This window comes from Nomascus leucogenys, chromosome 23 (assembly GCF_006542625.1).
Source record: "Nomascus leucogenys isolate Asia chromosome 23, Asia_NLE_v1, whole genome shotgun sequence".
Taxonomy (NCBI): Eukaryota; Metazoa; Chordata; class Mammalia; order Primates; family Hylobatidae; genus Nomascus; species Nomascus leucogenys.
In genome coordinates, this window is record NC_044403.1 from 2,938,504 (window position 1) to 3,010,592 (window position 72,089).

General features: G+C 36.7%; 1 protein-coding gene and 1 long non-coding RNA gene across 4 annotated transcripts; both read left to right on the plus strand.

The window, feature by feature from the left end:
• Window positions 1-739: 739 nt before the first annotated feature.
• On the plus strand, window positions 740-34,447 carry LOC100581890 (ALG10 alpha-1,2-glucosyltransferase). Of its 3 annotated transcripts, none has more exons than XM_030804648.1 (3): window positions 740-773; window positions 2,262-2,459; window positions 4,166-5,540. In XM_030804648.1, the coding sequence occupies exons 2-3, from the start codon at window positions 2,271-2,273 to the stop codon at window positions 5,216-5,218; spliced, it is 1,242 nt and encodes a 413-aa protein (XP_030660508.1). In that variant the 5' UTR covers window positions 740-773; window positions 2,262-2,270; the 3' UTR covers window positions 5,219-5,540. The 3 variants fall into 3 exon arrangements, with proteins under 3 accessions (XP_030660508.1, XP_003277857.1, XP_030660509.1); XM_003277809.3 differs by having other exon boundaries at window positions 759-1,066; XM_030804649.1 differs by lacking the exons at window positions 740-773; window positions 4,166-5,540 and adding exons at window positions 794-1,066; window positions 34,118-34,447.
• An 11,718-nt stretch (window positions 34,448-46,165) lies between these two features.
• On the plus strand, window positions 46,166-54,267 carry LOC115832923. Its single transcript, XR_004028328.1, has 3 exons — window positions 46,166-46,245; window positions 47,254-47,304; window positions 53,786-54,267. It is a non-coding gene; the product is annotated as an uncharacterized LOC115832923 (long non-coding RNA).
• Window positions 54,268-72,089: the final 17,822 nt, after the last annotated feature.

Consider the following 72,089-nt stretch of genomic DNA (forward strand, 5'->3'; position numbering starts at 1 on the left):
AAGATGTTCACGCTTATGATTTAGCAGGAAAAACAGAAGGCTGCCTTACAGATATTAACAACCAAATTTACAGGCACACCTAAAACATCCCAAATACTAAAATATATATATTTTTTCCAAATCCTACACGGTAATATGGCTATGAGAGTGCACTAGGAATGTCAACTTAACTAAATCCTCTGAGAGTATCCACATTTTGAAAGAGTTCTTTTTTAACCTAAACAAACGAACAAACACTCCTCTCACTGAAGTTCATTCGGCATTGACGGGTCTCTGGTTCTTCAAGTTTTCATCTGAAAGTCTCAGTCTTTGCTATCACAACCAACGCCCCCTTCCTACACTCCAAAATTGATGAAATGAAATGTCTTGGAATTGATGGTTTAATTAATTCGGATCACTGGAGAGAAAGAACAGAAATAACAGGGGGAAAAATGTGTAAATTTTAGGGATTGGAATTGGAAACGTGGGGAAACGTCGCCACCTTCTGGTAAGTGATGGAAATGAGCAGAAAAAAAGATTCAAGCTAAGAAGCGGCTTTTTTTTTTTTTTTTTTTTTTTTTTTTTTTTTTTTTTTTTTTCTAAGCAGCAAGCCACGCACCTCCCGCGCTGGCGAAATCCGAGACCCGCCCTTTCCGGAAGTTTTGACACTTTGTGCGCCCCAGGCAATGCGATTGAGAGCGTAATCATCCGGTCCGTTATCTAAACCCGTCACTCCGGGAAACAGCGACCCGATCTTTCCGGATCCGCGCTCTCCCAGCATCCTTTGCCTTCCGGTATGTGGCCCCTTCTGGCTAGTCCCGCCTAGCGCGCCCATTTCGAGCCCGTTTCCAGCTCGGGTTTCCGGGCTCAGAATTTTCCAGGAGTGGGTTCTTGGGCAGTGGCTGTGGGAGCAGGAATGGCGCAGCTAGAGGGTTACTATTTCTCGGCCGCCTTGAGCTGTACCTTTTTAGTATCCTGCCTCCTCTTCTCCGCCTTCAGCCGGGCGCTGCGAGAGCCCTATATGGACGAGATCTTCCACCTGCCCCAGGCGCAGCGCTACTGTGAGGGCCATTTCTCCCTTTCCCAGGTGAGGTCCCCAACCTGTCTCCACCCCAGGAGAGGCCTGAGAGGTCTCAGTGTCCTCAGCTCCTTCTCCCATCCTTAGACTTAACTCGTCCCGTTCCACGCCCCCACCAGCCTCAGAACATGAAAGAAACTGGTATAGTCTTTTGTTCCTGTGGCTGAGATCTGTGAAATATTTATTAAATGAATGAATAAACAGCAGATCTGTCCCCCAGGAAGAAGTGATTGGGAGAATACTTAATGGGGAACCGAGCGCTCCTCTTGGCAGCTGACGGTATCGATCCCACTTTGTCTTTCCTTGTCTTAGGATTAAAGGCATTCAGGTGCTCCTTGGAAATATCAGAAAACTTCCCTTTAGCTCACCTGTCAAGCACCTCACTGTGCATTTTAGGGGTGGGATACGGTAGACTGGAAGGATCTTCAGCTACCAAAAAGTGACAATTTATAATCACAAATTCCTTCCCTGGCTATTTGTAGTGAACTTTTAACTGGATAAACTGGCAACCGTCAAGTCACATCATTTTTGAATATATATTTGACTGTGCAAGTATGTACATATAAATATCAAAATAAGCATCCCCTGCTTTCCTGGTGACATAATATAGGGTACTGGCTAGAAATATAAAGTCTGTTTTAGAGAAAGATCTGATCTTAAATCATGGTGCTGTGATTTACTAGTTTTGTGATCTTGGAGATGTTCTGAGTTTCAGAAATTCAGGTTACTGAGCTGCAAAATGACAATCATCTTTACTATAGGGCATATTGTAACGTTGATACAGAGGGTTTGGCACAATTTCTGTCTCAGTTTATGTTAGCTGTCATCATGGGGCCTGTGGTCCAAATGTTTTCCTAAGCGTAGAGTCCCAAACAGTGTTTCCATGCTTTTAAAAACTGGAACATTTGCAGTTTATTTCTAAAAATAAAGGCTTTTTTAAAAGAACATTTCTTGGAAAATAGAAATAGATTTTAAGTTGTTGTTGTTTATTGGTTGCTGCTACCTGAACCATCACTAAGCTGGTCCCGGGGACAAAAAATAAGAAAAACTAACCCTGTTCTGCCAGGGACTTACTTAATCTTGTCATAGAATAACTTCTCAAAATTTCTGATTGTTGCTGGAGATGAGACTTGGACTTGACATATTTGCGTCTGTCTTGTTCGTATTACCTCTTGCTTTTACTTCATTTTCTTTCATTTTAAAGTGGGATCCCATGATTACTACATTACCTGGCTTGTACCTGGTGTCAGTTGGAGTGGTCAAACCTGCCATTTGGATCTTTGGATGGTCTGAACATGTTGTCTGCTCCATTGGGGTGCTCAGATTTGTTAATCTTCTCTTCAGTGTTGGCAACTTCTATTTACTATATTTGCTTTTCCGCAAGGTACAACCCAGAAACAAGGTATGTTTCAAAATACTTAATACAAGTTTATGTGTAGTCAGGTCCACAATTACAGCGAATTAGTTTTATGAGATTTGGTGAAAAATGTCTTTAACACTTTGTAACTTTGTATTTTTGTATATTATGTAAAGGTAGATTTAAATCCTCCATCTCCATTTTAGAATAAATCCGTATTTAAATACTTGAATAACTTATTTGTAAAATCTAAAGTAAATATTTGTTAAGTGAGTCAAACCAGTTCGATGAATACTTACTGAGCTTATTCCATGTGCTAGGGACTGAGACTACAGAGATAAATGAGGCAGTCTTTTTCTTGTAAAACATATATATTCATTAGGGAAAACAGACTTTACCTGAGGACTTTTGATGTGATAACAGTGCAGGCCCCGGAGGTAGATTGCCTGGGTTAGAATTCTCTCCCTGCCACTTAACCAGTTTTGTTACCGTGGACAGGTTAACCCTTAGTGGCTCCATGTCTTCATCTATTAAATAAGAATAACAATAGAATCTGCCTTATAGAACTGTTATAAAGGAACAGAGAAACTTAATAAATGGAAGATGCTTTGAATAGTGCCAGATATATAGTAAGGGCTCAGTAAATATTAACTCTAATAATTATTTTTAACCTTAAGAGATGATTTCAGTAGTGTCAATTATGATAGAGTGGTAAACATAAGATGCTATGAGGATACAGAGAAGGAGCAGGGGAACACTTACTGCTTTTCTGGGAGGGAGGGAAGTATGTGGCATTCAGTAAGTCCTCACAGAGAAGATGGTACCAGAGCTGAGTCTTGATGAATGGATAGGGCTGTGTAGGGTGGGGAATTAATCCTGGGGAGACAACCAGCATAAGCAAAGGAAGAAAGGCATTGAACAATGAGGTGCAGGGAATTGGTCTTGGAATTACAGGATTAGAAAGTAGAGGGATGTAAGGCTAGAGAAGTAGGTCATGAATGCCCTTCTATGTCACAGAGAGGACTTTGAACTTTAGCATGTAATGGAGAGACCTTAATTTTAATCAAGGAAATGGCTTGGTCTGATTTGGTGATTTAGATTAAGTGGAGTATACAATTCAAGAACATAAGAACACATTCAAATTCTGAAACAGCATGTCAGAAAGGCCAAAAGAAGATATATAACTTTAGACTGGCTCACTTTTCAGAAAAATACCTGTTATTTCATCATGAAAATTTCATCTTGAAAAAGTAAGTCTGGGTATGGTAGTATAAATACCATATGCATGTTTACATTCTCCCTTGTGTAGAGTTATGAAGGATTTCCTTAAAGGAAAGTGGTGATTATGGCTAAGTGAATCCTTACTGAAGGCACTAAAACATAAGCTCAGGGAAATGAAGCCAGCGCTGTGTCCTGTTTATCTCCAGAGTCCCCATAGAACTTAGCTGGTATCTTGCACTCAGTAACTCCTTAACTAGTCATTGCCTGATTCAAATTGTGTTAAGCTATAGAAGATTTGGCATACACATGGTCTCCAAACTGATAGATATACATAAAAAGTACCAGGAAGTGTTCTTATAAATGTATATTGTGTTTTTGCAAAGCCAGAGATAAGATTAATATTGATTAATTTTATTTAAAGAAGGCTTGAGTAGTTGAGTAGTTTTTAAATAAATTTCTTCATTAGGTAAGCAGAAATAGCATTTTTTAATCATGAAAATAATTTTATCTATGTTTTTTCTTCCTCCAAGGCTGCCTCAAGTATCCAGAGAGTCTTGTCAACATTAACACTAGCAGTATTTCCAACACTTTATTTTTTTAACTTCCTTTATTATACAGAAGCAGGATCTATGTTTTTTACTCTTTTTGCATATTTGATGTGTCTTTATGGAAATCATAAAACTTCAGCCTTCCTTGGATTTTGTGGCTTCATGTTTCGGCAAACAAATATCATCTGGGCTGTCTTCTGTGCAGGAAATGTCATTGCACAAAAGTTAACTGAGGCTTGGAAAACTGAGCTACAAAAGAAGGAAGACAGACTTCCACCTATTAAAGGACCATTTCCTGAATTCAGAAAAATTCTTCAGTTTCTTTTGGCTTATTCCATGTCCTTTAAAAACTTGAGTATGCTTTTCCATTTGACTTGGCCCTACATCCTTCTGGGATTTCTGTTTTGTGCTTTTGTAGTAGTTAATGGTGGAATTGTTATTGGTGATCGGAGTAGTCATGAAGCCTGTCTTCATTTTCCTCAACTATTCTACTTTTTTTCATTTACTCTCTTTTTTTCCTTTCCTCATCTCCTGTCTCCTAGCAAAATTAAGACTTTTCTTTCCTTAGTTTGGAAACGTAGAATTCTGTTTTTTGTGGTTACCTTAGTCTCTGTGTTTTTAGTTTGGAAATTCACTTATGCTCATAAATACTTGCTAGCAGACAATAGACATTATACTTTCTATGTGTGGAAAAGAGTTTTTCAAAGATATGAAACTGTGAAATATTTGTTAGTTCCAGCCTATATATTTGCTGGTTGGAGTATAGCTGACTCATTGAAATCAAAGTCAATTTTTTGGAATTTAATGTTTTTCATATGCTTGTTCATTGTTATAGTTCCTCAGAAACTGCTGGAATTTCGTTACTTCATTTTACCTTATGTCATTTATAGGCTTAACATACCTCTGCCTCCCACATCCAGACTCATTTGTGAACTGAGCTGCTATGCAGTTGTTAATTTCATAACTTTTTTCATCTTTCTGAACAAGACTTTTCAGTGGCCAAATAGTCAGGACATTCAAAGGTTTATGTGGTAATATCAGCGATATTTTGAACTGAAAATGGACTTAATAATTAGACCATTTCTACAAAGAACAACTGAATAGGTGGAAAACATAGAATTTCTTTTAGGTGCAGTGGTGGTCCTCAAATTACATTAGTTTTTTAATATATATTTTAAACATATGTAAGAAATTAAGTGGCAGAGAAGTGAGAAAGCTTAAGACCTGCTTCAAAAGCCTGAAAAATGGGAAAATAAAATTGTTTTCAGATATCTCATATCACTCTCATAATATTGGCCCCTTAAAAAGCTTGGGAATGTTTTGTATGTACAAGTTTGTTAAAACTGGGTATGCTTCATGTTACTTTCATTACCAATGAAAGTAATGGCAAAACCACAATTACTTTTTTACCAACCTAATAACAATGTATTAGCAAATATTTACAAATGGTCAGGTGATATTCTTGATTGAAAAGTTGCTTAACATTTCATTAAATATAATTTTAATTCTAAGTCAAAATAGAAATGCATAGACAGTAAATGATAGAGACTCATATATGCCTGTCTAGGCATCAAATTGTTGGTTATTGTTTACAATCTAGAAATGATGAAGCTCTTTCACTAATTCCTAATATGAAATGTATGATGGCCAAAGACAAATTGTGTTGATTATAATCCTTTAAAAGGGGGATTTCCTTTCTGAAATACATATTGTATTAGCTTCCCAGGGCTGCCATGACAAATGACCACAAACTTGGGTGCTTACAACAATTTTCCTCACAGTCTGGAGGCCAGAAGTCTAAAATCAAAGTGTCAGCAGAGTTGGTTCCTTCTGGAGGCTGTAAGGAAGAATCCATAAACAGACATTCTATGTCCGTTTCCTAATATCTTGTGGCTGTCTGCAATTCTTGGAGTTCTTTGGCTTATGGACAAATCTTGTCCAAGTATTGCAGACAGCAATCTTCACTCCAGTCTCTGCCTCTGTGTTCACAGGGCCTTTCCCTCTGTTCCCTTCTCTTCATTACCTTTTAAGGACAGTGTCTTTGAATGTAGGGCCCACCCTGATCTAGGGTGATTGTGTCCGGAGACACTTAATTATGTTTACAAAGACCCATGTTCCAAGTAAGTTTATATTCACGTGTTCTGAGTAGACATGTCTGTTCGTGGGATGCTTTTCAGTCCATGACAGTTACTAAAGGACATTTTAGGATAATCTTCATGTGATTGTTAGGAGACTACCTTTTTAAATTTTTTTTATTATATATCAAATTATAGTTGTATATACTTACGAGATGCAAAGTGGCAGTATGATTTTCGAATATAATGTGGGATGATTAAATAAAGCTAATCTATCCATCACCTCAAATATTCGACATATTTTGTGATGAAAACATTTGAAATTTACTCTCAACAGTATTGAAATGTACAATGCTTAATTATTAGCTGTATTCACCATGTTGTATAATAGATCTAAAAAAAGTCAAACATACTCCTTCCATCTAATTGAGGCTTTGTGTCTTTTGATTATCATCTCCCCATTCCCACATCCCCGGCCTCTAGCAACCATCATTCTTCTCTCTACTTCTGTGAGTTTAATGGTTTTAGATTACACAAGTAAGTGAGATCATGTGGTATTTGTCTTTCTGTGCCTGGCTTAATTCACTTACCATAATGTCCTCCAGGTTCATCCATATTGTTGCAAATGACACAATTTCTATCTTTTTAAAGGCTGAATAGTATTTTATTGTGTATATATGCCACATTTTCTTTATCCATTCATCCATTGATGGACATTTAGGTTGATTGAATAACTTGGTTATTGTGACTTGTCTGCAGTGAACGTGGAGTGCTAGTGTTTGATTCCATTATCTATTTAAAAAAATGTCAGAATTGAAAGTTGAGAAATCTTTGGTCTGACCTTATTTTGTAGATTAGGGAACAACTGCTGGGGTAGGATTATTTTGTGTTACTTTTTGAATTTTGTGTTTATTATTTTGAGTGTATTTTTTGGGTTGTCATTCCATTACAGGAAAGTATTATTTGGGCATGTTAAATTTGACATGTAAACTTAGAATTATGAATAGAACACTTCTTTTAACATAATTTTATGTTTCCAGACTTTAAAAGTAGCTATAAGTGAACAAATTACTTTCCCCTCAATGTCAAATTTTGCTTTTCTGAGTTTTAAGTAATGATTCTACATTTACAAATATAAAATTGTTTGCAGGTGAAAATTACAAGTATAATTTGGATGATAAATACAGACCATTTTTTGGTCGTACTCTAGTACTCAGAAAATAGAGTTGCATTAGTTATAACAGTGATTGTAGAAAAACGTGTTTTACCCAGACTTTTTAAAAATTAGATGAGAGAGGACACTCAAAGAAATTATACTTTTGTCATTAATTTACTATAATGGAGAACTAAATCCAGGAGGTCAAAATTGAAAAAAGAATGTATAATTTAGGGAAAATAACTTTTTGTCTGATAATATTAATGCAAGGATTTTGTATTTAGGAATACTTCTGAGAGGAGAAGCGTCCACTCTGATCTAGTCTGGCAAAATTGAGAAAAATATTCTACCCTGTAATTAAAGAAGACTGCTCTTTGGAGGGATCACTGTTCTAGATTTTTTTTTTTTTTTTTTTTTTTTTTGAGGAGAAGTCTCGCTCTTGTTCCCCAGGCTGGAGTGCAATGGCGTGATCTCGGCTTACTGAAACCTCCACCTCCCGGGTTCAAGCAATTCTCCTGCCTCAGCCTCCTGAGTAGCTGGGATTACAGGTGCCTGCCACCACGCCTGGCTAATTTTTCCTATTTTTAGTAGAGACCAGGTTTCACCATGTTGGCCAGGCTTGTCTCGAACTTCTGACCTCGGCTTCCCAAAGTGCTGGGATTACAAGCGTGAGCCACTGTGCCCAGCTGTTCTAGTTCATTTTGAAGTGTTGAGTCCCTGCTGTTTTAAGAGCTGTTTTGGTGAAAATCTACATTCAGAGAGAAACAGATTAATCTTCCACATTTTTAATAAAATAAATAAAATGCAGTACTTGGCATTTTAAGAAAAGAATGCCATGTATTAAAAGGTGCTATTTTCAACTATTATTATTTTAAAACAGGAATGTTTATCAATACTTTTGAATTTAAGATAAATGTCTTGGTTAAATTTTCTAGGCAGTTCAAAGATGGCCATTTGCTGGTGAATTTTCCAAAATAGGTAACAGATAAAATGATTATGTAAGAACTTGGCACAACAGATCATTTTGCCTTTAGCTGTTCAAGAAATGGTACCAAACTCAAAGTCATTCGCTTGACACAACTGAGAAGACCATTCTTAGGTGTTTAGATCCTTGCTTTTAGAAACATTCTTAGTTATATTTGTGTTTTCAAGAGTTATTGAGTGGATATTTTTTTCATGAATTTTTAAACAGACTTAGCTGAATTCATTAAAATAAGGTGATTATGAAAAAAAATATTGCCCTGCTCGAGGGCATATGGAGCCCTACAGTTACCATTACTAGAGTCTGTGAGTATGTCTATTTTGAAAAGTGTCATAAAAAGATCTAGTCCATAAATCGTTATAGGTTCAGTAATACATCATTTTGAACTGATTCTATCTTCTGTGAAATTCTGGAGATATGTCATCTTTAGGTAAATTAGTAGGATTTCAGGTATGCTGTGAATTTTGTTACGTTTGTGTTTTCCATTAATGGATAGTCAGAAATGTTTTGAACTGCGTCTGACTATATTTAAATGATTTGGAAAGATAGTATCTCTCAGTTGAAACATAGCATCTCATTTTGGCAAGATACATTATTTTAGCTGTCTGGCCTTTTCTTTGCCTTCTTAGAGATATTTCTGAAATGTGCATAGCCGGTCATAAAATACCTTGTATAAATAGCCTAATGTAATTTATTTCTAATAAATACACAGCTTAATGAAATGCATTTCTAGTTTGAACTTAATTGCCACTTGGCTTGATATTATTTTCCTTAGAATTGTTGGAAGAGAGGAGAGAGGAAGGGATCTACCATTTTTATTTATACCACCTAAATAGTGGACTGTTATTTTGGACTCACTTTTAAATAAAATATTTATTCATATGAAGAAATACATTTTGTGTTTATTAGGTTAGTAAGCATTTATTATCTTTGAAATAATTGGAATTTCATTAAAAAGTGAAGCAAGTAAGAATTGTGATGTAAATTTGAAAATTTTTAAGTGGAAATTTAAATATGACTTAGGAACCATGGGCTTGTAGAAAAAAACATTTAACATGGGGGTTAAGATTTTTATATTTGGTTGTGGCTCTGGGATCAATAAGGCAAGTGGTTTAGTCTTTAGTCCTCATTTCAGATGAGAATAGTATTTGCCCAAACTCTAGTCAGTTTCTGATTGGTATGTGTATAACCTTATTTTAAAAAGGATTCATCCCTGCCATATACTCATAATATTTATAAGTATGTCATATGCTAAATATTGAGGAAATATATACTGAATGAAGTTTTTAGTATAGAGTGAAGTGAATAGAAAAAATATCCATATAACCGTGGCTAACTTTAGGAAGTAAATCGTGTTTCATAATAAGAGTCATCCTAAACATTTTTCTGCGTAATTTTCTGACCCAGTGTTAAACATTTATATTTGCTTTAGTGAAAGTTTGTTCAACACACAGGCCGCATGCAGCCCAGGACGGCTTTGAATGCGGCCCCAACACACATTTGTAAACTTTCCTAAAACATGATGAGATTTTTTGTGATTTTTTTTTTTTTTTTTATCATCAGCTGTCATTAGTGTTCGTGTGTTTTATGTGTGGCCCAAGACAGTTCTTCCAATATGGCCCAGGGAAGCCAAAAGATTGGAGACCCCTGCTAGCATTTAATGCTTATACATGTATTTACTTGTAAATATGTTGTTTCTTTGATAGGATATGATTTCAACATAATTACTGTTTATTTAAAATAAGAAAAATAAATAACTTTCAACCATTAAGAGGTTATAAGACTTTAAAGGGAAAGTTTCTTTAATAGGGTATAATTTCAAAATAGTTGCTTTTTATTTAAAATAAGAAAAATCAGTAAACTTCAACCAATAACAGGTTAAAGAATTTAAAGGTAAAAGACATTTCAACTAATTAGAAATACTTTGTTTTTTTTTTAGTTGGGCTACATTTTACCACTCTAGGAATAGCTGTTATTATTTTTTATATAGGATGTTTTTATGTATTTAATGTTGACAACTGACATTTCCAATATACAAAAACTTGTGTAACTGAGAAAATTATAATAAAAATAGAGATTGAGAATATATTTTTAACATATATCCATGAGTCAACACTAATATTTAATATTTGGGATTTGAAAAATTATTTCTAGGGTAAGAAATTTTGTCACAATATAATATCTGTATATTGTGCATTTTTTAAGAGATAAGTTTTTGATGAATTGAATATTAATTAAATTTTATCTCAGCGTATCACCATCAGACCAAAAGATACAGTATTTTTCTAACAAGGAAAAGAAAATACATACATATATGTATTTATATATACAAATTTGTTTATATGTAATATATCATATACATAATATAATATGTATATTGTATGTATGTAATATATACAATATATTACTATATACAAATTTGTATATATGTGTGTGTGTATACGTATTAATTTCCTCTTTTTTTTTGTAAGAATTGAGACAGGGTGTCAGTATGTTGCGTGGGCTGGTCTCGAACACCTGCCTCAAGTGATCCTCCTACCTTGGCCTACCAAAGTGCTGGGATTTACCATGAACCACTGTGCCAGCTTCCAACAAGAAAAATATTAAATGTATTGGTTTTTCACAGTGAAACTTAAATTCAGTTTAGTTGAACCATATGTGTGTGTGTACGGCATATACAAGATGAAAAAGAAAGGGAGGAAAAATAATGATGGTTGCCATCATTCATTGAACACCTGTAATGTTTTAGGCATTATACTAGGTGATTTACAAATATTGTCTCATTCGATGCTACGTTTATATTTCTGTGAGGTAGATGTTGATTTCTATTTGACTGCTGAAGAAACTGAAGGTCAGGCAGGTCAGGTGATCTGCCCGAAGTCCACACTGTCACTAAATGAACATAGATTGGTATGACTCCCAAGCCTGTGAGTTTTTGACCATCATATTCTGCCTCACTATGAAAAGTGTTTTTTAAATTAATTAATTTTTTTAATGAAAAGAAGTAGTATATGGAGAGAGAGGTGAAAATCCATGTTTGCTGTCTGCAGTTTCCAGACCATTGATGGCATGTTATTTTTGTACTGGATATAGTCATTTTTTAAAATGCTACAAACTGTTCAAAAGAGCATGAACAACGTGATAACTCCTTATAATTTTGTTGTAAGATAAATGGCTAAAAGTATGTGGGATGTTTAATTTGGATAAGTGGAAATTCTATCACTTGATAAGCTCTCTTGAAGAATAATTATTTGAAAGATTGGACTTAATTCTGTATTGCCTGAAGTGTAAATCAGAGGTCAACAATTAGATTACAAATCATGAAAAGCATAACTTTTCTAATTGTTTAGTCTTTTTAGGGAAACAAGCCCAGAAAAAAATTAAGATTCTCATTCATTGGAGGTAAGATTTCTATTTATCAAAGATACTTCAGAAGAGTTAGATAGCAAGTAGGTAAAATGTCTTTTAAAGGTATCTGACGTCTTTAAAGCTCTGTGATTTTTAAATTCTTAATTTTGTTACAGCTAATTTTTTTTAAATTAATTGCTGAGTCATGGTCAAGTATTTCTGATGACTTACATGCTGTCTTTGATATATTTTAAGTTTCTAAACCAAAACTACTATTTAATTCTATTACCCAGTTTTAGAAAAACATTCGAGTTATACAACTTACTAAAAGATATTTTAGCGATGATGTTTTGGAGCACTAGTAATATAGTGTTTAACTTATTTTCTATTTTTTATCCCTCTATATTAGTGAAATTACTTCTATTTGAAGTTTTCCCCCAGTGATAAAAAAAAGGCTGAGCACTATCTGTAAAAATTTTTAAGGTGGTGTCCACTAGGTGGAGATATTGTGCAGGAGATATTGTGCTACATTTCCAAGTGTTGTAATTAAACTTTTATTAGTCTGAATTAAACTCTTTTATAGTGTTTTATTGTTTTTAACCACAAAGATTTATAATCATTTATATCTATTTATCATAATGTTATTAAAATGTTTCCTGAGTTGTATGAAGCTAAGATACATGTAAAAACAAAACAAAAACCTCTCTTTTGTGTTTTGTAATCATGTATTAGATGATTTAACCTAATATATCTTCCCATATGATATATCTTTTCATATGGCATACTTCATTCATATGACATAGTTAGAATCTCTTCCCACAAACAGTGAGTGATGATATCTCATTTGAAAACTCGTGTAACATTGTATCAGCCACTGTTTTAAAGTGATTTACCCATGTTAGTCTCATAACAACTCTATGAGATCAGGACTGTACACATGGGGAAACTTAGTATAGAGAAGTGAAGTGTTTTTTCCAAGATTACAAAATAACCGTCTGAGCTGGGATTCATAACCAGGCAGCCTGACTCCAAAATCAATATTCTTAACTCTGTTGATATGATGGAGAAAGGCATGAAGTCTACCTTCAAATTCATGGCATTTTAGAAGGAAAAATTGTCACAAATAATGTGATTATACTTCCTCCTTTTATAGGTCAGAAAAATGAAGTCCACACTAATTTTGCCTCTTCCACAGGGAGATAGATTCTCATCTACCGTTGTGTCTTTTGTTTCTGTTTTTGTCATCATACCTCAAATTGATATATGTTGTAAATATGAATTTAAGGAAGTAAAATACAAAATAACGCAGGGCTGGAGCCTTCAGCCATATTAATATACATTGACATAAAGACCTTTGTTTTAATATGAATGATTCCAGTTATCAAATGGAGTAATAGTTGTTTGAAAATTAATATTTAGCTTCTCAAAAGAGACTCTATTTGGAAGCAAATTGTTGGTTAAACAGGACATACTTTAGATTTTTGAAAAATTCTCTGTGGAATAACAATCTCTAATTTTTAAGAATGTATGAATATGTGTTCTATATGCTTTTAAGTTATGTATTACATACTATTCTCTAAAATGGAAATGTTTATTTGGCTTCTAAAAGTCATTTGTGAGTTCATGTTATTTAAAACTGCTTTTCAGTCAACTTATTCTTTATAAAAAATTTTATTCAAATAGCATGTTTTTATTTTGTTTTTAAATAAATTCATGTTTGATAATATTTTATAATGTATTATGTCTAACACATTTTCTTATCCTAAGCCAAGTATTAGAAGTTTGTATTTCCCTCACACTGTCCGGTTAGCTATTTTCCCCTGTCTACCACCTACCTAATCCTAAGCTTTATTAGTCATTTTAAAATAGAACCAAATCTTTTTAAATACCTGTGATGTGTGCTTATAACTAGCCTGGGTGTCTGTATAATCTTCCTTTTATTCTCATAATAATAGAAAGCAGTCCAATTACTGGCTGATCACCTGAACTTGTGGGGGCTCGGGTTTCTTTTTTAGGCTAGGTCTGTAGGAAGCTCAGAGTATTTACCAAACACATCTAACTTGGCAGGGTTCAAGCCCAGTCTTTGGGTCTTGTGGTGAAAAAAAGAAAGTGGTCCCTACTCTGTGTCTGCAGACTTACAGCTCTTACTTTCCCATTGGGTGTCTTCGAGTTTCTCCCATCATATGCAGCTCAGAGGTCAGCCCAAGACTTATACACAGATTTGGGGATTCCCTTCTTCTGTGACTCCCTCTTTTCTGAGATTTCTCCTAATTTACAGCCACTCTAGCAGTCCTGAATTCCGTCCTTTCACACCTCAAACCAGTCATATTGCACCTTTCTAACTAGAGTGTGCCCTCTGAGGGAAAAGTCATATAAACATGGATCTCACCCAGTGAGATCTTTCAACTGAGTCCATCCACTTCCTGCCTTCTTTTGTTTACTCTCCAGTGTTTCCAGAAAGATTTTTTTCCCTTTTTAAATGAGTCAATCTACTGGAAAGCTAATATAATAAAAGCTCCTCTGCCATGACCTGCCTAGGAACCTTGTCTTGATTGTAGTTAACGTGTGTTATGTGTAGTCTTTCTGTTTATTAGATAAGGAAGTTGTGGGTGTTACTTTTGGTTTTAAGAAACTAAAACAGAGAGTTCCTGAAAATAGTTTAGGTGGCAAGAGTAAGTTTTTGGAATATGGACTTCTGTATTAGCCCATTCTCATGCTGCCAATAAAGACATACCCGAGACTGGGTAATTTATAAAGGAAAGAGGTTTAATCGACTCATAGTTCCACATGGCTGGGGAGGCCTCACAATCATGGTGGAAGGTGAAGGAGCAAAGTCACATTTTACATGGTGGCAGGTAAAGAGAATGCTTACGCAGGACAACTCCCATTTATAAAACAATCGGCCCTTGTGAGACTTACTACCAGGAGAACAGTATGGGAAAGACCCGCCCCCGTGATTCAGTTACCTCCCACTTGGTCGCTCCCACAACACCTGGGAATTGTGGGAGCTAAAATTCAAGATGAGATTTGGTTGGGGACACAGCCAAACCATATCAACTTCTAATATGGTCCTCTAACAAAGTCTGTCATAGTATTTGTTATTAAATGCAATGACAACTTGAGGGAACCTTGTGTGAAAAAAACGGTATCTAGAAACACAAAAGTGACCCACTTCAGACAAGATGAACTCACCTAATGGGGGCTAACTAATGGAAAGTACAACATGATTATCACTGAGGAGGAATATAAGAGCTAGGGTGTTTACATGAGAATAGAAATCACATCTGGTGGAAGGGACAAAGACATACTTCATGGAGAAATTCACATTGGAGATTATTTGTATGGAAACCTGTGGAGACACTGCAGAAAGCATTTCAGGCAGAATAACGTGATGCAAACAAATTACACAGTAAACTACCATATGGCTGAGAAGCAGGTGGTGACAGTGGCCAATACTTATGAAGCGCTATGTGACAGGCACCAGTCTAAATTTTGAACATGAATTTAAGCCTCATAGAAATGCCCTAAGGCAAATGCTATTATGATCCCCATTTTTACTGAGAAGGAAAATAAGTCATAGGGAATTGAAACAGTTTACAGACAGGAAATGTGGCTCCAGAACATGCCTTCTTAACCAGGGCGCTATACTGATTCCTGCTAAACTTGCATCATCTGATGGCCTGTGCATCCAAAGAACTGAGGTTATTTTTAGGAAGAAAGTAAGAACAGTGCTCTGCTGTATACAGTGAGGAGCAAGGAAAGCATATGTCCCGCACGAAGACCCACAGATAAATGGGTGTGGAGAGAAAAAGAGTTACTTAGAGATGATAGGCAGGTTTCAGTTAAAACCAGAAGAATGGCTGTGTGAGACAGGCCCTCCACTCTCCTGTAGATCCTGTTGTAAGGGAAGCAGAAGCCAGAGAGAAGGTTGCTCTCCATCAGAAACATGAGGAGTTTCGGAGCCCTCCCTAAAATACTTGGCCTGAAAGGGTTTGAAGCCAGGAGGAGAGATGCAGTCTTAGGAGAAATGTTTCATGAGCTGTGACAGGTACCCTGTCAGTCTTTCTCAGTAAGTACTGTTCTATGTAATTTTTATATTTTCCTTGCAACCCTATCACTCTCTAAAGGTCTAGTGAAGAAATCAAATTTAGATGAAGAAACCTAGCTTGACCTAGAATCTTCACTGTGTGTGTGTGTGTGTGTGTGTGTGTGTGTGTGTGTGTGTGTGTCTGTAATGTATACATTGGGTCTTTGGGCCAAATACATTGTAAGGTTTCAGAGGTGTAAACAGGCCCTGGGCTGTGGAGAACCATGGGAGGGGATGATCTTGATCTAAGTCAGTAGTTTTCACTTAGCCACATCTAGAAATCTCTGTCTTGGTCATAAATTTTGTTCTTTGAAATGCAGGGAAATGTATATCATGAAGTGCAGGAAATGCAAGGAAAAGTAACACGTTAAAGCTAATTGGTTATTAATATTTTAAGAGCATATGAGAATGTCATATTTTATTCCCTCCAGCTTTCCAACCATATCCCCCACACATACCCACACACTGCCTGCCCACATGTAAGCACAAGTATTTCTGGGGATCATGAGCATGAGAACTTTAGGGGTATTGCTAGGAAAAGAAGGAAGAGAGTAAGTAGGAAGACTGAAGACAGAGAAAGGAACCACCAGAAAGGGTAGAAAAAAAGAAAGGAATCCTTTCTTCACATACCAATGACTAAGAATACCTTTCTCCATTAAAATAATATTCAGGAGGCACATTGGAATGAAACACATGTGGAATACTGATATGAAAAGACAGAAGAATATAATAGGATCTGAGTTGAAAGACCATGCTTATCTCTTCACTTGTACTATAAGAATTTACAGTGATGTTCTTTAGTTGGGGTAACTGTGATGGGCAACGTTGAAACCCTTTATGCCAATTTTGTTTTCAAAATGCATTGTCTTAAATTTTCCCTCAAGGCGGCACTCTTGGACATCTTTTCCAGTTATTAGTCTGACAGGAACTTGGTACCATTTCGCTTACCTTCATAATGTCACAGATGCTAGTGATTTTTTCATTGTTTTTTTTTAAATGCATTCTTTGAACATTTTTAGCTTTAAGCAAATATATTTGCTTATTTTTGTCATTGAGCATTTTGAAAACGTGGTTAGAAGCTTGAAGCAGACAATCATAGCTGCATTCTATTCCCCATAATTAAGAATATGTAAGGCCTGGCGCAGTGGCTCACGCCTGTAATCCCAGCACTTTGGGAGGCCGAGGCGGGTGGATCACCTGAGATCAGGAGTTTGAGATCAGCCTTATCAACGTGGAGAAACCCTGCCTCTACTAAAAATATAAAATTAGCCGGGCGTGGTGTTGCATGCCTGTAATCCCAACGACTATGGAGGCTGAGACAGGAGAATCGCTTGAACCCGGGAGGCGGAGGTTGCGGTGAGCTGAGATCGTGCCATTGCACTCCAGCCTGGGCAACAGAGCAAGACTCCATCTCAAAAAAAAAAAAAAAAAAGTATTTAGAGGCCGGGCGCGGTGGCTCACGCCTGTAATCCCAGCACTTTGGGAGGCCGAGGCGGGCGATCACGAGGTCAGGAGATTGAGACCATCCTGGCTAACACTGAAACCTCGTCTCTACTAAAAATACAAAAAATTAGCCGGGGGTGGTGGCAGGCGCCTGTAGTCCCAGCTACTCGGAGAGGCTGAGGCAGGAGAATGGCGTGAACCCGGGAGGCGGAGCTTGCACTGAGCCGAGATTGCGCCACTGCACTCCAGCCTGGGCGACAGAGCGAGACTCCGTCTCAAAAAAAAAAAAAAAAGAGTATGTGGAAACCTTGATATTTTCTCTTTCTTTCCAATTGTAATACCAGTCAAACTTGGAATTTATAAATAGTTTTAATAAATGTGGAATTTGTTTTATATATATATAGTGATATATATATAGTAATAAAAATATAGTAATGTGTATATAGTAATAAAAGTCTTCCAAAAGCTTCTGTATGGGAAATACTTGTTTCCCTTAATCAGGCCATTAGAAAAGCAGCCTGCCATTCTCTGATAGCTGTGCTATAGAGCAGGTTACTTGATAAGGAATGAAAGCAAAGTGATTCTATTTGTTATGTAATGTGAGTGACATGGAAGGTAAATTTTTAAAAATAGTCATGGATTTTAGCTTTCTGAAAGGAATGCAGTTTGGAAGTTTCTCCAAATCTCCAAATGGTTTTGAGTTACATATAATTCAACCTGACACCTAGCTTGATGTTTGAATTCTGTGTAGCTAGAAAGTTGATAGACTATGGATCTTTTCTGTTTTGCAATGTTTGGTATTATACTGGACCTTTCCTTGTGTTAATTTTTTCTCTTTATTAACATATGAAAAATTCTGTGAACTATTGATCATCCAATGAGATTTTCTCAGTTTCAAAAGACAAATAATGCAATTTGGAAGACTGTAAATTTGTTTGCATGTAATCTGAATCTCTAGATATACTCTAATTTTTTTTCAGTAAATTCTGAGTTAAATGTTTATCATTACAATGTCAGAGGATTAACTTAATTTTTCTGTCTTCCAAATCCAGTTTTCCTCCATCAAGAACAAATTTTCATCAAATTGAAATAATGGTGTAGTTTTTGGAAGAAAACTAGCTTATTATGAGAAATAATTAGCAGGCATCTAAGAAAAAAATTCTAATTGAATTTGGCATTCATATTTTTTAAGGGTTTTGTAATTGGGGCTTAGTATTTGATAAGGGTAAATTAACCAAGATCAAAACCTTTAAAATATTCGAATTGATAACTATTTTGTAATTATTGAAATAACTTTAATAAGTAAAGGAGAAATACATTGAACAAAATAACCAACCAACTTTCTGCTACACACTAAATTTTGATCGACTGTCTTTGTCTAAAATAGTTATTCAGCTATAAATATAGAACACTTGAGCTAGAGTCAGAATACCTAGATTCAAGTCCTGGTTCTGCCATTAACATGCTGTGTGAACCTAGGAAGGTGAACCTATTAGATCAAATGAGAAAGGAAAATACATACAAAAATTATTAAATGGCTGTTAATTGCACACAGCGTAAGGGTTATGCATGATTTATTTAATATGACTGAGGCAATACACCAAATAGTTTTATTAACTTTTATCATAATTTTTGTATGATGTTAAATAGTGTTAGATAATTGAATCATTCGTTGTTGCTATTTTCAGGAATGTTTTAAAATGGCTTTTTACATCATTTAAAATGTCAGTTCCTTCTTTAACTTGAAAAGACACAGATTTTGGTCACCTTTTTGTATACTTGCTAATTATTACAGTTAATGACCTTGTCTTCCCAAAGCAGAGATGTTCTAAAATGTTCTAAATGTTCCATTTGATGTTCTAAAATAAATGTTACATTTGGTACATTATTTAGAATTACATTAGTTGGGCATTTTACCGATGCAAGGAAGAAATACGGAAAGTCATGGAGAGTAGAGCAACATGAGTTAGGAGAGGATATTTTGCTTCCATCTGCATAGTCTCTCCCTGGTGGGCCCCAGAACTTTTAGCATTGGAACGTATAGCAAAGCCTCATCAAGAAGTGAGACGTGGGATAAAACTTGGGTTCGAAATATCTACCCTCTTTTTCTTCTTCTGTCTCCTTCCCCACACTGAAATCCACAGAGATTCTCATTGGTCTACTCTGGTTCCCACTCACAACACACACACAATAGGCTTCCGTCTGAGCCATACTAGGACTCACTCAATATAACCCATGAATATTTTCCTTTGACTCAGATGCCAATTGATGGTCCTTAGTTATGGCCAGTATAGCAGAATAGGTTACATTAAAATTGTAATTCTCATGTTGCTTCAGCTTTATTTAGAAACAATTCTAGCTGCTCTCATGATAAGGAGGTATGAACAAGAACAATATCCATGGATACAGCCAATATAGCAATATGCCATTTTTATAACAACCAGAAACATTTTAATGTAATAAATACAAGTATATATGTGTGGTTTTATTTTCCCTATTTTTCCTTATGGCTCCCATAAAAATACAATAACTGGACCAATCAATGGTTATTTACCAAGTACCCGAAGCTCTTCATTTGCAGTTTGCTGTAGCAGTATGCATAACTTAATATGCAATGAAAAGATAAGATATAAAGGGATATATAATGTCAGGAAGCTTTTCATGACATTGCTCTCCTCCTCATAACTGAATATGTTTTTCTGTACTTAGAGCCATCGTCACACCATTCAAGTTGCTAACTTACTCATCTGTATTTCTTACTAGACTATAAGCTTCATGAATCCAAAGACTGTGTCTGTCACATTCACATATAGCCAGCATATAAACATAGCAAATGTTCAAGAAAGAGCTTTTGACTGACTTAGTGAATATGAATAACTAGATGCCCAAGGGGACCAAACTAGAATAATTTTCTATTATTTAAATACAAAACTCTGGTTAAATTTAAGTCTACTAAATTTTAGTTTAGCAACACTATGGAGTACTTATTTTCTATTCTTTTACCTGAGATGCAACTACCTTAATGCTCAAAGGCCAGTATATTTTTCCACTAGAATGCCTTCCTAAAAGAAAAATAGCGGGGAGGCTATGGATTAGAAGAGAGTCAAGATTTAGATTAACCAATCAATGTGTAGACTTTCTTTTTTTTTTGAGATGGAGTCTCGCTCTGTCTCCCGGGCTGGAGTGCAGTGGCGCAATCTCGGCTCACCAATGTGTAGACTTTCTATGGTCACTAGCATGACCAAACCATATCAATTTATTCAATTATTGCAATATTTGTATTATTAGTGTTTTGTATTATTAATGCTTTTTTGCAAGTATTTATTTGTATTATTAATATACTTATTAATATTTGTATTGATTTTAATATGTAATATATTATATATTACTTTTATAGAAATGTCAGAATATTTATTTAGAAATTTGTATATATTTATTATTTAGAAACATTTAACATTTAAAAATAAGTAATGTCCTAAATAAACAATGTAATGTTCTAAATAAACATTTCTTAGAAATATATTTGTATGCGCATGCCCATATGTGTACGTGTGTGTGTATGCCAGCTGTAAAAAGAAAATTCTCTACTTTGTATTTTTGATAATTAGAATTATAGTGGTGGTGATTTGCTTGGATATAAAACATTTGACAAACATCACCAGTGAATGTCGGTCTGATGTTATTTAAAATTAAAATATTATCACATATTAATATATATAGAAAAATAAAGACATGAAAAGAAATCAAGGCTAAAGATAAAAAGACATTTCTCTTTGCAACATCGGCAGTTGTAGTTGCGGCTCATTTCTCTTTTGCCATTTACCCTGTTCAAAACAATATCCTTTGTCTTGCAGTTATATCGATAAATTCTTCAGGCAGTCAGTTCCAAAGCTGCTCTCTGAAGATGTTGGAGCTCTGAGTCACTGAGGTTTAGTTTGAATTTAATGTTTGGTGTCATATTGATGCTTTTTAAATTGTGGACCATCATACCTAAATTTTTACCTAGATCTTTCCAAATCTAGGCATATCAAATAATATTAAAAAGCTAGCATTTATTTTGTTCTCATTCGTTTTCATAATTATATTGCTTGGTGTGATTCTGATTTTTTGCTGTGTTTTTTTTTTTTGGCTGATATCAAGGAAGGGATGTTTTTTTATCCACATAAATAAGCAAGACCATTATTGGATGTCGTCTACCCACATTACTGTCTGACCCTGAAGACAAATACAGTCAACTCACTTATGTGGGTTGCCAATTAAAAATAGGGAAATCTTACACATAATGAAATAGTTCTTGTGCTTCTCAAAAACATGATTTAATTTGCACTGATTTACTCATACATGATTTGGTATAGCAGTTTATTATCCTTACTATGCAATTCTATAGAATTTTACATTCAAAATCAGTATCTTGTTTTTGCTCCTATAGAACACAACATAAAGTGAATATCAACAAATTTATGATTACAAACTGAATAGCAATCATCATTATAGTTTAAACTATTTACAACTAGTACAATATTTATATAAATATTGTATCATATAAATAAATAAAACAACAAGTATTTATTCAGCTCATAGCTCTGTTGGTCAGAAATTTGGACCGGGCTGAACTGCGTGATTTTCTGCTGGTCTCAGTTACACCTACAAGTTCAGCTAAACCATTTTGCATGTCAAAGCAAAGGAGTGTGACCACCTATTGACTGAGGGTGTTGGGAAGCCTGGACTATATGTGTCCAACTTGCTAGCCTGGAAATTTTAACATGGTAGCCTTGTCAGCGGTCCCAAGAGGATCAAGAAAGGGCAAACCAAAGTATACAAGTAGTTTTCAAGTTGCTGCTTGTTTTATGTTTGCCACTGTTTCACTGGACAAAGTAAATCACATAGCCAAGTCCAGTCACCATGCAAGGGTACCAACAAAGGGCTTGGATGAAGAGGGAAGAATTTGTAGTTGCTTTTTAAGTCAGCCACAGATGGATTTTGGGGAAACTGATTCATGGATTCCTACTTTGCTGTCTTTTTAAAAATATTCATTTATTGTAATTAGAATTGATATTAGACAGCAGTTGGTAGCTTAGACAGCAGGCATTTCTGCTCTCTTATGCTGCCATGTTGTGAGAACTGGACATTTAGCTCACCTTCATGATGTTATGTACTTTATAATATGTGAATTTACTCATTCTCAACTTTTCCTCATTAGTTCATGTACTATTATTTTGGTTCATCAGTTGAGAACTCTGATACTTTTAGGCATTGGCCTCAGATGTGCTATGTATCATTAAATTATGTGATTCAAAGTCCTGCAAGAATAAAAGAATAATCTCAGCCATAAGTCTTGAACTTGGTTATAAAAGAGTAGATTGCAACTGTCACCAGAATCTTAAATTTTCCTCTCAGGGCATTTTAAATGATTAACATACTGAACTTCTTAGTAAATAGTTGGTTTTATGTATAAGTAAGAATCCAAAATAGTCCCTGGGTGGGTCTACCTTTATTTAAATGATTTTTCTGTGTTCTGAATATTGTGGGGTCTTCTATTTGGAATTATTGTGAGAATTCTGAAGTCCCACTTTGGGGGAAAAAATTATTCATTCCAGAGCCATAGACAACCTGTTTCTTTTTCTGTGGTTTCTTCCCTTCCTACTTCACTTTCCTGAGTTCATCCTATGCCATCTTTCTGTCCCTCCCAATGTCAAAGGTCCTGAGGAAAGGGCCTGGTGAAATGGACTCTGGAGTTAGACTGAGGCCCAACAGCCTAACAAGCCTTAAGTAAGTGTGTGATCTTTCTGCCTGTTTCATCCAGGTGTCACTAACTTAGTCCCATGGTCCAGCAATGACCTGTTACTTCTAAGTAACAGAAAAATAACCCCAACTTAAGTACAACAAAATAAAATGAAAATGAATTCATTGGGGAATCAGAGAAACAGCTATAAAGTTCTAAGCCCTTCCTAGAGCCTCAGGGCTAGAACTGGCCCTCAGAATGTTTTTCCTTGTCTTTATTTCTCTTTGCCTGTTGGCTTTTCCTCTCCTACTACTACAGGCAGATTCTTCCATTCAGTCAGGAATAATGACCAGCAGGATCCCTATGCTCATATCAGCTTAGCAGTCATTAAGGAAAGAAGGATGAGGACTGAGTTTCTTTCTTTCATTACCTTTGATTACTCTGGTTCCAGAGCCAAAAAAGCCTTTGTTATCATTAAATACAAGTGAAATACTACTGAATTTTACTACATGGCAGATATTGTTCTATGAGGTTTCCATGATTAAGTAATTTAATCCCCACAGGAACTATTACAGATAATCATATAAAGTAGGTATAATTCCATATTATACCCATTTTACAGATGAAGATATTGAAGAACTAAATAATGAAATAACTTTTCCAGTCACACAGCTAGTAAATGGCAGAGCCAGGATTCAGTATAGGGAAATCTACGCCAGGGAAAATGCACTTGTGAACCTCACATGGTTTGGAGGTTTCCTAAGTTTCTACATAGGCCCCTCCCAGGAAATGGCAATTCATGTTCTAAAACAGTTTTTAAAAACTAAAACCTAATCCTCTTTGAAAAGATAGTAAATTTGAAATACATTTATAGGTACATTTTTGACAGTGTGCAATTCAGGACTCAGAGTTGGAAAACAATTAACCTCAGGTTTATTTGGATAGCTGGAAAAATTAAAGGACTAAATGTAATTTTGGCTGGAGAGTAAATGATCATGTAAAGCAAAGACCTGTCCACAAAATTTTATGTTGGATTCATTCCACCTTCATTATGATTAGCCATGTTTGAGGTTTGCGTTGTTTCTTGTTCTATATGTGGGCATTAGTTATCTACTTTATAAAGAATATTTTACTGTAATTTTTAAAAGAAATACCACAAATACTTTGTACTATTGGATGTAAATAAAACACTTATATACAGTCAAATGACTTATAGTAATTTATAAATTAAAGTTACTTACTGTAGGACAAATTGAATCGTGGAGCAACAGGATTCTGTATCTTTTGAAATCTGGTGTTCTGGAATAAGCTACATTTTCATAAACGAGAATTTATTTTCCTGTCAACTCCCAGTTATTTTTTACTCTTTGTCAACTGATGTTCAGCTTCTTAATTTTATTTGAGCTGCACAGAATATACAAGTTTCTTGTTCTGAAAGCTCTTTTTATCTGTGAAGAGGCCGGAAAGAGGCTGTGCAGGTTAACGACTATCTCTTTCACCTCTGGGGCTGTTTCTTCAAGTCCAAGATCAATTCCTTTTTTTCTGACTACTGCCCTTCACAAACAGTAAAATAAAAGTCTTTTTGAAACTAGTCATCACTTATAAGACATGGTAAACAAAGACAAAGAAGAAAACTAACCATTCTGAAGTGAATTTTTGGCTGAAAACATTACTTATCTTAAACCTCCAGAGACTTTGTTATCCAATTTTATATAGAGTTGGTGGTTGGAAGTGCCATATGGGTTCACATTCAGATGAGAACATATTTTGCAAGCAAAAATAGCCACATGTATAGGTTTGTGAAAATCAAAGTAAATATACTAAAGGACATATTTTCAGGACTGAATCTAGAAGTTCTTGCAGTACAAAATTTTTTCCTATGTTTTTCCATATCAATAAGTATCAATAATCAGTGATCAATATCAATAAATATTGATCACTTGTGATATGTTCTGAACTATTTTAAATATTGGCCATGCCCTAGGAAAATAGGGTAAACTGACATGTATTGAATAACACCTGTGAGCTAGAAATTGTTATTCATCCATACAGCACATTTACTTTTCAAGGCTGGGGATGAAGCAGTGAGCTAGGTAGACAAGGTTCCTGGTTTCAAAGAGGTTACATTCTAGTAAAAGAGACAGATCATAATCAGGGAAACAGCATTCAGTCATGTGTCACTTAACAACGGGGATACATTTTGAGAAATACATTGTTAGGTGATTTCATCTGTTTGTGAACATCATAGTGTATTTACACAAACCTAGAGGGTGTATCCTACTACACACCTATGCTATATGGTATAGCCTATGGCTCCTAGGCTGTAAACCTTTACAGCATGTTACTGTACCAAATACTGTAGGCAACTGTAACACAATGGTAAGTATTTATGTATTTAAACATAGAAAATGTACAGTAAAAATACTGTATTATAATCTTATGGGACCACCATCATACATGAAGCTCATTGATGACCCCGACATCATTATGTGGCACCTGTCTGTAATTTCAGATACTAGTAAGTGCTATGAAGAAAATGTTAAAAGGGTGATATAATAGAGATAAGTCAAGAGGGGGACCCTGAGAGATAGGTGAAGGTATCTCTTAGAAGGAAATATTTGTGTCAAAACCTAAAGGAAACAGCTGCTTGAGCAAAGTTCATCATGGCAGACAGGAGGCAGGACTAGATTGCAGCTCTGACTCAGATAGATGGAGCAGCATGCAGAGGCTCATATCATGGAATTTTAGCTCCAGAATGACTGCAAGAACAAATGACTGCAGGAATCCCAAGAGGACCCACAGGCCCTCTAAAGGAAGTGGACTGTTCCTGCAGAACCTGGGAGACACCCCAAATACTGTGAGTCCCCAAACTGCAGAAGTGGGAAAGGGAGATCCTCCACTCCCAAACATACACCCCCATGGGGAAACTCAAGGTCTAGTTTGCAGGAGAAGTTTCTGACCTTACCTGGAGCTGAGTCAATTTAGAGAGCCGAGCACAATACAGGGCTAGAAGAAGCAGCAGGAAAGGCCCTGGGAGCCCACTGGGTCCCCAAGCAGGCCATTCCTACCTGGAACCACAGGGATCCTTCAGGAGGGTGGCCAGAGGTGCAGGGAAAATGCCACAGGGGAGTCTCCAGCTGAACTTTGTAACAATTTGAACCAAGTGAGAAGCCTCCTGGCCAGAATTCAGGGGATATTGGTGCAAGGGCTCAGGCAGGGCTTGCTTGTCTGACATAATGTAAAAGAGTCTTGGAACATGTCCTGGGTCCAGGGTCTAAAACCCCTCATGGCCTATGGAACACCAAGCTCTGTGCCAAAGGGTGGAAGGCTGCCCTGCCACACCACAATTTAAGCCCAGGGCATAAAACCCCTCGTGGCTTGGAGATAATCCAGGGCTGCATATGCTAAACCGTCACAGCTACACTTGATGTACCACTACCTTTCTACCCCCACGTCCTCACGTCCTCACCTGTCTACCCCTATGTCTGCACGTCCTCACCACCTGCTTCTTTGATTACCAATAAAGAGTGTGGGCTCCCAGAGCTCAGGGGCTTTGCAGTCTCCATACTAGCATTGGCTCCCTGGACCCACCCTATGTACTCGTAACTTGTCTTGTCTCATTCCTTTGACTCTGTCAGACCTCGTAGCCCCCACGGCCTGGTGTTGGGTCTGATCACCGCAATAGGGGAGGGCATGAATCTGGCATACAGCCTTCACAGGCAAGGGGAAGAACCAAAGCCCTTGCTTTCACAGCTGGGAGGTGGGTAGCCTGGGGCAAGTTCTCAAGCCCTGCTTGCTCACTGCCTGGAAACAGACTCAGTGCTGTTAGGTGGAGGCACAGTGGGAGTGAGACCAGCCCTTTGGATTGCAAGGGGGCTGTGTGAGGCCTGTGACTGCCAGCTTCCCCCCACTTCCCTGACAACCTGCACGACTCAGCAGAAGCAGCCATAATCCTCCTAGGTACACAACTGCATTGACTTGGGAACCTTACCCCCATCCCCTACAGCAGCCACAGCAAGACCCACCCATGGAGAGTCTGAGCTCAGATATGCCTAGTCCTGCCCCCACCTGATGGGTCTTCCCTTCTGTCCCTGCTAGCTGAAGACAAAAAGCATATACTCTTGGGAGTTCTAGGGCCCTGCCCACCACTTGTTCCTCTCCATACTACCACAGCTAATGCTTTCTGGAAAGTGTCACCTCCTGGCAGGAGGCCAACCAACACAAAAGTAAATCATTAATCCACCAAAGCTAAGAACTCCTCACAGAGTCCATTTTACCCCCCTGCCACCTCCACCGGAACAAGTGCTGGTATTAATGGCTGAGAGACCCACAGATGGTTCACGTCACAGGACTCTGTGTGGACAACCCCTAATACTAGCACGGAGCCTGGTAGACTTGCTGGGTGGCTAGATCCAGAAGAGAGATAACAATCACTGTAGCTTGGCTCTCAGGAAGCCCCATCCATTGGAAAAGGGGGAGAGTACTACATCAAGGAAAAACCCCGTGGGACAAAAGAATCTGAACAGCCTTCAGCTCTAGAACTTCCCTCTGACAGAGCATACCCAAATGAGAAGGAACCAGAAAACCAGCTCTGGTAATATAACAAAACAAGGTTCTTTAACATCCCCCAAAAATCACACTAGCTCACCAGCAATGGATCAAACCAAGAAGAAATCCCTGACATACCTGAAAAAGTATTCAGGAGGTTAGTTATGAAGTTAGTCAAGGAGGCACCAGAGAAATGTGAAGCCCAATGCAAGAAAATCCAGTACCAATACAAGAATTGAAGGGAGACATATTCAAGGAAATAGCATAAAGAAAAAAAAAACAATCAAAGCTTCAGGAAACAGACACACTTATAGAAATGCAAAATGCTCTCTGAAAAGTCTCAGCAATAGAAGTGAAGAAGTAGAAGAAAGAAATTCAGAACTCAAACACAAGGTCTTCAAATTAACCCATCCAACAAAGACAAAGAAAAAAGAATAAGAAAATATGAACAAAGCCTCCAAGAAGTCTGGGATTATGCTAAATGACTAAACCTAAAAATAATCAGTATTCCTGAGGAAGAAGAGAAACCTGAAAGTTTGGAAAACATATTTGGGGGAATAAAATTGAGGAAAACTTCCCCAACCTTACTAGAGACCTAGACATGCAAATACAAGAAGCACAAAGAACACCTGGGAAATTCGTCTCAAAAAGTTCTTCACCTAGGCAGATTGTCATCAGGTTATCCAAAGTTAAGATGAGGAAAAGAATCTTAAGAGCTGTGAGACAGAAACACCAGGTAACTTATAAAGGAAAACCTATCAGATTAACAGCAGATTTTTCAGCAGAAACGCTACAAGCTAGAAGGGATTGGGGGCCCTATCTTCAGCCTCCTCAAACAAAACAATTATCAGCCAGGAATTTTGCATCCAGCAAAACTAAGCATCACATGAAGGAAAGTTACAGTCTTTCTCAGACAAACAAATGCTGAGAGAATTCGCCACTACCAAGCCACCACTACAAGAACTGCTACAAGGAGCTCTAAATCTTGAAACAAATCCTGGAAACATATCAAAAGAGAACTCTTTAAAGCATAAATCACACAGGACCTATAAAACAAAAATACAAGTTAAAAAGCAAAAACAAAAAACAAAACACCAAGATACACAGGCAACAAATAGCACAATGAATAACAAAGATCAGAGCAGAACTACAAGAAATTGAAACATAAAAAAAAAGATAAATGAAACAAAAAGCTGGTTCCTTGAAAAGATAAATAAAATTGATAGACCATTAGCAAGATTAACCAAGCAAAGAAGAGACAAAATCCAAATAACCTCATTAAGAAAGGAAACAATTATAACTGACACCACAGGAATAAAAAAGATCATTCAAGACTGCTGTGAACACTTTTATGCAGATAAACTAGAAAAACTAGAAGAGATGGATAAATTCCTGGAAAAACAGCACTTCCAGCTTAAGTCAGGAAGAATTAGATACCCTGAACAGACCAATAACAAGGAGTGAGATTGAAATGGTAATTTAAAAATTAGCAACAAAAAAAAAGTCCAAGACCAGATGGATTCACAGCAGAATTCTACCAGACATTGAAAGAAGTGGCAAAAATCCTTTTGACACTATTCCACAAGATAAAGAGGGAACCCTTCCCTAATTCATTTTAGGTGAAGCCAGCGTCACCCTAATACCAAAACCAGGAAATGACATAACCAAAAAAGAAAACTATGGACCAATATCCCTGATGAAGATAGATGCTAAAATCATTAACAAAATACTAGCTAATTGAATCCAGCAGCATATCAAAAAGAGAATCCACCATGATCAAGTGGATTTCATACCAGGGATGCAGGGATGGTTTAACATACTCAAGTCAATAAATGTGATACACCACATAAACAGAATTTAAAACAAAAATCATGTGATCATCTCAATAGATGCAGAAAAAGCATTTGACAAAATGCAGCATCACTTTATGATTAAAACTCTCAGCAAAATCAGCATACAAGGGACATACCTCAATGTAATTAAAGCCATCTATGACAAACCCACAGCCAACATAATACTGAATGGGGAAAAGTTGAAAACATTCCCTCTGAGAAATGAAACAAGACAAGGATGCCTACTTTCAGACCACTCCTCATCAGCTTAGTACTAGAAGTCCTAACCACAGCAATCAGACAAGAGAAAGAAATAAAGGGCATCAAAATCAGTAAAGAGGAAGTCAAACTGTTGCTGTTTGCTGATGATATGATCATTTTCCTTGAAAACCCTAAAGACTCCTCCAGAAAGCTCCTAGAACTGATGAAAGAATCTAGCAAAGTTTCTGGATACAAGATTATTGTACACAAATCAGTAGCTCTTCTATACACCATCAGTGACCAAGTAGGAATCAAATCAAGAACTCAACTCCTTTTAAAATAGCTGCAAAAATAAAAATAAAAATACTTAGAAATATACCTAACAAAGGAGGTGGAAGGCCTCTACAAGGAAAACTACAAAACACTGCTGAAAGAAATCATAGATGACACAAACAAATGAAAACACACCCCATGCTCATGGATGGGTAGAATCAATATTGTGAAAATGACCATACTGCCAAAAGCAATCTACAAATTCAATGCAATCCCCATCAAAATACCACCATCATTCTTCACAGAGTTAGAAAAAACAATTCTAAAATTCACATAGAACCAAAAGGAGCCCACATAGCCAAAGCAAGACTAAGCAAAAAGAACAAATCTGGATGCATCACACTACCTGATTTTAAACTATACTACAAGGCCATAGTCACCAAAACAGCATGGTACTGGTACAAAAATAGGCACATAGACCAATGGAATAGAATAGTGAACCCAGAAATAAACCCAAATACTTACAGCCAGCTGATCTTCAACAAACCAAACCAAAACAGTAAGTGGGGAAAGGACACCCTTTTCAACAAATGGTGCTGGGATAGTTGGCTAGCTACAAGTAGGAGAATGAAACTGGATCCTCAGCTCTCACCTTATACAAAAAGCAACTCAAGATGGATTAAGGACTTAAATCTAAGACATGAAACTTTAAAAATTCTAGAAGATAACATTGGAAAAACCCTTCTAGACATTGGCTTAGGCAAGGATTTCATGACCAAGAACCCAAAAGCAAATGCAATAAAAACAAAGATAAATAGCTGGGACTTAATTAAACTAAAGAGCCTTTTGCACAGCAAAAGGAACAGTCAGCAGAGTAAACAGGCAACCCACAGAGTGGGAGAAAATCTTCACAATTTTTATATCTGACAAAGGACTAATATCCAGAATCTACAATGAGCTCAAACAAGTCAGTAAGAAGAAAACAAACAATCCCATCAAAAAGTGGGCAAAGGACCTGAATAGACACTTCTCAGATATACAAATGGCCAAAAAACATATGAAAAACTCTTCCACATCAGGAATTATCAGGGTAATGCAAATCAAAACCACAATGCAATACCTCCTTACTCCTGCAAGAATGGACATAATCGAAAAACGAAAAAACAGTAGCTGTTGGTGGGGATGGGGTGATCAGGGAACACTTCTCCACTGCTGGTGGGAATGTAAACTAGTACAGCCACTATGGAAAACAGTGGGGAGATTCCTTAAAGAACTAAAATTAGAACCACCATTTGATCCAGCAATCCCACTACTGGGTATCTTCCCAGAGAAAAAGAATAATGAATTAACAGCATTTGCAGCAACCTGGGTGAGATTGGAGACTATTATTCTAAGCTAAGTGACTCAGGAATGGAAAACCAAACATTGTATATTCTCACTGATATGTGGGAGCTAAGCTATGAGGATGCAAATGCATAAGAATGATACAATGGACTTTGGAGACTTGGGGGGAAGAGTGGTAGAGGGGTGAGAGATAAAAGACTACAAATAGGGTGCAATGTATAGTGCTTGGATGATGGGTGCACTAAAATCTCACAAATCACCACTAAAGAACATACTCATGTAACCAAATACCGCCTGTATCCCAATAACCTATGGAAAAAATATAAAAAGAAAGAAACAGCTAAGCAATGTGTTCAGAAAAGAGTATTTCAGCGAGAGAGAACTTAAATGCAAAGACCATGAGATCTGTACAGACATTACCCCCTTTAATCCTCACTATGTTTCTGTAAAGGAGGTAGTGTTAAGCTAATTTCATAGTTAGCAAAATGGAACCACAGAACTAACATACAGAAGATCACTTTGTCAGCCAGCAAACAGGATGCCATGATATGAGCTCAGGGGTCTCTGACTACCACCAGCCTTCTCTTTCTGCACCCCTATGCTGCTTCATGGGATCTAAAGCACAACTTAAATGCATGTCACTGCAAGGAATTCCAGAGGAAGAGAGGTTCCTATCCCAAATATAGGTAAATCTCCTAGATGGTCCTGGTTCTTTGTTTTCTTTCTACTAATAAATATGCAAGAAAGACTTATTTGGATCTATTTGTTTAGTAATTCATTCAATAGATTTTTTGAGTGCCTATGGTATAACCGTACTATTTGCATTTAAAGTTCAGAATGCAGCCACAGTAAATAGTATGAACTATTTTCTTTCAAGGAATTGAGAGTGGTTTTGTTTTTAGTATATTGTCAGGAAATCCGAGCAGTATAATCCGCTTTGCCAAAAGTTACATGGAAGTATATAAAACTATTATAGTTTTAAAGTCTTCCTGTCAGTTGGCCGAAAATTATCTGTAACATTTAATATCTGACTCTGTTTGGAAAGAAATACCACCAACCACCTTTTTAATCCCCTTTTCAGTGTTTTGGGAAACATAAAGTTGGGATCTTTTCATTCATTTGCAAAATAAAACAGTATTTTTGAAGGCATTGATTTATATGTGATTTAAGGCATTGAATTGTTTTATTATTGAGACTGTCTCTGAACTCTGAGAAATTCCAAGGGAAAGAATTAAAGATCTTCAATTCAGCCTTGCCTAAATCTACTATTTTCAACAAATTTTTTTTTCTGCTGTGCTTTCTTGCATATTTTCTTAATAGATAGATAGGACAATGGTACAGCAGAAATAATGAATGTTTGTCTGCCACTTCCATTAAATATGTCAATGCTTTTATGAAAGGTAATCTATGGTTACTTAAGCCAATACCTGTATTTAGTGCTCAGTCATAACCATTCTCATACCTGGAATCTAAAGAGGTAGCATCAGTAATGTGTACACACTGAGCACTTACTATTGCTCAGTAGAAAGAGAAATGCTGCTGTATATTACGCTACATTTTTCATAGTCTTTATAATGTTTTATATCTAAATGTATTATTATGTAGTTTCACTGATCAGTAAGAGAGCTAGATCATGTAGGCCTTATAAGAACGTTGGCTTTTACTCAAAGGGGATGAGAAACTATTGGGGGATTTTGAGTGGAGATGACGTCATCTGGCCTTTGTTTTTAACAGAACAAGTCTGGCTGCTGTTATGAGTGTAGATCAAAGGATGGATGGATAGAAATGAGGAGATGAGATAGGTGGCAGAGCGATAATTTTGATGGCAGATCTTAGTGCCTTTGTATAGGGTAATAGAATATGCTAGAGCCTAGAATACAGGCATCAAGCTGTTACGAGCTTGGCATTTTTACCACTGTATCCCCAGGATGTGGAATCATTTCTGGAGTATAGCAGGAGCTCAGGAATTCTTGCTGCATGCATGAATGGATGAATAGATTGACAGTTTTTCACACTTCTGTCTTCTCCCCGTCTGTTTATTACTTAAGTTTTAACATCTAAGCTACTTTCCTCATCCTCACAGTTTTTAAACTAAAGCAAAAGTGAAACAAAAGCAAAACACCCAAGTTTCTTCTAAATTTAATTGAATTCAACGAGTCTTTTTTTAAAGTACTTTTGTACTTTTATGTGGTTTCTTTGGGCTATTAAGGACATCAAATGCCAACAGAATGTTCTAAGACTGTGAGATGAGATTGTTGCTTAGGGTCACAGCTATGCCACAGCACCAGAATTTACTTTAAAATTAAAATTGCTACATAGATTTAATTTCCTCCTCAGAAGGGCAATAACCTTTCAATGAATCAGACTCAGCTTTTTCTGCTTACTATAAATGGAACCATGTGACCGTTACATTACCAAGTGCATAAATGGCAGGCTATATTAGAAAAGTTTGGGGACAAGGAGCACAAGAATGTATTTGGCACACAACTTTTTTGTGTGATAAAGAAGAGAAATAAGAAGACATGCAAACAGTTGTATTGATATACATAAGGAAACACTGAATAGACACAGAAGCAACTAAAAAGGCTGATTGCAAGGCTCAGGAAATAAATTGGATAGACAGGGTAAAGTGTTTAATAGGAGATTTTTTAATATCATTTTGATGATCATGTAAATTATTACAGATTTAATTAGTACATAAATAAATAAAAATGGCATCTTTTAAATAGCTGTGGGGGGCAAGGGGGCAGGGACAGTAGGGAAGAAGGGCCTAGGGAAACTTGAAGTGAAGCAAGTGTTCATTTTGCCACTTTTCCAGCCCTCATCAACTGCATTTGGAGCTGAGACTTCTCAGATGAAGTGTATATGTGTTAACATTAGTAAATAATAACCAATCACATTTTGTTCATCTTTTTTTCTTAAGGAATAAAGAAGCATATGTTCATACGAATGCTGATTCTTAAAGGGCTAGAAGGCCAGTTGAAGAAGACCAATCTGTAGAGATGCCTGGGAATTCTTTGATCTTTTTGGAGGCTAAAGGAAGTAAAATTCTGCTATGGAAATTGTCCTATTATATTTGTGCTTTCAAGAAGGGGCTACGAGATTATGAGGTTTTGCAACGTTGCCCTCCTAGTCCTGTGTACATTGCTGTAAAGACTCCCAGGCATGGAGGCCATCACTGGCACCGTTCCTCTCAGCAGTTATTTGGGTGTGAAGTTCCTCACTCCTGCAAGGCTCAGCCTGGAGCAGCATGTCTACATGACCCACCTGCGGAATCTCCCCACTTGTCAGTAACAGCTGTGAAATCTGCCCCTGTTGTATTTAGGTAAGAAATTTCACCAATGACAGTAACACCTTACTCTTGTGTAGAATTTTATATTTCTCAAAATGTGTTCACCTGTGTTATTTCTTCTTACATATTCACAGAAACTGAAAGATGGAAAAGATCTCAGATGCTGTGACCCCCATGTAACAGATGGAGAAATTGAATCCAAGAGATGAAGTGACCACTTTGCCTAAAATCAAATAGCCATGTAGCAGCCGAGCTAAAACAAACAATCAGTCCTCCTGAATCCTAACTCAGTGATTTTCTCTTACTATCATATAATAACATCCATTGTTTTCCTGAGTCTCCCCTATCATTTTATTATTATTCTTGACCCGTTCATATTAGTTTTTTTTTCTTTTATGGATTAAAGGTGACCTTAATCAAAATTTGATACTTATGTAAGAGTGATATAAAATAACTTATATCTATATTTAATAATTTCTTGTTTTAGTTGATGCTTTCAGAAATTGCCAGAAAACAGATTTTTTTTTTTGGCACAAGCAGTTAGTTTCATCTTCATGTTCCCTCTCTTAACATGCTGAAAAATTAAGCATAAATAGAAATGCTAATTAGAGTTGTCTTCCTTGTCAATGCTATGATTGATATTTGACCTGTTTCCTATCAGATTTGCCACAAGCTAGAATCTTCTGAGGATTTCTCCCTCATATATATTCTCTACCATTCGGCAGACACTAATAAAGGGTGTCAAAATCCTGGCAAGAAAATGTTTCTTAAAGTCATAGCTGATTCTAGACACTAAGTAAGTCAAGTTTCCTATTCCATAGTGAAAGAGAAAAAAAGCTTTCATGTCTAAATTCAGTTTTAATAAAAGGGAAAGCCTTATATCCAGGTCAAGGTCCAATCCACTAAGATTTGAATCTATTGAGATATTGTATCTTAGAATTCAGAGCTTGGCATGCTTAATATTTAGAAACATGTTAAAAAGTTAAAAGCGTTGCACAGTTAGAATGACATCACTGTAGAGGTGAATATTTTCAAAGGATTCTGATTCCATTTTGACAGCTTTCTTTACTTGACATTTGTAGGCTCCATATTTACTAAAGGGCTGAGTTGGTGCCACAGCACTAAAAGGTACATCCTCTGGTTATTAAAAGAAGTATGATGAAAAGTGTCACTTGGGAACATGTGGGACTTCCTCTTGATTGATTAAAAAAATACTGTTTTCCTCCCTCACTGATAATCTCACTCCATGTTGCCAATATTATATCAGTTTTCTGTATGATTTCTTACTTGAAAATGCTACGGTAGAAGTGAGAGTCTGAGTTTTTTTCCTGGCTCATTCTTAAATGTATCCCCAATATCTCTTTCGTTTTCTAAATTAGGGAGGAAATTAGGACCCCAGCTTCCAACTATCTTAACTGTATTCAGTAAAACTTTTTTTCTACTTAAAAAATTGTGTAAGTTAACTGGAATTGGAAATGTTTAAAAAAATTGAAAATAGAATCTTAAATAAATCTAGAAAGATCTCACTTTATCATTAAGAATACTAACTATAAATGTGATCAATAAACATTTTTTATTAAACCCCAAATAATTATAAACATTGGTTTATAATTTTACATGGCTCAAGGAAAATGAAAATTTTTAAATAAGATATAGAATATTTCAAATTTTCTGTTTCATTTTCTGCAAGGTATCTAGTCTTAGTTTGAGAAAGCCAGAAACTTTCTGTAAAGTTATAGAGAAACTTTTTAAGTGTCCAGTGCCTCTAAATTTTAGCATAGACATGTGCGCTGAAAAAAGTCTAGAGTTATACCCAAGAAAATGTTTTTGTGCTAAAGTTTAAATTACAGAGAGTAGAACTCTTCATCTGAGGTTTTTCACTGCTTAAAGAGATTGAGAGGGATTCAATGCAGCCACGTGAGTCAGCCACACAAGCAAACACTCCTACAACAGATATGTACAGGCCTTTCACAAAAATTAATGTAAAATGGATCAGAGTCTGCTATAGTTTGAATGTTTTTGTCAAAATTTATGTTGAAACTTAATTCCTAATGCAACAGTAGTAAGAAGTGTGGACTTAAAGAGGTAACTGAGTCATGAAGTCCCTGCCCTCATAAATGGGATAAGGTGCCCTTATAAAAGGGCTTGACAGAGGGAGTTTGCTCCTTTCTTGCCCTGCCATTCATGCCACCCATTGAGGACACAGCATTTCACCCCTCCAGAGGATGCAGCAGTAAGGCACCTTCTTGGAAGCCAAGATGGAGCCCTTACCAGACATCAAACCTGCTGGTGCCTTGATCTTGGACTTTACCTCCAGAACTGTGAGAAATAAATTTGTCTTCTTTCTAAATTGCCTTGCTTCAAGTATTTTGTTATAGCAGCACAAATGGACTAAGAAAGAGACCTAAATTTAAAATGAAAAACAATAAATTTTCTGGAGGATGAAACATGGGAGAAAATCTAATTGACCTTGGGTTTGTTGATGAGTTTTTAGATACAGCACCAAAGCATGATCCATGAAATAAAAATCTAATAAACCTTATTAAAATTAAAAATTTCTGCTCTGCAAAAGACACTGTTAAAACAATAACAGAATTCATCGACTGGGAGAAAATATGTACAACACAAATATATGATAAAGGACTTAAATCGAAAATATACCAGAAAAACCTTTTAAAACTCAGCAACAAGAAAAAAGCCCAATTAAAAAGTGAGCAAAAGTTCTGAACAAACGTCATCAAAGATGATATGCAGACAGGAAGCATACAAATAGACATTTAACATCATGTGTCAATAGGAAAATGCAAATTAAAACAACGAGATAACACTATACACCTATTAGATTGTTTAGCATACAAAAAAACTGACAATACCAAATGATGGCATGTATGCAGAGCAGCTCAAACTCTCATTAATTCCTGGTGAGATTAAAAAATGGTGGAGCCATTTTGGAAGACTGATGGTTTCTTGCAAAGCTAAACATAGTCTTGCCATATAATCTAGCATCTGCACTCTTAGATGTCTGCCCAAATGCTTTGAAAACTTAAGTTCATACAAAACCTACATACAAATGTTTGTAGCAGCTTTATTCATAATGGCCTCAAACTGAAAACCACCAAGATGTCTTTACATAGGTAAATAGACAAATTCAAGTTCATTCATATAATGTAATGCTATTCAGCACTAAAACAGGAATGAGCTATCAAAGTATAAACAGATACAGATGCATCTTAAATACATGCTGCCAAATGAAAAAAGCCAGTCTGAAAGGGTTATGTGCTATAGGATGCCAATTATGTTACATTTTGAAAAAGGCAAAATTTGGACTTGGAAAACCAATCAGTCTTTGCCAAGGGTTTGGAAGGAGGAGAGTTAAATAGTGAAATGTAGGGATTGCTTTTAGGATGTTGAAAAAGATTTTGTATGATACTACAATGATGACTGCCTGACACTATGCATTTGTTAAAACCGATAGAATTTTACAGTACAAATAGTTAACTCTATTGTATGAAAATCTTTAAAAGTCATTTAGGAGGTCAAGGAATCTTAGAATGGAACTCAGAATGCAACAAAAGAATCTAACTGTATTACTACATTGGGGGAAAATGGTTCTGAATTTGGAAATGAATATAGTCTGTAGGAATAAAGACAAAACATAAGCATTATACTCTAGTAGATAAGGTTGTTTCTCACAGAGCTATAGGTTAACAATTCTGAAACCACTAAAGATATATACTGGAATTGAGAAATTAAGTAAATACACAGGGGATGTATTTACTTAATTGGCAGTGATGTTTCTCACTCTTGGTATGGAAGGTTAGAAATAAGCAAAGAAAGGAGGCTAGAATGATATGTGTCATAAAAGATTAGACTTGGAAATATACTGAAGATATCAAGATATCAATGTGAACTCATGTTTAGCTTAATGTAAACACATGTGACATATAAAATGTAACTTGTGGGTGGAGCCAAGATGGCCGAATAGGAATAGCCCCAGTCTACAGCTCCCAGTGTGAGTGACGTAGAAGATGGGTGATTTCTGCATTTCCATCTGAGGTACCAGGTTCATCTCACTAGGGAGTGCCAAACAGTGGGTGCAGGACAGTCGGTTTAGCGCACCGTGCGTGAGCTGAGCCAAAGCAGGGTGAGGCATTGTCTCACTCAGGAAGCACAAGGGGTCAGGGAGTTCCCTTTCCTAGTCAAAGAAAGGGGTAACAGATGGCACCTGGAAAATCGGGTCACTCCCACCCCAATACTGTGCTTTTCCAACAGGACTGGAAAACGGCGCACCAGGAGATTGTGTCCCGCACCTGGCTTGGAGGGCCCTATGCCCACGGAGTCTCACTGATTGCTAGCACAGCAGTCTGAGATCAAACTGCAAGGTGGCAGCGAGGCTGGGGGAGGGGTGCCCGCCATTGCCCAGGCTTGCTTAGGTAAACAAAGCAGCCAGGAAGCTCGAACTGCGTGGAGCCCACCACAGCTCAAGGATTCCTGCCTGCCTCTGTAGGCTCCACCTCTGGGGGCAGGGCACAGACAAACAAAAAGTCAGCAGTAACCTCTGTAGACTTAAATGTCCCTGTCTGACAGCTTTGAAGAGAGTAGTGGTTCTCCCAGCATGCAGCTGGAGATCTGAGAACGGGCAGACTGCCTCCTAAAGTGGGTCCCTGAACCCTGATCAGCCTAATTGGGAGGCACCACCTGGTAGGGACAGCCTGACACCTCACTCAGCCGGGTACTCCTCTGAGACAAAACTTCCAGAGGAATGATCAGCCAGCTGAATTTGCGGTTCACGTGACACCCAGGCAAACAGGGTCTGGAGTGGACCTCTAGCAAACTCCAACAGACCTGCAGCTGAGGGTCCTGTCTGTTAGAAGGAAAACTAACAAACAGAAAGGACACCCACACCAAAAACCCATCTGTACATCACCATCATCAGAGACCAAAAGTAGAAAAAACTACAAAGATGGGGAGAAAACAGAGCAGAAAAACTGGAAACTCTAAAAGCTGAGCACCTCTCCACCTCCAAAGGAACGCAGTTCCTCACCAGCAATGGAACAAAGCTGGATGGAGAATGACTTTGATGAGTTGAGAGAAGAAGGCTTCAGATGATCAAACTACTCTGAGCTACAGGAGGAAATTCAAACCAATGGCAAAGAAGTTAAAAACTTTGAAAAAAAACTAGACAAATGTAAAACTAAAATGACCAATGCAGAGAAGTGCTTAAAAGAGCTGATGGAGCTGAAAGCCAAGTTTTGAGAACTAGGTGAAGAATACAGAAGCCTCAGTAGCTGATGCGATCAACTGGAAGAAAGGGTATCAGCGATGGAAGATGAAATGAATGAAGTGAAGCGAGAAGGGAAGTTTAGAGAAAAAAGAATGAAAAGAAACGAATGACGCCTCCAAGAAATATGGGACTATGTGAGAAGACCAAACCCACGTATTATTGGTGTACCTGAAAGTGACGGGGAAAATGGAAACAAGTTGGAAAACACTCTGCAAGATATGATCCAGGAGAACTTCCCCAATCTAGCAAGGCAGGCCAACATTCAGATTCAGGAAATACAGAGAACACCACAAAGATACTCCTCGAGAAGAGCAACCCCAAGACACATAATTGTCAGATTCACCAAAGTTGAAACGAAGGAAAAAATGTTAAGGGCAACCAGAGAGAAACGTTGGGTTACCCATCAGACTAACAGCGGATCTCTCAGCAGAAACGCTACAAGCCAGAAGAGAGTGGGGGGCAATATTCAACATACTTAAAGAAAAGAATTTTCAACCCAGAATTTCATATCCAGCCAAACTAAGCTCCATAAGTGAAGCAGAAATAAAATCCTTTACAGACAAGCAAATGCTGAGAGATTTTGTCACCACCAGGCCTGCCCTAAAAGAGGTCCTGAAGGAAGCACTAAACATGGAAAGGAAAAACTGGTACCAGCCACTGCAAAAACATGCCAAATTGTAAAGACCATTGAGGCTAGGAAGAAACTGCATCAACTAACGAGCAAAATTACCAGCTAACATCATAATGACAGGATCAAATTCACACACAACAATATTAACTTTAAATGTAAATGGGCTAAATGCTCCAATTAAAAGGCACAGACTGGCAAATTGGATAAGGAGTCAAGACCCATCAGTGTGCCATATTCAGGAAACCCATCTCATGTGCAGAGACACACATAGACTCAAAATAAAGGGATGGAGGAAGATCTATCAAGCAAATGGAAAACAAAAAAAGGCAGGGGTTGCAATCCTAGTCTCTGATAAAATAGATTTTAAACCAACAAAGATCAAAAGAGACAAAGAAGGCCATTACATCATGGTAAAGGGATCAATGCAACAAGAAGGGCTAACTATCTTAACTATATATGGACCCAATACAGGAGCACCCAGATTCATAAAGCAAGTGCTGAGTGACCTACAAAGAGACTTAGACTCCCACACAATAATAATGAGAGATTTAAACACCCCACTGTCAACATTAGACAGATCAACAAGAGAGAAAGTTAAAAAGGATACCCAGGAATTGAACTCAGCTCTGCACCAAGCAGACCTAATAGACATCTACAGAACTCTCCACCCCAAATCAACAGAATATACATTTTTTTCAGCACCACACCACACCTATTCCAAAATTGACCACATAGTCGGAAGTAAAGCTCTCCTCAGCAAATGTAAAAGAACAGAAATTATAACAAACTGTCTCTCAGACCACAGTGCAATCAAACTAGAACTCAGGATTAAGAAACTCACTCAAAACTGCTCAACTACATGGAAACTGAACAACCTGCTCCTGAATGACTACTTGGTACATAACGAAATGAAGGCAGAAATAAAGATGTTCTTTGAAACCAACGAGAACAAAGACACAATATACCAGAATCTCTGGGACGCATTCAAAGCAGTGTGTACAGGGAAATTTATAGCACTAAATGCCCACAAGAGAAAGCAGGAAAGATCCAAAATTGACACCCTACCATCACAATTAAAAGAACTAGAAAAGGGGATATCACCACCGATCCCACAGAAATACAATCTACCATCAGAGAATACTACAAACACCTCTACACAAATAAACTAGAAAATCTAGAAGAAATGGATAAATTCCTTGACAAATACACCCTCCTAAGACTAAATCAGGAAGAATCAAATCTCTGAATAGACCAATAACAGGTTCTGAAATTGTGGCAATAATCAATAGCTTACCAACCAAAAAGAGTCCAGGACCTGATGGATTCACAGCTGAATTCTACCAGAGGTACAAGGAGGAACTGGTACCATTCCTTCTGAAACTATTCCAATCGATAGAAAAAGAGGGAATCCTCCCTAACACATTTTATGAAGCCAGCATCGTCCTGATACCAAAGCCAAGCAGAGACACAACCAAAAAAGAGAATTTTAGACCAATATCCTTGATGAACATTGATGCAAAAATCCTCAATAAAATACTGGCAAACCAAATCCAGCAGCACATCAAAAAGCTTATCCACCATGATCAAGTGGGCATCATCCCTGGGATGCAAGGCTGCTTCAACATACGCAAATTAATAAATGTAATCCAGCATATAAACAGAACCAAAGACAAAAACCACATGATTATCTCAATAGATGCAGAAAAGGCCTTTGACAAAATTCAACAACCCTTCATGCTAAAAACTCTCAATAAATTAGGTATTGATGGGACGTATCTCAAAATAATAAGAGCTATCTACGACAAACCCACAGCCAATATCATACTGAATGGACAAAAACTGGAAGCATTCCCTTTGAAAACGGGCACAAGACAGGGATGCCCTCTTTCACCACTCCTATTCAACATAGTGTTGGAAGTTCTGGCCAGGGCAATCAGGCAGGAGAAAGAAATAAAGAGTATTCAATTAGGAAAAGAGGAAGTCAAATTGTCCCTGTTTGCAGATGACATGATTGTATATCTAGAAAACCCCATTGTCTCAGCCCAAAATCTCCTTAAGCTGATAAGGAACTTTAGCGAAGTCTCAGGATACAAAATCAATCTACAAAAATCACAAGCATTCTTGTACACCAATAACAGACAAACAGAGAGCCAAATCATGAGTGAACTCCCATTCACAATTGCTTCAAAGAGAATAAAATACCTAGGAATGCAACTTACAAGGGACATGAAGGACCTCTTCAAGGAGAACTACAAAGCACTGCTCAATGAAATAAAAGAGGATACAAGCAAATGGAAAAACATTCCACGCTCATGGGTAGGAAGAATCAATATCGTGAAAATGGCCATACTGTCCAAGGTAATTTACAGATTCAATGCCATCCCCATCAAGCTACCAATGACTTTCTTCACAGAATTGGAAAAAACTACTTTAAAGTTCATATGGAACCAAAAAAGAGCCCCCATCACCAAGTCAATCCTAGGCCAAAAGAACAAAGCTGGAGGCATCATGCTACCTGACTTCAAACTATACTACAAGGCTACAGTAACCAGAACAGCATGGTACTGGTACCACAACAGAGACATAGATCAATGGAACAGAACAGAGCCCTCAGAAATAATGCCGCATATCTACAACTATCTGATCTTTGACAAACCTGACAAAAACAAGCAATGGGGAAAGGATTCCCTATTTAATCAATGGTGCTGGGAAAACTGGCTAGCCATATGTAGAAAGCTGAAACTGGATCCCTTCCTTACACCTTATACAAAAATTAATTCAAGATGGATTAAAGACTTACACGTTAGACCTAAAACCATAAAAACCCTAGAAGAAAGCCTAGGCAATACCATTTAGGACTTAGGCGTGGGCAAGGACTTCATGTCTAAAACACCAAAAGCAATGGTAACAAAAGCCAAAATTGACAAATGGGATCTAATTAAACTAAAGAGCTTCTGCACAGCAAAAGAAACTACCATCAGAGTGAACAGGCAACCTACAGAATGGGAGAAAATTTTTGCAACCTACTCATCTGACAAAGGGCTAATATCCAGAATCTACAATGAACTCAAACAAATTTACAACAAAAAAACAAACAACCCCATCGAAAAGTGGGCAAAGGACATGAACAGACACTTCTCAAAAGAAGACATTTATGCAGCCAAAAAACACATGAAGAAATGCTCATCATCACTGGCTATCAGAGAAATGCAAATCAAAACCACAATGAGATACCATCTCACACCAGTTAGAATGGTGATCATTAAAAAGTCAGGAAACAGCAGGTGCTGGAGAGGATGTGGAGAAATAGGAACACTTTTACACTGTTGGTGGGACTGTAAACTAGTTCAACCATTGTGGAAGTCAGTGTGGCGATTCCTCAGGGATCTAGAACTAGAAATACCATTTGACCCAGCCATCCCATTACTGGGTATATACCCAAAGGACTATAAATCATGCTGCTATAAAGACACATGCACACGTATATTTATTGCGGCACTATTCACAATAGCAAAGAGTTGGAACCAACCCAAATGTCCAACAACGATAGACTGGATTAAGAAAATGTGGCACATATACACCATGGAATACTATGCAGCCATAAAAAATGATGATTTCGTGTCCTTTGTAGGGACATGGATGAAACTGGAAACCATCATTCTCAGTAAACTATTGCAAGGACAAAAAACCAAACACCGCATGTTCTCACTCATAGGTGGGAATTGAACAATGAGAACTCATGGACACAGGAAGGGGAACATCACACTCCGGGGACTGTTGTGGGTTGGGGGGAGAGGGGAGGGACAGCATTAGGAGATATACCTAATGCTAAATGACGAGTTAATGGGTGCAGCAAACCAACACGGCACATGGATACATATGTAACAAACCTGCATATTGTGCACATGTACCCTAAAACCTAAAGTATAATAATAAAATAAAAATAACATAAAATAAAGTGACCTCAAAATGTGAAGTGCTAAACTTCTGAGATTTTCTATATCTACTTCAGTGAGAATTAAACTGTGTGACAGTTTCACCATAAACATATGTACTACTTACAGCTGCTGTACTACTTACAGCTGCTGCACTCCTAACCCTTGCACAGTCTTAGACAATTTCGTTGAGTATGAAGAAGCTCACCGAAAAGCAATTCTGTTTTGTCTGTAAAAACTATTTGGTATAACAGTCATTATACTATCATGGTTAGGGAAATTAGTCTAGGTTTGGATATTAGATCTACCACCTACTCTCTTAGTTTCCTTCTTTATAAAATGGATATAGTAATCAGAGGTATGTCATAAGGTCAATGGAAATATTAAATGTCAAAATGCATGTCTTTAAAACAAAAACAACTTAGTGAAGCCTGGAACAGAGTATGCAATCTACAACTTCCTCATTAACCCCTGTCATAACTGTTTTTACTTCTTAGTCATATTCCCAGCATAACAGCTCCACTCTTAACTTGCTGTATCTTCTGATTGGCAATCACAGATGTATTTATTGTCAGTTCTATTTATTTTCTGAAGTACAACTGGATCCTTACCACCTGCTATGGTTTGAATATGTACCCTCCAAAATTTTTGCCAATATGATAGTATTAAGAGGTGGGGTCTTCAAAACATGATCAGCCACTAGGAGTCCTCCCTCAAGAAGAATGCAATTAAGGCATTTGAAAACTTCATGCAACATGCTGTTATCACTTGCCCTTCTGCCTTCCACCATGTGAGGGTTCAGCAAGAAGGGCCTAACCAGATGCCGGCATCTTGGTCTTGGATTTTCCAACCTCCAGAGCTGTGAGAAACAAATTTCTATTCTTTATGAATTACTCAGTCTCAGGTATTTTTATCACAGCAGAAGAAGAACTAAGACACCACCTATACAGTTCTTCCTGCTCTTTTTGGAATTGCCTCAACCTGGGTATAATCACAGATTTCACAACTTACTGGATGAGTTTGGTCAAGTCAAGCAATCAAGACCTCATTTCTAGAATCAAAAGAATGTAGAAAATATTTCCTTGGTTTCACTGACTTTGGAAATTAGAACAGCTGAGTAAAATTTAGAATATAATGATTTCTTCTCTTAAAATATCTAAGTCTCACAGATTCAGCATATGGAGTCTCACTTCCCTATCTTAATATCAAAGGAAATCCAAACAATTACTATTAATGATCAGTTAGCCCAATTTCACGTGCCTTAGAGAGAACTACCTGTACTGTTTAAAGGGAAGTGATGAAACAGAGCATCTTCTCTGCCTTGATTCTAGCATCAGAAAAGGATCCCACACAAAGACTTTCTTTTGCTCCAGGCAATATCCTAAGATCCCAGAGATGAACAATTTGCACTGCTTACCTGCCATATGTCCTCTGCTGTGGAGTGCAAGTTAGTCCTAGAGAAGAATTATTTAAAAACAGCAACAATAACTTGGTTTCATCTTTTTCCTTCAGAGACCAATTGTCTATGAATACTTGTTAATATTTAGTGCCAAAATAAAATAGATTGCAAAAGGTTTTAGCAAATTAAAGGTAAGAATAGAGCCAGACTTCCTATGTCTGGAATCATATCTCTGTCATCCAGCAGCTTTGTTAATCTGGAGAAAAGTAATTCACCCTTTTTCTGTGCCTTAGTTACCGCATCTTAAAAATGAAGGTGATGATAATACCTACCGTATAAGTTGATTGTAAGGATTAAACAGGATAATATGCATGTAATGTTTAGAAGATAGGAAGCTAGGAAGCACTCAATTATTGTTAGTTGTAGTAGTAGTGGTAAGAATAACAGAGTTTCTTCATGTCTTTCTTTTTACATGCCTTCCTTCTCAACAAGGAGATGTTAGAATCACAAGTCTGTCTCCAAGCGACTTATCTAAATGATGAAACCTGCATAGTTGGTTTTCATTTTAGCAACCAATAAGAAAACACTTACTTGTGATTATAGCATTTTATGCACTCTGCAGAAAAAGCAGCCTCTCTACTTTCACATCTCACTCTTGGGTCTGTCAAACTACCCAGTGGAGCTATCTTTTTGAGTTGCCTAAGTAATTAGCATACCTGAAGTGTATTTATACGTATATGTCAGGATTTGTTTATTCATTGTAGCCAGTGAAGTAGTCAGTAAACATGGAGAGCATAAAAACTCAGTGACATTTTAATGCCAGCTGGAAGCAAGAAGGAAACTGAGCTTAGGAGTCTTCTTGATCTGGGTTCTTAAAAGTCACTAAGCAGGTAAATGCACTAGATATTCAAACCTTGACTTAGATGAATATGTGGTGGGAGGGAGTGTTGGGGGTTAAAGTCCATAGCTAAATTTCCCAGCAGATACAAGAGTAAAATTTTAAGCTCAAATTTGACTTCCTCCTAGATTCAATAAAAAACTTCAAAGAGTTTTATCCTTGTAGGTTGTACTTCTCACAAGGACATAGTGAAGATATAACCTTTACCTTGGCCTTATTAAGATCAATTTTCCATTACTGTACTACCTCCAAAATATTTTCTGGCTTATGATGTTGTTACTGGATCTACCTTGTTTATCAGTGTCATTTCTGTTGGTACCAGTAACTTATGTATAAATTTAAACTTTTGCCTCCTATTTTATTTAATCAGAAAGTGGAATCACTTTTTTCTGGACCACCTGGTGAAAAGAAGTCAATATATTTACAGTTTGTGGAGTAGGGGAAGTATTCTATTAAGACTCTGAAACTCTCCTTAGTAAGAGTCCTTGACCTACTTACCATAAACTATCAAATCCCATGTTTAAAGGAATTATTTAGGTTTTGTTATTCTGGCTCTTCTGGATCCTGAGCTATTTTTCTTAAATCTACTCTTTATGTCTTTTTCTGTCTTGGTGGGAAAGAAGTTGGACTTTCAGGCTCTGCATTAATCAAAACAACAAAAATCCTTAAAGGTAAGCCAATCAGATTTTAATTCTTGCTCCCTTTGGAAAACCTATATGTTTTCTCTTTGAAAGAATGATATTCTTAAGGGCAAGGATATTATCCAACTCATTTGTGTTTGCTGTTTCTAAAAAGGGAATACCATTTAGTAAGTGTTTAATTTATATTTAATGAATGATAATGTATAATTCTCTTTGCTTGTCAATTCATATGAATAATGATATTCTTAGTGAACATAATTTAAATTTTCCATTATTTTTCTCTTATGCAAGGATATTTAAATTTCTCCATGCTCTTTAAAATAACCATGGAGACACAAAAATTTTAAAATATCTTTCTACCATGGAATCCAGAAGCTTTCACTTTCATAGGTCTTCTCAAAAACATGCATGGGTCCAAAGATTATCACTGATCTTAGAGGCAGAGGAATTGCACTGGCAGTAGAAAGTAATATAAATAACTTTCATCAATTATAAAAACGTTAGTCTGACAATGCTCCTGGATTTTGTGTGGGATTGCAAAATTTTGGGAATGCACCAGAAACTCAAAGGAGCATTCACTTATGAGTCCGTTAGCGTGCATTCCTTTTCATTGCTTCTATTTTTTTCCCAAATCTTTTTCTCCATTTTTGCAGAAAATCAATGGTAATAACTTAGGTTTATACAACCCTTTTTATCTCAAAGAGTCCCTAGCATTTTGCAAATCAAATACTTGAATGTACCTCTACATTTAATTCTTTTTATGTCTCAATTAAATAGAAACCTAAAGCAACCCACGATTTTTTGTTTTCATGCACTTTGATGTCTGAGGACTGACAACTTTAATTGTGCTCCCTGTAAACCAAGTGCAGAATCTTCCTTAGCACCAAAATAGTCCTAAAGAGCTGTAATTACGATGAAGTGGTCGATAGGCTGCTTTTGATTATAGCAGGTCAAATCAACTTAACCTTTGCAGTATGATGACATAAAAGGCAACACTTACAAGGAGTGTCACTATTCCATCCATGGACTCGAATTAATCAGATTGATGTTTTGACATTCTTTACCATCTGACTAATTATATAAATAAAACTGAAATCTAGATTCCAGAAAGAGTTGGATGCAAAAAGGAAAGAGGAAAGACAATTTCCTTGTGAGCATCATGTTCTTCTTCTTTCCTATGGCTGCAGTAAAAAATAAATTCACATTTCTATTTGTGAGATTGATGGATAGAATCAACTTGTGTTTAGGATGATGCAGGTTTGTTTTTCAAATCAGTATTCCAAATCCTTTGGACATAGAAAATTTTTAATGTAAATTCTGATTATCATGCATATTACAAGGCCATGTTATTTGTAAACTCTGTCACAGCTGAATATTTTGAAACACAAAATTATCAAATCTACAGAGAAGTAAGCATTTTAAGAGCTCTTCTGGGTTCAGATTAATCATTACACCTGTGGAAAACCAATTTACCCCACTGAGATTCTAGCATGTTGGTCGAGGATCATTTTTCTTTCTCTCCCTAAGCATGTCAGTAGAAGTCAAAACTCCAGCTGCTATCTTTAATTACCAGAACAAAAATCCATTACGCAGGTAGTTCAAGTTTTAATTCACCCCCTGTTATGACACTAAAATGTCAAGAGAAAAATCTGTGATTCAGAGTATAACATATAGTGCAGAGAAGTTGCCTAGGAGGGAAGTCTGCTAATAGATCTATCATTTGAAAATTAAAGAGTGTTTGGAGTTTCTTCTGTGACTTAATAATCTGTTTCATTTCTATTGTGGGCTGAATTTTAGCTGGCTATTTGCAGCTTCTTTTTTTTATTGCTCAAATTGGGGTCAATTTCTTACTTCTGGTTTAATAATTTAAAGAAAGCACACACTAGATTTGATCTGGCTGTTCATGAAAACATTCTAATTTGTCCCTGATCCTTTCTGCTAGTGTCTAGGTGGTGTTTATCTAGCTGAAACCATGTGTGAAATTTCCAAGCATTATGTTGCTTTGTCAAGTTATTCAGAGTATTCCCATGAAAGATATAAAAACAAACAACTGCATCTCTCCAGCCTGGGTGACAGAGCGAGATTCCATCAAAAAAAAAAAAAAAAACCCAACAACAACAAAAAAAAAAAAAACAAAAAACAGCTGCTTTTATGTAGGTGTGGGAAATGATACTGTGACTTTATTTGACATAAATAATACAAGTGTGGATTAAATACAAATATGAGTATTCCAATAATACAGGTGAGATCCCAAATGGCTATGTTAACGGTCTGGGATTGTGAGTTGACATTTTTATCAGTTTATTTGGATTCTCAACCTTTGACTTTTTGACTTAGTGTCATGTCACTCTCTCAATTTCCCGTCTGAGTAAAAAGATATGAGACTTCCTCTAACACCAATTTAATCTTGTGGCTCATGTCAGGGCCTTCATTGTGAGCTGCATAAACCCACCTTCTCTCCTATTCTTTTGTGATGATAACAGCAATACTGTTTCTATAGATGAAGCAGCCTATGAGCTATTATCTGTTAGGTATCGGCATTTCCTCTCCAAAGGTGATTTTTTTGCTCTTTCCAGGAGACCTGCTATGAAATATACCTGCTAAAGGAAAGTTTTACAGTTTCTTTTCCACTCAGCAGGCTGAATTTCTAGGTCATACAGTAGCTTTATTCTGCCACTATTAACGAGTCAAAGTCCCACAAGAAAATAGCTAACTTGGCCCTAAAGAGACATGTATAACAAGGCAGGCATGAATAGAAATGGCTAATATTTATTGAATACCTGTTATGTGCCAAGCACTATTCTGAGTGATTCACACGAGCTAAGTAATTAAATTGTCATCACAATAACCCTATAAGTAGAGAGTAAACCATATATATGGAAGTAGTACATATTATACATAATATATGTATATAATGTCTCTGAGTAGACTTTATATATATATGCATGCATACATACACATGCATACATACACACATGTATATATGGCAACATCATCCTTCCAGTTGCTTAGATCAAAAATTTAGAGTGATCTTCGATTACTCTCTTTCTCTCTAAATCCATGTCCATAAACATACAGCTAGAACCTGTCCATGTATGCTTAACACACATCTAGAACCTGTCTGTTTATCATCTCCACTGTCTTCAACTTGGTCCAAGCCACTAGACGTCTTGCCTGGATTAATAGACTCATAATGAGTCTTTCTTTTTCTACTCTGATCTTACTTTTATCCCAATCTCTTGCAGCACAGTGATCCTTTGAAAACTTAAGTCACATCTTGTCTCTCCTGTGTCAATATCCTACAATTGTTCTTCATTTCATTCAAACACCAAAGTCCTTGCAATGCTCCATCAGGCTCTATGTGATCTGACCTCATCACTCACTGCCATTCACCCTGTTTGCTTGGCCCTGGCCACGGTAGTCTCCTACCATGCACACACCAGATGCTTATGGCCTTCCCTCCAGGGTTCCATCTTTCTAGAATATTCTTCCTCTAAATATCCACTTGTCTAACAACCACCATTTTTGGGTCCTTGTTCAAATAATATTTTCTTAATAAAACAAAGTATGTTCCATTTTACACTCATCATTTTCATTAGTATTAAAAAATAGGTCCAGAGAGGTTAAATACCAAGACTATGCTTTAAACCTATGCAGTTTGAATTTACAGATAGTTTTTTTAAGTGACACACTAGAAGTATTCAAGAGTCAAAATCTAAGCCCTTTTACTTGTTTTGCATATGGATGTAAATTAAGGGCATACATATAGAGTTTGGGGCTTGATACAACTGGGAGACATGTCCAGTCTTATCCAGGCCTACCTTTCATGACTGCGGCTTTGCCTAGGCCGTTCTGCTATTTGAAATAGCTGTTCCTACTCTTTCCTGCCCTTCATACCAGATTTGGCTCAAATGCCATCTTCGCTGCCGGGTTTTCCACATCCTTGCCAGATCTTTGGCCTATTTTCTATGTCCTTTCCTCACAATATTCAGGCTTCAATCATATGCTCACTGAGATGTACTGTGTTTCATCTATTTATATACTGTATTCATTTTTCTGACTAATTAGTACTCAGTGAATACTGGTCTGAACATTGGAGAAATGAACAAATTGTTAATCCAAGTATTTCAGACACAAATTAAAATTTTGCATAAGCCAAGATTTCTGTCTTCAAAAAGCTAAAACAAGTGAAACTGCCTCTGTATGCCTACATACATGTGTACATGGATGCATGTGTGTCACGAACGTACACACACTTTTGTTATTCCAAATTTGGAGGTATGAGGAGCTTATCTCTAATATATCTCACCTCTCTTATCACCACATTATGTGGCTTCTGTCCAAGAAGTGAGGTGCTTTTTATTGTTAAGTACATTCTATGGAAACTGATGAGAAATTCTTGTTAAAGAAAGGTTTTCAAACATACCTATACTTTCTAGAAGGAAAGCCATACATTTAAAATAAAGAGAATATTTTGAAATAAGCTCACCTTACTAGCCCAAATTGAGTACCACCCCTTCCACACAATTTTCTCTGGCCATTATAGCTTGTTTTGCTTGCTCCAAAGATATTTTTCTAGCACAGATCAGTTCTGGACTGAATATTTATATCTCCTGCAAAATTCATATGTTGTAGCTCTAATTTTCAGTGCAGCTGTATTTTGTGATAGGACATATAAAGAGGTAATTACAGTTAAATGAAGTAATAAAGGTAGAGACCTAATCCAACAGGATTAGTGTCCTCATAAAAATGAGACTCCAGAGAGTGCTTCCCACCCCTCCTGACACACCCCACTTCCCACATCCGGCCATGTGCCCTGGGCCAGCCTGCAAGAAACTCAATAGGCTAGAACCTTGATCCTGGCCTTGGCGCATACAAAACTGTGAGAAAATGAATTGTTGGTGTTTAAGTCACTAAATCTATGGTATTTTTTAATGGCAGCCTGAGCAGAGGAAGACATATACTCTGTTATATCTACAGTGAATATTTCTTTCACAACACTCATTCTTGTTTCTTTAGATGAATAGTAAACTTGGGGGCACAGAAATGGACATCCTTCCTATTCACTCATTCATGTTTGTATTACTTAGAAATAGTAAGCATTTACATTTCTTGAATAACATGCCCTTTTCTTCCAATAAATTAAAGCTTCTTTTTTTAAATTTTATTCCATCTTATTTTGGCAGATTTAATATTACATTTCTTATCTTTTTTAGCTGTGAAAAAAACACATGGAAATTTCTGGGGTACTATGATAACTGCTTTTGCTCATCACAAACACTTGGCCATTTCATTCTGAATTGTCTAGAGTAAGAAGCTAAAAATGCATATTTCTCAAAATTTCAGGCAGTGATATTAACATTTTTAGAGTCACAGTGCCTTTTGAGATTTCAGTGGAAGCTATGGATCTCATAAAAATGCACATGGGCAAATATATGTAAAATTTCAGCTGTTTGTGGGCCCCATGAAACCCATTCAAGGACTCGCTTAGGTGTTCTTGAATCCCAGGTTATGTATCTCTGTTCTAGGCAATGTAACTGTGTTTATCACAGTAGCTGGGACTAATCAGAGCTTTCTGTAAGTACTTGAAAATAGAAAGATTTTGGAGTTACATAATCTGAAATAACATTCTAAGTTTTCCACACCGATACTTCTTGTGAAAGACTCTGAAGTGGGGAAGTGTGAGCTTTTGATATTGGAAGTTTTACAGTACAGAGTAAACTAAGAATTCTGTAAGCTCCCTAAAACAGCCCACTGCTTTCCTGATGGAATCAGCAAAGTAGGTTTCCTATGATATTTTTAAAATCATGTGGGGAATGTTTCAAGCCCTGATTACAGACTACACATTAAAATGAGTCACGATGGTGACCTACACTTTGAGCCATAGAGACAAACAGCCTTAAGGGAAATCAGTTTCTGAAAAGCAGCTTGTACATTCTGATATATGTCACGTTATCCTAATAGAAGCGAAGGATGCGGAGCGATTAGAGGGACTCCCTGCGTTGGTGCACTTACAAGCTGACTCTGGAGCTCAGTCAATACAAGGACTGCCTCAGATACTGATGGGGAGGGGGTTTGCTCCTGCTTCTCTCTGTGGGCTCAACTGAGCCAGCATTAAAGCTGGAGACTCCTTCTACAGCATATCTTTCCTGCTAACTCCATGGGAGAAGAAAAGAAGAAGCATATGGCATTTGTTCTAACTTAAGAAAAAAAGAAAAAGCTAACCTTATAAACTCTAACTTTTAATGGCTTTAGTTTAAATGTAACAAACCAACCCTTGAGATACAGCATAAAAACTGAAGACTTTTAATGGTACTTTAATTACAATGAAGGGGAATAGAACAGTCCTTCAGTAACCCCACTTATTATGTTAGATGCTAAAAAGCAAGCACACACAAAACAATATGGTTCTTTTGTTACCTAGGGGATGCCCTGATGGATGAAAAAGTGCATAGTGAACAGTATGGAAAATGATGTCTCTTGATCATAAACATATTTTTTCTCTTTTTAGAATGAGACGATTCATTTAAGTCCACTGCTTTGCAAATATGGAATCAGGGGTGCAATATGTTGATGGTGTTCTGTGGAGGACAATGTGCAGAAGACATCTTAGACATACAGAAGACAAATTTTAAGTGCATTTGGTATTCAGAAGAAACAGATTTTTAAGAGAGAACAAAATTCTCTCCCAGATCATCAGATATAACAAGTTTGATGCTGCACAAGTGACATTTTTTTGTGTGTGAATGCAGCAGAAATCTGTTTCTCCTGAGTCCCCTGCTATTTATGAATGCAAAGAAGAAACCAACCTTCCCTTCCCTAATTGCACCTGGCAAATAGTCAGAATGACAGATTGGGAATGTTCTTAGTTAGTAAATTCCTTAGACAGAGCCAAACACCCTGACACACACAACAATTATATCTTCTCTCCCACCTCCCACATACACAATCACCATAGCTGTCATTTCTACCACCATTGAGAAAATACCTAAGCCATCCAGGTCTTCTCTCTGTGAATGTCTTTATTTCCCAGATTCATTCTTTTAATAAATATTTGTTACTAGACATGCTTTGGAGTTTTAAAGTGAAATCCATTTCAAGATATTCCCCCTATAACTTTGAGCAGGAAATGCAATTATATGTTTCAGAATATTTTCTAATAATCTTTGTGAGATTGGTTTGTTGGAAAAAGCACTGATTTCTGAATCTAGCTCTGCCAATTGTGTGATCTTAGAGAAGCAGCTTGAGCTTTCTTGAACCTGTATTTTTGTATCTAGGAAATGGAAGTGATAATGTTTACTAATTTTCTCAAAGAGTTACTGTGATAAAATTAGATGACATACATGAAAGTACATGGTAAACTAAAAAGTTTTCAAAATAATAATACCATTCTCATTATTTCTATTATCTGCAACTCTTTGCTTCTGAAAAACCAGATCAAAGACTAAATTTTCATCTGCTACCTGTGGCATTTTATCCTTATAAAGTGGCACAAAAATTTCCTATTTGTTTTATACTCTGTGTCTTCATGTCAGTTAACAGACAAGAGATAAAGCAGTCTGCTTTAGTCTCCTTAGATGGCTGTAAAAAAATAACCTTAATTGAGTAGCTTATAAACAACAGAAATTTATTTCCCACAGTTCTGGAGGCTGGGAAGTCCAAGAACAAGGCACTAGTTGCTTCAGTGTCTGGTGAGGAATCACTTACTGCTTCACAGATGGCAACTTCTCCCCGAGACCTCACACAGTGGAAGGGGTAAACAAGCCCTCCAGAATTTCTTTTATAAAGGCACCAATCTTACTCATGAGGGCTCTGCCCCATGGCCTCATCACTTCCCAGAGGATCCACCTACTAACACCATCACCTTGGGGGTTAGGATTTCAACTTATAAATGTTGGGGGATACAAATATTCAGGCCAAAGCACAGTCCTTGGTCAAGTCTATGAAACAAGTAAGTGGGACATTTAGATTTAGAATACGGCTGTTCTTTAGAGTATATATAAATATAGTAATTCTATACTTTCAATGTTTAAAAATTATCATATTTTATAAATCACAATAGACTAAAATAACACTTTTTGGATCCAGGACCCAGAAATTTAAACATCTCATTTGATGATTATTCCCTTCCTTTTATTCTTTTGTCTCTGTGTTTAACACTCTACTCAAAACTCTAGTTAATTTTAATAATTAATTGGTAGACATTTGTCCCCATCTGTGTCAGTTTTATTATCTGGGAACTGAGTAATATATCACTTACTTCAAGGGTTTGCTATGAAGATTAAACAAAGTTATAGAGACAGTCTTAGAACTCTTCCAAAAACAAGTAAGCATTGATTACTACTTTTTCATTAGTACCATTCTCATTCAACAAATTGATTTTCACCCATCATGTGCCAGGCACTTTTATAAGGATTTAGGCTATAAAAGTTGACATAATAAACAAGATTCCAGCTCTTATAGAGTTTATATTCTAGTTTGAGGAAGGGGAAGACAGACAATAATCAATAAGCCTAATAATTGAGAGAGAATGATTATCACTATGGGAAAAATATAGGGAAGGGGGAGTGCATAGGCAGTGTTATGATTAGGGATGGGACAAATGTACAAATTTAAACAGAGTAGTCAGGGTAAGTCTAATTGAAAAGATGACATTTAACACACAATTTGAAGAAATGTGTTAGCCATGCTCATATCTAGCAGAAGAATTATCCAGATACAGGCAACAGCCAGTGCAAAAACTCTCAGGCAAGAGTCCACCTACAGTGTCAGAGTATTAAAGATCTCAGATTGCCTGAAGCAGATGGAGTAAGAGGACAGTGATAACAGGTGAAGTCAAAGTGAGAACACCTTGGAAATCCCTGGAAAGACCTACACTTGGGGGGCAATTGGAGGATTCAAGAGATGAAGCTGCACCATCTGATTGATGTTTTAAGAACCCACAGCCTATTACATTGAGAGTATTCTCCAGGGAGGTGAGGGTGGACACAGTGAGACCAGTTAGAAAGTGATTAGAGTATCAGAGGTGAGAGATGATGGAGGCTCGGACAAGGGGATAGCAGTGGGAATGGTGGTAAATGGTTTGTGGATATATTTTGAAGGTAGAACCAACAGGATTGCCTTATGATTTGGAGTTGGGATTTGACAGAAGTCAGAAAATAAGTTTTACAATGCCTTACTTCAATTTCTAGACACAAAAAGCTCCAAGAGATTTAGTTGACCTACACAGATTTTGAAGTTTGCAAAAGAAGATAAGAATTAACGACAAAAATTAATATGGGCTTTCTTCAAACAACTTCAATATCGAAAAAGAGAATACCAAAGAAGGGTCAATTATTTTGCAAAGAGTGGAGGGGACTATTATCAAACAGTTATTTTGCACCCCATGACTTATATTTATGCTATTGCCAGAGAGATTGGGATGCAGTTGCAGATTGAGGAAAAAAGTGAGTTATATGGAGGTAAGACAGTAGAGTTTCTTGTTTAGTACAGACTGTGGAAGCAGGCCACTTTGGGTGTGAATTCTGTTCTATTACTTACTAATAATTTAGCCCTGAACTCACAAGGTTATTGTAAGGATTAGACAAATTATTTTAAGAAAACAGTTTAGAATAATGTCTAGAAATTTGTGTCATATAAGTGTTAGGCATTATTCTCTCTGTGTGTTTTGTGTGTGTGTATGCATGTGTGTTGGGGTTGTTTTATGTAGCTCCTTTATTGCTTTCTTACACTTCCATTACTCAGTTAGTTTGCAAAATGCTAGTTTATTAAGTTGTAAGTTGATCATTCTCTGAGGGACTGATTTATGCTCAACTCAGATGAATCTTACTCATAAACCAATATAACAACTTAGATCTTTTCTCTGAAATTAATACTGCCAAAATAACCAAACACACATGTCAGCAAGTATAAAATTCTCCTCCAGAACATTCCTCCAACAATGGAAAAACAATGTCAGAAAGCAAAAGGTGGTTGAAAACTTTAAAAAATGTTCTTATAATCTTGTGGCAACTTGGTACATCATTGTTTCCTGTAAAAATACTTGGAAAAGAAACAAGAATCCTAATTGAATACCCTTTATTTCCTTCTCCTGCCTGATTGCTCTGGCCAGAACTTCCAGCACTATGTTGAATAGGAGTGGTGAGAGAGGGCATCCCTGTCTTGTGCCAGTTTCCAGAGGGAATGCTTCCAGTTTTTGCCCATTCAGTATGATATTGGCTGTGGGTTTGTCGTAGATAGCTCTTATTATTTTGAGATACGTCCCATCAATACCTAATTTATTGAGAGTTTTTAGCATGAAGGGTTGTTGAATTTTGTCAAAGGCCTTTTCTGCATCTATTGAGATAATCGTGTGGTTTTTGTCTTTGGTTCTGTTTATATGCTGGATTACATTTATTGATTTGCGTATGTTGAACCAGCCTTGCATCCCAGGGATGAAGCCCACTTGATCATGGTGGATAAGCTTTTTGATGTGCTGCTGGATTCGGTTTGCTAGTATTTTATTGAGGATTTTTGCATCAATGTTTATCAAGGATATTGGTCTGAAATTCTCTTTTTTGGTTATGTCTCTGTCAGGCTTTGGTATCAGGACGATGCTGGCTTCATAAAATGAGGAAGTCAAATTGTCCCTGTTTGCAGATGACATGATTGTATATCTAGAAAACCCCATTGTCTCAGCCCAAAATCTCCTTAAGCTGATTAGCAACTTCAGCAAAGTCTCAGGATACAAAATCAATGTACAAAAATCACAAGCATTCTTGTACACCAATAACAGACAAACAGAGAGCCAAATCATGAGTGAACTCCCATTCACAATTGCTTCAAAGAGAATAAAATACCTAGGAATCCAACTTACAAGGGATGTGAAGGATCTCTTCAAGGAGAACTACAAACCACTGCTCAATGAAATAAAAGAGGATACAAACAAATCGAAGAACATTCCATGCTCATGGGTAAGGAGAATCAATATCGTGAAAATGGCCATACTGCCCAAGGTAATTTATAGATTCAATGCCATCTCCATCAAGCTACCAATGACTTTCTTCACAGAATTGGAAAAAACTACTCTAAAGTTCATATGGAACCAGAAAATAGCCCGCATCACCAAGTCAATCATAAGCCAAAAGAACAAAGCTGGAGGCATCACGCTACCTGACTTCAAACTATACTACAAGGCTACAGTAACCAAAACGGCATGGTACTGGTACCACAACAGAGACATAGATCAATGGAACAGAACAGAGCCCTCAGAAATGATGCCGCATATCTACAACTATCTGATCTTTGACAAACCTGACAAAAACAAGCAATGGGGAAAGGATTCCCTATTTAATAAATGGTGCTGGGAAAACTGGCTAGCCATATGTAGAAAGCTGAAACTGGATCCCTTCCTTACACCTTATACAAAAATTAATTCAAGATGGATTAAAGACTTACATGTTAGACCTAAAACCATTAAAATCCTCCAAGAAAACCTAGGCAATACCATTCAGGACATAGGCGTGGGCAAGGACTTCATGTCTAAAACACCAAAAGCAATGGCAACAAAAGCCAAAATTGACAAATGGGATCTAATTAAACTAAAGAGCTTCTGCACAGCAAAAGAAACTACTATCAGAGTGAACAGGCAGCCTACAGAATGGGAGAAAATTTTTGCAACCTACTCATCTGACAAAGGGCTAATATCCAGAATCTACAATGAACTCAAACAAATTTACAAGAAAAAAACAAACAACCCCATCAAAAAGTGGGCAAAGGACATGAACAGACACTTCTCAAAACAAGACATTTATGCAGCCAAAAAACACATGAAAAAATGCTCATCATCACTGGCCATCAGAGAAATGCAAATCAAAACCACAGTGAGATACCATCTCACACCAGTTAGAATGGCCATCATTAAAAAATCAGGAAACAACAGGTGCTGGAGAGGATGTGGAGAAATAGGAACACTTTTACACTGTTGGTGGGACTGTAAACTAGTTCAACCATTGTGGAAGTCAGCGTGGCGATTCCTCAGGGATCTAGAACTAGAAATACCATTTGACCCAGCCATCCCATTACTGGGTATATACCCAAAGGACTATAAATCATGCTGCTATAAAGACACATGCACACGTATGTTTATTGCGGCACTATTCACAATAGCAAAGAGTTGGAACCAACCCAAATGTCCAACAACGATAGACTGGATTAAGAAAATGTGGCACATATACACCATGGGATACTATGCAGCCATAAAAAACGATGAGTTCGTGTCCTTTGTAGGGACATGGATGAAATTGGAAAACATCATTCTCAGTAAACTATCGCAAGGACAAAAAACCAAACACCGCATGTTCTCACTCATAGGTGGGAATTGAACAATGAGAACTCATGGACAAAGGAAGGGGAACATCACACTCCAGGGACTGTTGTGGGGTGGGGGGAGGGGGGAGAGACAGCATTAGGAGATATACCTAATGCTAAATGACGAGTTAATGGGTGCAGGAAATCAACATGGCACATGGATACATATGTAACAAACCTGCACATTGTGCACATGTACCCTAAAACCTAAAGTATAATAATAAAAAAAAAAGAAACAAGAATCCTAATATCAGTTGGTTAGCAAAAATATTTTCTAGATGATAATGGGGACCTACATAATAACCATTTTTCAATAGGTCGCCATTTTTAGTAGTGCTAGTATATGACAATCTATATTTCTTCTTTGATTACGAAATCTCCTCCATTATTTTAATATGACTCCAGTGCATGTGGTCATTTTCAGGATTTCAACCTATTTTGCATTAATTTTACTCATTACATGTGAATTGATAGTTTCCTGGTTGCCCAGTAATATTGAGGAGTGCACATCCACCTCATTAATAATATACACGTAAGTCATGTTTCAAAGTGTATTATTTTTTGGAAGACATATGTAATCAACTAATTTCATGTGTGAATGAATTCTAGTTAGCTCCATTATATGAAGTTGTTTTTCCCAATTGTGAGTATCTAACTCCTATAACACAGTACTGTATTCTGAGACTCACCCTTTACTTTTAGTAATTATGAAAGAAAGAAGGGGAAAGAAGAACAAACAGTGTTGTCTAGGGATGGAATGTGGTTCTCCTTGAGATCTCTTAGTGAGAGAGGATTAAAAAACTATTGCTACTTGGGCAAAGTTTTGCATCTGTCACTATCAAACCCATCAGATTCACCATGGGAGCCATATTCCAAAGGTCTGTGATCTCAAGATGACAGCTCAGAGCCCCAAAGTGATAAAAAAAAATGCAGAGTTAGCTTCTTTTAATCATTAATCATTTTTGTGTAATTTGATTTTTCTCCTCATTTGTTTTAAACCCACCCAGACATTTTTGTTTTTCTTTAGAGTGCTCCCAGGCATTTATTTTACCCAATGCAATTAAAAATTCATTATGTGATCCACAGCGTTCAGATGAATTTGGCACTGCTTTGGAAGTTTCTGTTATTTGCCTGGGCCAAGAGGAATTCTTTTGAGAAGATAAAATATGGGATTTTAGCAATATTGATGTTGCTTTGGCTTATGTAAGTACTTAATTAGTGCTTCAGGAAAACACATCATTAACTTTCAATAGTATTTTCTGGAACAGAAAATATAAAAGGCAAAGTTTATGTTATTTAGGATACATTTACAAGGATGTGCACATATACACACTAACAAAATTATAAAGAGAATTATATTATAAAAGAAAAAATGACTACTCCAAAGTGAAATTGATCACATTTATTAGATTATATTATTAGAAGAATTTGAAATAATGTTTATTGGATCTAATGTTCTGATTCCACAAATTACTCTTACATGTGATGTTTGTTTCAAAGCCACTGCATGCATATCTTATCAAATGCTGCAAAAATAAAACAATATTGCCAAGAAAAAAATTATTTCGTACCAATACAGAAGAAAGAACACAATTTCTTATTGAGAAGCATTGTCAGATTTACATGGATGTAAGGTAGCATGAAAGTTACTACAAACTCTGGACAGAATTTCACACAAATTTACTGAGTAAAGTAGAAGAAAAATACAATGAAAATGTCTTGTATATTCTTGAAAGATAAATAGATGCACCTGGTGATTGTCTTCTGTAAAGTCCATAATGAAATCATGAATTGATTTGGAAGTATGTTTGCAGTCCCAAGGAACAGAAAAGCCCAAGACTTTGCACTTTAAAATAAAAAATTCAGGCCTCATATTAAGCCTATTGTGTTTACAAGCAGACACTCTAAGGAGAGAATGGGGAGGTAGCTGCCTCCCTTGTTTTTATGAAACAAAGATAATTTAATTTCATCATTTCACCCTTACACAACTGAGAAGAGCAATTTGGATGATATTTATTAAGAAATAGCCAAGTGGACTGTATGTATATGCATATATCGTGTGTGTGTGTGTGTGTGTGTGTGTGTGTGTGTAAGTTTCTTTCTTGCTTTCTTTGTAAATTACTGACTTTACTGGATCATGAATGGTAGCTATAACTAATTTTACAGAATTTTGATATGAATAGTCAATATATAATTAAAATCACTTTCCATATATTTGAAAGTCGTTTGTGTGGTTATATCAACTATACCATCTGCTGATTAAGTTAGCTCAAATAAAAATATATATATATATGTGAAACCACTTGTGACAGAAAAACTTTAAAAGATTCAAAACAAGGTGCTTATTAACTAAAAATAACCAATTGCAAATTTTAAAGGAAATTGTAAAATATGTCATTCTAAATAACAAAACAACTCAGCAAATACCGAAACATATACAACTGATACAAAGAAAATCATTAAAATGTATTAAAGGACATACATATGTCTGTCAGTGGAGAAATATAACTTATTCTTGGCAAGAAAGATGCAACACTATAAATATATGCTGTTTATAATAAACACTTAAAAAATAAAATATAATACTATTAAAAAATAAAATACAATAGTCATAAATATATGACTATTAATCACTAAGTATGATAAAAATTCAGTGAAAAAGATACAATCTTTTTCCTGACAAACAAAGCGTTTCTACAATTCAGCCAAAAGTATACATTTTTTGAGAAATCAGGAAATTCTGAAAAACTGAAAAACTTTTATTCTGTCTCTTCTCATTTGTAAAATATACTGTGTAAAATTTTAGTAATTAAACTAATGTTGTACTGTAATAGACATATATGGGATAAAAGAGATTTCGATAAAAAGATTTTAAATTTAAAAAAGAATACAGATTTAAAGGTGAATATTAAAACCAAAATTATAGGAAAAAATATGATGGTTTTTTAGTAATTTATTTTATTTTATAATTTCAACTTTTATTTTAGATTCGGGGGCAGGATTTCATGTGCAGGTTACTTGAGTATGTTGCATTATGATGAGGTCTAGTGTACAGCTGATCTTTTCACTCAGGTACTGAGTATAGTTCCTGATAGTTTTTCAACCTTGCTCTCCTTTGCTCCTCAATAGCCCCCAATGTCTATTGCTGCCATCATCATGTCTACAATTATCCAATGTTTACTCCAACTTATAAGTGATAACATGTGTTATTTTGTTTTCTGTTCCTGTGTTAATTCACTTAGAAGAATTGGCTCCAACTACATCCATGTTGCTGCAAAACACATGATTTTTTTCTATTTTTATGGCTGCATAGTATTCCATGGTATATATGTACTGCATTTTCTTTACTCAGCCCACTACCATTAAGTACCTAGGTTCATTCCACATTGTTGCTATTGTGAATTGTGGTACAATAAATATATGAGTGCTTGTGTTTTTTTTGGTAAAAAAATTTATTTTCTTTTGGATATATACCTAATAATGGGATTCCTGGGTCAAATGGTAGTTCCGTCTTATCTTTGAAAAATCTCCAAACTGCTTTCCACACTGGCTGAACTAACATTCCCAACCAACAGTGTATCAGTGTTCCCCTTTCTCCACAGCCTTCCCAGAGTCTGTTGTAATAACCATTCTGACTGGTGTGAGATAGTATCTCAATGTGGTTTTGATTCGCATTTCTCTGATGATTAGTCATGTGTAACATTTTTTTATGTGTTTCTTGGCCACTGTGTGTCTTCTTTTGAGAAGTGTCTTCTCATGTCTTTTGCCCATTTTTAATGGGGTTGTTATTTGATTGCTGAATTGTTTAAATTTCTTATGGATTCTGGATATTAGACATTTGTCAGACACATAGTCTGTGAATATTTTCTCCTATTCTATGGGTTGTTTGTTCACTCTGTTGATAGTTTCTTTTGCAATGCAGAACTTTAATTAGATCCCACGTGTCAGTTTTTGTTTTTGTTGCAGTTACTTTCCAGAACTTGGTCATAAATCTTTCCCCAAGTTATGGTTAAGTTTGAAAGCAGAATTTAGATGAGGAAAGGCTTTTTAATATATAACTAAATATAGAGAGCAAAGGAAATTCGGTAGACTTAATTATAAAAATAAAGAAATAACAAATAAATTTATGGCAAAATGTGTGACTAACAAAATTGTAATACAAATACTAAATTTGGAAAATAATATTTGCTACATATTTGATGGGCAAGAAATTGATAATTCTAGTATAGTATGCCAATAGCTACAAAATAAAAAGCACAAAACATTCAGGCAGTTTACAAAAAAATTCAATTTCAATATAATATTTAAAAATTCAACTTGGCTAATTAATAGAGAAAGTGAAATAAATAGAAAATTGATTACATACTTTCCACCTAACAGAAGGACCCACCTCCCCCTAAAGAACAAAAAGATATATACAAAAGCACAAAATTGTGAATGTATCATCTCTTGTTGGTAAGAATGTAAATTAACGCACACCTTTAAAAAAGTCATTTGACAATGTTCACCAAAATTTAAATATATATTCACCATGACTCAGGAAATAATTCCAAGGAGATAATTGCCAAGTGGTTAAATATGTCTACTATATGAATGTTTATTGTGACATTGTTTTAACAGTGAACTATTGCAAACAAGCTTAATGTCCAAAACAGGGTCTGCTTAAACAGCTGTAATACTCTTGTATTTTAATTTATTTGAGTAAAGATATTTATCCTGGAATTCTTTAAAGTCTATTAAAATAATAAGGTATAGCTATACTGGTAGTGACACAGAATTAACTTTCTGATGCATTATTTAGTGAAAAAGAGCAGATAACAAAATAATATTTACAAAATAACCTCATTGATGTAAAATTCATCTGTGTATTTGTGTGTGTGTGTGTGTGTGTTTAAATATATCTAAAGGGAGCAATTTGGAAAGATGAAAGATTTGAATGTTTTCTCATCTAGTTTTTCTATATTCCACTGATTATTCTTTTAAAAAATTATAATTGTGATGGATCACATAAACAGAACCAATGACAAAAACCACATGATTATCTCAATAGATGTAGAAAAGGCCTTCAATGAAATTCAACAGCCCTTTATGTTAAAAACTCTCAATACACTCGGTATCGATGGAATGAATCTCAAAATAATAAGAGCTATTTATGACAAACCCACAGCCAATATCATACTGAATGGGCAAAAGCTGGAAGCATTCGCTTGGAAAACTGGCACAAGACAAGGATGCCCTCTTTCACCACTCCATTCAACATAGTATTGCAAGTTCTGGCCATGGCAATCAAGCAAGAGAAAGAAATAAAGGGTATTCAATTAAGAAAAGAGGAAGTCAAATGGTCTCTGTTTGCAGATGACATGATTGTATATTTAGAAAACTCCATCGTCTCAGCCCAAAATCTCTTTAAGGTGATAAGCAACTTCAGCAAAGTCTCAGGATACAAAATCAGTGTGCAAAAATCACAAGCATTCCTATACTCCATAAAAGACAAACAGAGAGTCAAATTATGAGTGAACTCACATTCACAATTGCTACTAAGAAAATAAAATACCTAGGAATACAACTTACAAGGGATGCGAAGGACCTCTTCAAGGAGAACTACAAACCACTGCTCAAGGAAATAAGAGAGGGCACAAACAAATGGAAAAACATTCCAAGCTCATGGATAGGAAGAATCAACATTGTGAAAATGGCCATACTGTCCAAAGTAATTTATAGATTCAATGCTATCCCCATTAAGCTACCATTGACTTTCTTCACAGAATTGGAAAAAAATACTTTAAAATTCATATGGAACCAAAAAGGATCCCACATAGCCAAGACAATCCTAAGCAAAAAGGACAAAGCTGGAGGCATCACACTACCTGACTTCAAACTATACTATAAGGCTACAGTAACAAAAACAGCGTGGTACTGGTACCAAAACTGATGTATAGACCAATGGAACAGAACAGAGGCCACCAAAATAATGCCACACATCTACAGCCATCTGATCTTTGACAAACCTGATGAAAACAAGCAATGGGGAAAGGATTCCCTATTTAACAAACACTGTTGGGAAAACTGGCTAGCCATATGCAGAAAGCTGAAACTGGATCCCTTCCTTACACCTTACACAAAAATTAACTCAATATGGATTAAAGACTTAAATGTAAGACCTAAAAACATAAAAACCCTAGAGGAAAACCTAGGCAATACCATTCAGGACATAGGCATGGGCAAAGACTTCATGACTAAAACCCCAAAAGCCATGGCAACAAAAGCCAAAACAGACAAATAGGATCTAATTAAATTAAAGAGCTTCTGCACAGCAAAAGAAACTATCATCAGAGTGAACAGGCAACCACAGAATGGGAGAAAAATTTTGCAATGTATCCATCTGACAAAGAGATAATATCCAGAATCTACAAAGAACTTTAACAAATGTACAAGAAAAAAATAAACTGCCCCATCAAAAAGTGAGAGAAGGATATGAACAGACACTTCTCAAAAGAAGGCATTTATGCAGTCAACAAACATATGAAAAAAAGCTCATCGTCACTGATCATTAGAGAAATGCAAATCAAAACCACAATGAGATATCATCTCATGCCAGTTAGAATGGTGATTATTAAAAAGTCAGGGAACAACAGATTCTGGAGAGAATGTGGAGAAGTAGGAATGCTTTTACACTGTTGGTTGGAGTGTAAATTAGTTCAACCATTGTGGAAGACAGTGTGGCGATTCCTCAAGGTTCTAGAACTAGAAATATCATTTGACCCAGCAATCCCATTACTGGGTATCTACCCAAAGGATTATAAATCATTCTACTTTAAAGACACATGCACACGTATGTTTATTGTGGCACTGTTCACAATAGCAAAGACTTGGAACCAACCCAAATGCCCATCAATGATAGACTGGAAAAGAAAATGTGGTACATATACACCATGGAATACTATGCAGCCATAAAAAAGGATGAGTTCATGTCCTTTGCAGGGACATGGATAATGCTGGAAACCATTATTCTCCGCAAACTACCACAAGAACAGAGAACCAAATGCCGCATGTTCTCACTCATAAGTGGGAGTTGAACAATGAGAATACATGGACACAGGGAGGGGAACATCACACAGTGGGGCCTGTTGGTGGGTAGGGGCTGTAGGGGGATAGCATTAGGAGAAATACCTGATGTAGATGACGGGTTGGTGGGTGCAGCAAACCACCATGGCACGTGTATACCTATGTAACAAACCTGCACGTTCTGCACATGTACCCTAGAACTTAAAGTATAATAAAAAAAGAAAAAAATTATAATTAGAAATAAGGATGCTTTAATTTTAAAAAATCGTTAATGAATTTAAAAATATATGCCCATTTGTACCAGTATTGTTCAGAGAATGAAGAGTAGCTATTTTTTACACTCCTTGTGGGAGTATGAACCGTTTTGCAGTTGCTGAGGCAATACGACAATATAGAACAAAAGTATTAGAACGTGCAAATTCTTTCCCCACCACTTTCAAACCTAGAAATTTCTTTTACAAAAAATGTGAAGAAGGCGTTGTCCCTATTGTGAATGATTTCTGTGAAGTGGAGAGGCTGGAGCAGTCAGCCAGAGGGCCACAAGTGTGCTTCGTTTCACTCAAAAACTGTTTTTGTTTTATTCTAAATTTAAGCCAACATTTAAAATTCGAATGTTTCACAGAAATTATGGGTTCCTAGTTTCTCTTAAAATTTCAGAAGATCGGCTGGGCGCGGTGGCTCACACTTGTAATCCCAGCACTTTGGGAGGCCGAGGCAGGCGGATCACGAGGTCAGGAGATCAAGACCACGGTGAAACCCCGTCTCTACTAAAAATACAAAAAATTAGCCGGGCGTGGTGGCGGGCGCCTGTAGTCCCAGCTACTCGGAGAGGCTGAGGCAGGAGAATGGCGTGAACCTGGGGAGGCGGAGCTTGCAGTGAGCCGAGATCGCGCCACTGCACTCCAGCCTGGGCGACAGAGCGAGACTCTGTCTCAAAAAAAAAAAAAAAAAAAAAATTCAGAAGATCTGGCACAATGGGGACAAATATACCCTCGACCACGAACAGCTGGAACTAAGCAGTGGCTGTCACTTTGAGGCAGGCTTTGTGCTAGCAGGTCCCACCATTTCTATACTTATCTCATTTATTTTTACCAATTTGACCTTTAAATTCACAATTCCTGGGTTAAGGTATTTGCTAATCAACTGAAGAGAGACATTTCAATCTCAGGAACTTTCCCTACATGTCTGAGATACTCAGTACTTTTGTCTAGAGTGAGTCTATTTTTTCATGTATTATTCTTTCTGGATCCCAGATCATAAGTCACTGACTTCTCCAGTGGTTTTATTATCTTATATCGTCTAAACCAAACAGATTTACTCTTTGGTTTGGGGCCTGGAAATCTGAAGAGGAGAGTGCATGGGCTTAACTATTTAGTGGAATTTTCAGTTCATCAAATGTTTTGCCTTTATATGCAGTGAAAGTTTCTGGCTTTCCCCATCAGACACTTTTCTAATTACTTCATTCCAATTCATTATAGATTTGCTTTGGATGGAGACCAGGTCTGTTAACTCTCAATTTCGTCAAGAGTCCCCGCAAAATTTTCAGTCTGCTAGTGCTTGTCCTTAAGTTATGCGTTTCTGTAAGGGACATTTTTTTCCAAATAGCAACATGGCCCGATTTATATTGGAAATCTTTCAAATTGCATTAAACTGCTCTTGATTGAATTAGCAGTTTCCAAGCTTCTTTCTCACAGCTGTCACGGAGTGGAACTGCACAATCTGTTCAGCTAGTTCCAGGGCAGGTGTTTTGTCTTCACAAAAGGTGTTTTCTTTAAACCAGCCTGTCTGGAGATTGTATGTCTTCTTAGGAGGATTCCAGCAACTTTACTTTTAGCTTATCAGGTAGCCTAAATCCTCTGTGCTACCTGCTTAGCAGTTTAGCAAAACTAAAAATATGGTTCCTGAACCACAGGGTACAAGTGGGGAACAAAACCTGAGCTCTGGAAAGCCAGATGCTTTTGAAAGAAGTTGAAACATATAAATAATAGAAATGGTTAATATAATATTTATCCGTCTTTGTTGTGACTTGGTATTTAAGCCTTCCAATTTGCTGATGCTCATAAAAATGTTTTGGAGAAACAGTCTTACGGTAAAGGACTGGACTGTATTGCTGGAGAGAAATTAGGAGGGTGAGAGAGAAATATCTGATTCTGTATATAAGGAAACTTACATCAAAAGAATTTAAGGGATCCTAACAAACCCAGGGTTAGTTAATGGTAGAGCCAGGGTAAGAATACTAATCCTGGATGGGCGTGGTGGCTCATGCTTGTAATCCTAGCACTTTGGGAGGATGAGGTGGGCGGATTGCCTGAGGTCAGGAGTTCGAGACCAGCCTGGCCACCATGATGAAACCCTGTCTCTACCAAAAATACAAAAAATTAGCTGGATGCAGTGGCAGGCACCTGTAATCCCAGCTACTCGGGAGGCTGAGACAGGAGAATCGCTTGAATCTGGGAGGCAGAGGTTGTAGTGAGCTGAGATGGTGCCACTGCCCTCCAGCCTGGGCAACAAGAGCGAAACTCCATCTAAAAAAAAAAAAAAAAAAAAAACAAAACAACAAAAACTAATCCTGTCCTATGCCATTCAGGTCATCATATAAATGACGCATCACTTAAACTGTAAAACTCCTGTCTTCTAGAAGCTTAAAACCAAGACAGGACCATGGGACTGCACCATTGTGTACACACACGCACACACACACACACACACACAAAATAAAACAAGCAGCACTTGAAGACAACAAAACTCTTCCAGATTAGCAAACTCTAGAGGAAATGTGTGAATCAACAAACCCTAATATGTTCATTTGAACCATCTGTAAGAAAAGAACAATAGGACATTCAAAAGTAAAAGTCGACAATCTTTGAAAGGAGTTTACGAGCAATAAAATAATCATTAATTGTGAGAAAAGATAAGCAAAACAATACCTTTAGCATGTGACATGTGGCAGTTTCTGCTTGATGAGACTTGGATGAGTCTGAACATGAAACATTCTCATATGTCAGTCTCTGTGACTGACAGGGCCTTGGGAGAAGCTAACACTGACTGGAAGATATAGGACTGATCTGTGGAAAAGAACCCTACTCAGAGGTGAGATGCAGAGAAGGTAACTGGGTAATACAAAAATCCTCAAGTAAGGTGGTGAGGTTTTTTGCCATCATCAATACAAAGATGTCCAATCTGGTGAACGGAAACTGTTAAGAGAGACATCCCAGGTGCAAACTCTCTTTGTAAGTCATGAGGGCGGGTAATTATCTTAGAAAATACCCAGAAAATTGCAGGCTCTTCCATTCACGTGGGCGATGCGGGACAGGGTCCAACTCTGGGGAAGCAAGGCTCGCAGAAGCCAAACAGTACAGAGATCTCTCTGGTGCTAGAAAGGGTCTAGGGTCCTGGGGAGAGGAATTAGATCAACCGATTGTGGACATACTGTTGATCATTTGGATAGTGTTGGAAAATGGAACAGTTCTAAGAAATCAAGTGACAGACCCACAGTCAAGTAATGACTTACTACACAATGAACAGGTTTTATGACCTTTAAATGTGCTTATAAAGTCTAGTTCATCTGATAATTACAAATATTAAATGAGATATTAAAGATAAGATGCCTCATGTAGTCCCTGGAACACACAGAACTTCAATAAGTGTTGTGTACTGTGTAATTAGGGCACATTTGGTTTTCATCGGCACCAAATTTTTATCAACGTTTGCACATTTATTTAAAATAAGTTGTTCTGCAATAAATCTCCATGTTGTAATTATTTAGGTAAACGTAGTGAGGGGCTTTGGTTCATTGAGATACAGAAAGGAAATAATTTTAGATATTTTAACAACCATGCAAAAATTCTCCTTACTGTCTGAGTATTCTCTCAATTAACTACTGAAAGAGTTAGATATGTTTGTCCTAAGGAAGCAGGTCTGGAGGTTGGAAGGGAGACTGGGAGTTAGGAAAGATTCCTTCCACAGTACCTTTGGGAAATCAATGCTTTTCTCTACAAATCTTTTCTAAAAAAGTTTGAAGGGTGACCCATGTGCATATATTACTGTGTTTAAAATGTTAAAAGGTGGCATGGTAGAGGCTTAGTCACCCTACTCCTGGTACGGCTAAGAACAGAGGATATTAACAACATTCAACAAAATTTATGGTACTACTAATATATAATGCAATAGAAGATAAATATATTCCAATTTATTTTCTAAATAAGCTAAATTCTGCATTATAAACTCTATATAAATTATAGATAATATACGATTTTATATGTTTTAACATACCAGTAGCCCATTTTATGAGAACTGCATGATCTGGTCTTCACTGAGTTTTTTGGCCTCTTTTCTTGCCAACTCTTTCTTCCCCTCTGCTTTCCAGCTTCACTGAATGGCTTCCGTTTCCCTCAATGTGTCACGCTGTTTCATACCTCCCTGCTTTTCTCACACCACTTCCTTCCATTCTAAACTTCTATGTTTTCTGCCTGGGAAATGTCTCACCATTGCTCAAAAGCTACCTCATGCCATTTTCTCAATGAATAGTTTCCTGGCTCTCTAATATTGAGATCCTGGTTTATTCTTACTTCTTTCACATTGATAAGCAAGTTTGTAACTCCTGGAATCGTATTCATAAAGCTAGGATCCATTCATTCAAGCACTTGGACGCTGGTAGTATGCTTAGGGTCTCCTGGCTTGTGCCGTGGCAGGGGTGCATATCAAATGTAGAAAAATTTCTTGCTCCTGGTGTACTTTTAGTGTAAGTAAATAAATCTCTGATGAAATATTTGGACAGGAACCTGCACTACTTTCTAACGAAATGCAGCTGAATATCTATCTGGTGCTGTCAATAGCAGCCAACAGAGCTTTCCTCTCTCTCTCTCTATTGAAAGGATGAATAAACACTGTAACTAAAGAAAATATCTAAAAGAGCAGGTAAAACATGAGATGTGTGATACCACTCTGGAAACCCAGAGATCTTCCTTTTTGCAGGAGAAAGAAAAAGGAAACTTGATGGAATAGTGCTAGTTTTCTGAACAAGAGTCAAGCACCTTTGAAACTAGAATCAAGACTTGTAAAGAAAGCAAGTTAAAACCAAAAAGTAAGTCCTACAAGATTTGTGAAATGACAGTAATGCCTCTGGTAGCTAATAATTTACTAATTATACTACCAACATTTCTCCATGATGATTTTTATAACACTTCTCTCCCAAGACTTCTTTCTATTAAATAACAAAGTAAATATATTCAACAGCTCTATAATTACAAACAACTCTAAATATTTGTTTGGAATTGCACATTAACAACCCCAGATTTGTATTCATAATAAAATGGAGAGCATGCCAGATGGGATCCTCCATGGAGATGTGTTTCCCACATTCTAATTACCTGTGGTTGGTGATAAGCCAAACAAGTTAGGCT

Bases quoted from the DNA above. Each gene is read 5' to 3' on its own strand.
- LOC100581890 (XM_003277809.3), top strand. From the start codon at position 896: ATGGCGCAGCTAGAGGGTTACTATTTCTCGGCCGCCTTGAGCTGTACC. The intron at 1,067-2,261 runs GTGAGGTCCCCA...TTCATTTTAAAG, and splicing joins GCCATTTCTCCCTTTCCCAG to TGGGATCCCATGATTACTAC. The intron at 2,460-4,165 runs GTATGTTTCAAA...TCTTCCTCCAAG, and splicing joins AGGTACAACCCAGAAACAAG to GCTGCCTCAAGTATCCAGAG.